Source organism: Nelumbo lutea, chromosome 1 (genome assembly GCF_056320005.1).
Source record: "Nelumbo lutea isolate HS-2025 chromosome 1, American lotus-T2T, whole genome shotgun sequence".
Taxonomy (NCBI): Eukaryota; Viridiplantae; Streptophyta; class Magnoliopsida; order Proteales; family Nelumbonaceae; genus Nelumbo; species Nelumbo lutea.
This window is the reverse complement of record NC_142684.1, coordinates 124,079,019-124,151,107: the sequence shown is the minus strand read 5'-3', so window position 1 is coordinate 124,151,107 and position 72,089 is coordinate 124,079,019. Positions and strand designations below refer to the sequence as shown.

The window sequence follows — 72,089 nt, the reverse complement described above, 5'->3', positions numbered from 1 at the left end:
TTTAAAAAAAATCAAAAAATATTTTCTAAAGCATCCAAAAATCTTTTCCAAATCATCAAAAAGTTTTCCCAAAAACACAAAACCATCAAAAGTCTTTCATCCCAACCATCAAAGAATTTTCATATATATTTCATTCATTATCCAAAAATCTTTCATCAAATTTTCTTTCATCCAAAATTTTGGCATGCACCTAATCTAAAGTTCTTTGCATAGTCTATCCAAATCCAAATTTACCTAAAAAAATATTTTCTTTCATAATCTTTCTATGCAAGTTGTTTTCATCTAAGTTGTCCAATTCCATAAGTCATTAATCATCCAACTTTCTTTCATCTAAATCATTCAAAATTTATAAAATATATCAAAATTCATCAAAAAAATTTGCTTTCATCAAAATCTCTCGCTTCGTGTGATCCACCTTCAAGCATAATCAAATACCCATTATAATTCATCAAAAACTTTCACTCCGTGCGGCTCAGCTTCGAGCATAATCGAATACCCATCAAAATTCATTAAAATATCTCTCTTTGTGCAATCCGCCTTCCGGAATAATTGAATATCCATCGAAATTCATTAAAATCTTGTGCTTTGTACAACCCTTGCTTCATACGATCCGCTTTCAAGCATAATCGAATACCCATCAAAATCGCTCACTTCGTGCGATCCACCTTCAAGCATAATCAAATACCCATCAAAATTCATCAAAACTTTTGCTTCATGCAACTCTCGCTTCATTCGATCTACCTTCGGACATAATCGAATACATATTGAAATTCATTAAAATCTTCCACTTCATATGACCCTCACTTCATGCGATCTGTCTTCGGGCATAATCGAATACCCATTAAAATTCATCAAAATCTCTCGCTCCGTATGATTTGCCTTCGGGCATAATCGAATACCCATTAAAATTCGTCAAAATCTCTCCCTCCGTATGATTTGCCTTCGGGCATAATCAAATACCCATCAAAATTTTTCACTTCATGCGATCTGCCTTCGAAAATAATCTAAAATTCATTAAAATCTCTCGCTTCATGCGATCCACTTTCAGGTACAATCAAATACCCATAAAAATTCATCAAAAACTTTCATTTTGTGTGACTCTCGCTTCGTGTGATAGACCTTCGGACCTAATCGAATACCCATTGAAATTCATCAAAATCTATAACTTCATATGATCTGTCTTCGAGCATAATCAAATATCCATCAAAACTCATTAAAAAAATTTGCTTTGTACAATATGCCTTCGAGAATAATCTAAAATTCATCAAAATCTCTTGCTTTGTGCAATCCACTTTGGGGTATAATTAAATACCCATCAAAATTCATCAAAAACTTTCATTTTATGCAACCCTCGCTTTGTGCTATCTACCTTTAGGCATAATCGAATACCCATCAAAATTTTTTACTTCGTGCAACCCTCACTTCATGTGATCCACTTTTGAGTATAATGAAATGCCCATCAAAATTCATCAAAAATTTTCACTTCGTGTGGTTCAACCTTCGGACATAATCTAAAATTCATTAAAATCTCTTGCTTCGTGTAATCCACATTCAGGTATAATTAAATACCCATCAAAATTCATCAAAAACTTTCGTTTTGTATGACCCTCACTTCGTGCAAACTACTTTGGGCATAATCGAATACCCATCAAAATCCATTAAAATATCTCACTTTGTGCATTTCACCTTTGGGCATACCCATTGAAATTCATCAAAATCTTTCCCTTTGTGCAATCCACCTTCACGTATATTCGAATATCCCTCGAAATTAATCAAAATCTCTCACTTCATGCAATCCACCTTCGGGTATAATCGAATACCCATCAAAGTTCATCAAAAACTTTGTTTCGTGCGATTCGTGTTCAGGCATAATCATATACCCATCGAAATTCATCAAAATATATCACTTTGTATGGCTTGCCTTTGTGCAAAATCTTGAAATCAATCAAAAGTATTCAATTGGCATAATCCCAATAAAAAAAAATCTCGTGTGAGCTGCATTTGGGCAAATCACTCATTAAAAAAAAAAACTTTTAGTTCGAGCATTCCTAAACTCAATTGTACAGTTCAAAAATCCTTTGCCCCCGATGCGTGGTAGTATGTCTAAAAACATAGAAAGTTGTGACCTGACCACCTTATCCTCAAACCGCCCTTATGAAATCAAAACCGTTATTGGGGGCATTAGACTTACTTTAACATCATACACTTTGCACCGCATAGTTTTTCGTCGCCTGAATTATCAAAGTTTTAATGCACAAGTAACTTTTATCTGAAGGGATCTTGTTACCTATCAAAACAACATGTGTTGTAGCAATCACAGGACCACTGTCAAGTTTTCAAAATGGTTTCCTAAAATGATTTCAACATCAAACATTAAAAATAAAAACCAATAGAACCTCAAATCAAAAGCCAAAATCCATGTTCAATTAGTAAACTTCCACTAAATATTTAAATCAAATAATTAATTTCAAAAACAAAAACCAATAAAAACGAAAAAAAATCAAAATCCATATTAAATTAGTAAACTTCCATCAAATATTTAAATCAAATAACTGATTTCAAAAACCAAAACTTGTAAATACCCAAAAAAAAATAAAAACACACATTAAACTTTCATTAAATATTTTCAAAAATTAAAACCCGTAAAAACTCATATCAAAAATCAAAATCCATAAATCAAATAACTAATTAAAACCCATAAAAATTCAAACCAAAAGTCAAAATCCATATTAAATGTCCATCAATTTCAAAAATCAAAACCCACAAAAATTTTAATCAAAATCCAAAGTCCATCAAATATTTAAATCAAATAACCAAAACCCGCAAAAATTAAAATTTTTAAATCAAATAACTAATTTCAAAATTCAAAACTCGTGAAAATTTAAATCAAAATTCAAAATCTATCAAATATTTAAATCAAAATCAAGACCTCTAAAAAATTCAATTCAAAAACTAAAATCTATATTAACTTAGTAAAATTCCATCAAACATTTGAAACAAATAGCAAATTCAAGTTTCAACATCAATTATCAGAAATCTAATTCCGTAAAAATTCATCTTTCAAATCAAAATTTATAAGCTTTCATCAAATCACCAACTCAAATGTCACAACATAAAAAGGTCAAACCCATACAAGCTCAACCTATAGTATCCAGCAAATAACAAATTTGAAATCCATAAAAAATATATAAAAAAAAAAAACTTAACAAGCTTCATTCCATACTAAAACCTAGCAAACAAGGTTTAAAGTATTGGCACGTATCGGCTGATACGTATCATTCCGGGAGCTCTCTGATACACCCCTACAAAGGGTGTATCGAGGTTCAAACCGATTTAGGGGGTGGAGGAGCCTTAAACCGGCCCTCTAAACCAGTTTTGAAAAAAAAATAAAAAAGTAAAAAAAAAAGAGTATTGATATTACCCGATACATCCCTACCAGCGCATCGAGCGTATTGATATTTTGAACCTTGCTATCAAATCCTTTAAATCACCAATCACCAATGCATGCATTAATAAAAAATAAAACATCAAATAATGCTAGATATTTTTGGAATGCCTCGACTATGATTTTTTCATGTTTGACTGTTGTAGTTGCCTTCTGAGGCTTGGGATACAATACCTTCTATGCAAAGGCTTTACACTACATTAACTTCAACCTTGATTGAAATTATAGCAAATTTTCAGCCTCCAACCTCCTATCCCTCACAAAAATCTTTGTGTGCCTCCTTTTCTTTGTTGTTCGGAAACTTGCTACCTCTAACAAAGAGGGGCAGTTGTCATAACCCAATTTTTGCTTGGTCCCTTCACCCTACATCTATATATCCTCCTCTTAAACCCCAAAAACATGGAAACACAACCATATCAACTTGAAACTTTTCAAAACCCAAAAATACCCTCCTTTAACACAATCCATGGGACAGATAAGAACATTAATATCAACATCAACGTCTGATCAGACACCATCCCCAGACTTGGAAAACTATAACTTAGTTACACATCAATTTTCATAACTAAACTCCAACGATCTATCGTTCATCATGCCAACTCCCTTTTTAATGGCCTCGATCCATGTGATATTCAAACTCCAACTCCTCAAAGTCAAATCCAACACACCCATCACCTTAAGATCATTAGGAAGCAATCAGCTAGAGAATCCCACCACAAATCTACAATGATCAACCACAAAAACACCAACATCCCATTTTGATAGCCCTAAATGATTATCAGGATTGACCATTTCTTTCTCAAATCAGAAATATTCACTTGATGTCTCACCTTAATCCATGCTTACCCACCAAATTATAGCTCAGAATTCCCTTGTTCGACCTTTCATTAAACTAAGATCCAATTTTAGTAATTCTCATTGGTCCAAACTTGTCAGCCAAAGACCTCAATCATCCTAACCCTATTTCACCAATCAGGCATCACCATTATGTTCAGAGACCCAAAAAACCTCAGCACGCCAAATTTCATGACCAGATTTATCCATTTGACGGTTAAACTAAAAAGATACAATTTCAATGCACCAGATTAAATTTTCATGTCATTTGTCCCAACCTAAAGCCTCAAAAGGGTGATGGCTGATGTCAAACCCATTCTTGACCCATTAGAACACTTGGACCAATAAAATAGAGCTTAATAGACCCAAAAAAAATCCAAAAACCTCAACATATCCCTACTTAAAACCAAGAAAAGACAAAATAGTATTTTAAAATTCATCACATTTACATTTTCTACCACTGACAGCCCCAAATACGAGACTGCCTTGACAGGCACGCCCCAAGCTCCTATTAGACGCACAAAGCCCATGAGAATCACCCCCAAATCGAAGAAAATGTTTCACCAAATAGGAAATCTTGACTAGGCATCTGTTTCTTTGAAAAATATTTGCCGACTAGTCTGAAAAAATGTTGTTGAGTCCTAGGCACTATAGCTAGATGAGCTTCAGACCCTTTTTCATCCTTTTTTCTCTATAAATAGAGGCTCAGCTCGATCTTAAGAAAGGGGGGTAGTTTCCTAACTTCTATAATACACCCATTCTACTTGAAATCCCAAAATCCTTTAAGCCAAGCTCTAGCCTCAATTTTGTTTCCCCTGTTTTCCAGACTTAACACCAAAAACTCTCAACTGAGCTCCGTAATTCGCTCAAGCTTCGTTTGAAGTCTTTCTAGATGCTAAAAAGCTTATTTCAAGGTCACACACAAGAGACTTAACACCAACAGCCCAGTTCCATAATTGGCTCAAGCTTCATTTGAAGTCTGTTTAGCTGTTGGAAAGTTTGTTTCAAGGTCACACACAAGAGGTAAGTCGCTTATTCCACTGCCTTTTTGATTTTAGTTTATTTTCATATTGCTTCAAGTCCTAAAACCATGGGAAATTTGCATTTTTAGCTTCCTCCAGATTGAGAAAAAGAGGTAAAGAGGCAAGGGTCTTAAGGAAACCAATACCTAAGACCCAATAACATCACCTCGAATCAATTTTGGGTGAAGGGTACAAATTTGCTAGATTTCAAGAGCTTTGAACAATCCTATAATCGTGTTTCGCTAGAATTTGAGCTCGAACAGCTCCTGTATTGGGCTATTACAGTATCTTGGAGAGAGGATGCCTAACACCTTCCCTCTCTCAATTCTTGGAATCCAAAATCTATCATTTGTATGCTTTTTCCATAGAGAACAATCACTATCAAAGACTTGAATCGACTTTTCAAATTTAAAAATGAGGGCCCATTTCCTTTAAAAAATGGGTGGTGAATTCATCATGTGGATATTGGATCCCGCAAACGTCATCTTCAGTGAAGTCGATCACTTCCTCCACTAGAGGGTGCTTCAGCAGGATCTCGTCCTCATGTACAAGCTTCTGAACTGAATTCTTCCCAACTAATGTCGATTACACAACGGAGTGGCAGGTCGGTCTCGGTCTTCTTACTTGATGAAATTCTTTCGGTAACCTTATCAGATCAGCTACTCAATCTCATCCTTGAGGTTACGACAGTTCTCAATATCGTGTTTGATATCCCAGTGGAAGTGATAGTACTTGTTGGGATTCTGGTTGGTGGAGTCTCCCCTCATTCGAGGTGGCCATCTAATATACTCGGCCAACTTAATTTGCATGAAGATCTCCCCTCTCTTTGCATTCAATGCGGTGTAGTTCCGATTCTGAACAAGAGGGTGTGAGAGTGTCAACCTAAAGATCTACCGCTTCAGTACCAGGACCTACTTCTTTTGAAAGGCAACCTTCTTGAGTTTCAGGGGGACTTGTTGCGCCTCAACAACCTGCTCTTCTTCCTCTATTTACTGCTCCCCTATTAATCTTCCAACCTCTTCCATTTTCCACTCAGCTCTTACAAGGATCCGAGCGTTTCCTCAGCCTTTGTGTACTTGCCTGCTTGGTTGAGGAACTCCTCCATGGTGGCCGGAGGGTTCAATTCGACCTCCCCGCACAAGTTAGGATGCCAGACGTCGTTAACCACTCCAAGTTTAACCTCTTGATGTAATCCTAGAAGCTTCTCATTGAGTCGCTAGACCACATTCAGGAGGTAGGTCGCTGACTTTAGACACCACTTGCTCATCGCAAAATGGGTGGTGAAGAAATCGATGAACTAGCTCCAACTCTTAATTGAGCCCGCGACCAGTCCCGAGTACTACATCCGAGCTATGCTCCAGAAGGTGGTCGCGAAGGCCATGCATAGGCTCACATCATTGGCCCCGTGAAGCTGCATCAAGGCCCGGAAGCTATTGAGGTGGTCAATCAGGTTAGTTGTTCCATCCTAGGACTCCAGCCTAGGGGCCTTGAAATCCTTAGGTCATGAGATAGTGAGAATCTCAACTCACTGGTTGTGCTAATGAGTGGCGATCTGGCTCGCCTCCTTCTCCTCTTCCTTCTTTGCCTCCTTGTTATCATTCGGGGCTAGGCGGCTCTTCCCTACGTTGCGGCATGTACGCCTGTGACGCCTTCTCCTGGATCCCTCATTGGAGCTGGTAGCCTTAGAAGTTATAGCTCGAGATAATTCCATGAAGGGAACCTAGCTCGGATTGTCATGACGGTGAGGTGGATCTGATACCTGGTTCTAGTTTAGGTTGTCGGGCTGCTGGATCTAGTTCACGTTTTGACTGGAGACCTGTTGTTGTTGTTGTTGTTGTTGTTGTTGTTGTTGTTGTTGTTGTTGCTGCTGCTGTTGTTGTTGTTGTTGCACCCTAGCCATCACTGCAAAACGACTCTCCCATGTTCTCATTTGCAGGTCCATCATGTGGACGAACTACACCATCTCGTGAAACTGGCGGCCCATCAATCCCAACAGGAACTAGGGAGAGCTTGACCATTAGAAGATGCACGTTGACAGCGAGTAGGGGAAGGTTTGGATTTTGTGTGACAAGGATGCCTGGTAGGGTCAAGGGGACGGTGAACTACCCGATTGTAACAAAGGGGACCTCATTGTGCATCGTGGTCTGGTCCTACCCCCTTGTGACTACACGTCAACACATGTTGTTGTTGGCATTATTAATGTGATCGTTGCTTGAAGATGCCATTGAGTTTAAGATTTTAGTAGACATGTGAGAACTCGACTTTTGTGTAACGTATTCCCATAGACAGCACCAATTGATGGTATGTGATCTAGTGCTTCCTTCTATTAGACATTTCAGACGCCAGACTGATAGGTCGCTTGGTTGAGCTACAAGAGAGAAGTGATCAAAGTGTCCAGACTGCTTTACCCGGGGTGGACACTCCGGTGCTTAAGTCAATGAACTAGAGTTTGATAGCAAGAAAGCTTGAGAGCTAGAGTGTGTGAGAGCTAAATCACGCGTACATCTTCTGTGAAAGGGGTGCCTTTATATAGGCAAGCCACCGTGAGGATCCTTAAGCATGTGCGAGATCCCCGGCTCATCTGATTCAAAGGTGGTTTCATGCCCGGAGGCGAACTTCGCGTAAGCTGGTAACTCTTATCCAATTGCATTCAAAGCGAGCATGGCAAGGATATGCTCCATTGTTGTGGCATCGTGGTCCCAGGGGAGTCAAAGACGACAACCGGTTTAAGGAGGAGGTCGCCTGACACATCAAGCAGGTAGCTAAACGAATTCAGGTCAGGTCGGCAGAATCAGGTTGTTGCTTACACCTACTTGATGTCTTGTCGGGCCATTCACAACTCAGCCTATCTAGGTGGGCCGATGTCGTCAAAGCGGGTGCAAGGTGTCCAAAGCGCTCCCGAAGTATGCTTACGTGGTGTTGAGATATCGTTTGATTGTTATGAAATGCCATGTATCGTCATGTCACAAGAGGGCCAAATCGCCCCTCATCATTATCCAAATCAAAATCAATTTGAACCGATTGAATTGAAAGGACCAATAACACATATTGAATTGGACCACTTCAGACTTAATGGTAAAGTATTTATTGGAAAGGATTGGACCTGGTTCATCCCCAATGGATTTATATTGGATTGAATCAAATTGAACCAATATTGAACCAATATCTGATCCATTGATAGAAGATAAGAATACGGATATTAGTGGACCAGGTTTGGATTGGAACAAATCTAAATTAAAATGAATTTGAACAGATTGGACGGTCCGAAAATTAAATTGGACTGATCCAAAATGGTCCAAAGTATTCACCAGATTGGGTTGAACCTGGTACATTTGTAATGGAATCATTTGGGACCAGATCGGATTGGACAAAATCCAGTCCAACTAACACTGCTGTAGAGTGTAGACTATTTGGAGCCCAATTTTGATACCAAAAGCGCATGATACCTAAAAACTAATAACCAATCAACCAGTTCCTTAGAAGTGATAATCAACTGGAATTCATTAAAATTCACAAGGGGTTCTGATTGGTCAAACTGTCAAAGTTCTAATATCATACCCTCCCCGCCTTCCAGCATCACAGAAATTGCCGGTAACTTAACATGTTGAAATTTTTATAAATAAAGAAATCATGGTTTTGAAAACCAGAGCAAACCGGACAGTCTGACTGATTGACCTGGAAACCGGTCATAGATACAGGTCTGATTTTAGACCCCAAAACTGTCTGACCCAATATCAAACCGGATGGTCAAATCATTTGACCCAGGAGACGGTGGTCAAAATAGTTCCATTTTAAGTCTGGTTTTTAAAACCATGAAAGAAACATCCCTAATGGATAGAAGAATGTTAGACAGGAATTCTCTATTTAGCCCCTTCTCCCCCAATTTCACATTGTAGCTTAGTCATTTCTCCCGATGTCTCGCAGCAGGAAGGAGAAGAAATGCAGGATTTAGAGGAAATACATGATGTTAATTAAAACTAGGTTGACTGTTTGGTTAAATTTGTAACAAGCCTTCAAACAAGTTCTAAAGCAATGTTCATCAAATAATGGTTATTTTATTGACCTAAAAAAATGTCTTAAATCCTTTCGGACCAGACTAGCAGTTAGACCTGGCCCGAAGTGTTAGAATGAAACTTGGGTCGGGCTTGAGATTAGGTTGGGCCACGCCTAAACCTGAGATTTGAATCTTAATGTTGGGCCTGGATTGACCCGCAATCCGATTTAATCAGCCTAAGTTGCACCCTGCCACCATCAAATGTTGGTGCAAAGGGTTACAGATGCACAGCGTGGTTGTGTACTTCAGACATGTGGTTTTTGTACATTTCATCTTCAGATCCCTTTAATTCGGTGGCAGATCCAGGACCTTTGATCAGTGGGGGTGGGGGTACATCTGTGGCTTTACTCTTAGGCCTTTTAAAACCATGAAAAAAAGACTTCATTTAACAAGTTAAATTTCATTTGACCCTCTACTATTTTAATTGAATGGGGTAATTATAAAAAATAAATAAATAAATTTCTTCATATACACAAAACATTTTCAAATCTCAATATGAGCAATTTCTAGATAGATCTGCCATTGCTTTAATTTTTCTTCTTTTTCGTTGGGCCGTGTTCGGTTCCAAGGAAATGGTAGGGAAAAGAAGGGAAGGACAGGGAAACCTTTACAAGGTTCGTATAGGTTTCCCTGTTTTTTCCTTCCTTTCCCTACCTTTTCCTTCAAACCAGACACGGCCTTAGTGTTCAAAGGTACAATACAAGTGAACTGTCTGGATTTGATGTGTATCCCAATCCCATTCCCATCCTGAATTCCTTATTCCTGATATGACACGGTGGGACTATATATAATCTACTTATACAAAGAGATCAGCTCCTTACCACAACATACCTAAAAAAGCCAAGACCTAGAAAGAAAACTCACCAGCACACTGCTCAAATCAACTATCTGATCTGGTACAAGCCCAACATCACTGAATTACTGATATAGCAAGACCCATATCAAATCTAGATTTTTGTCAAAACTTGGGGTCCATTTGTTTTGCAGGAATAGGGACAATTGGAATGGAATATTCCAATTAACCCTTTGGTTAGGTGGAATTGGAATCTCATTCCCCTCCTTGTTGGAATATTATTCCCCCACTTAAGAGAATGATCATTTGAACCAAATGGGCAAAAGGAATAAGCCATTCCGATTCCAATTCTGATGGATTTCAATTCCAATTCCAAATGTGAACCTAATGTGCCCATGATTGTCCAGTCCATTTTAAATTACAAATTTGGGGGAAAAAGTATTGTTAGAAACTTAGAATTCAAAGCCACCAAGTACAAACTATAGATCAAGGCAATATCCCAAGTAAATCCACCATTCAATTCCACCTTATTTCGTGCCCTATTCGCAAATGGGAATCACCTTAAAGTACACTCAAGCAGAGGATTATTAGTGAACATCTTCCAACTTCAGCAATTTTTATATCAACACGGTGGGACTATATATAATCGATTTATAGCAAATACAATTTACAAACACGTCGTGAACCAAGAAAGAAAATCAAAGGCTAAAAAAGAACATTCAAAAGACAAACTGGAAGCACAAGGCCTAAGTATAAAACCTCTTTAGTATGAAATATTTGTTTGTCTGTTTACAGGTTAGTTGAAAAAAGGGAAAAAAACAAAAGAATCATGATTCAGGAGTAAAGTCCATGTTCCTATAACAATCCTATCAAGAACTAACATATGACCAGAAGATACAAGTATTTTTTATATCAACATGACCCACCAACTTAGCTCACACCATGATAAGAATTTTACTCAGGTAGTTGATGCCCATTTCAATAACCATCCGAAGTTACTTGTGGAAGATATCCTTCTAGCTAGATATGCTCCCAGCTCTGCTTCTCTCAAGTTTACAGACTTTGAACTCACTATTTCTAGGTCATACACCCATTTCAGAGAACTGAATTCAGGCACATAGGCAGTAGAAGCTCAAAAAATCTCCTTTCAAATAAATGTCTTCCAGTAACTTTCATCCCCATTACCAAGTTATATTTCTGATTTGAAGTCATACAGTCGCCACAATCTGACCAAAATCTGAGAATCATATCGTCATTTATCCTTTTATGTCTTCGAAGTAATGATTAGGTATCTCTGGGGGAGAAGCCAATGTTGCCACACATTTGAACTGTTAAAAATATGTCAAGATTTAATCAGACCTCTTCTGTAAAATATAGGGCACCACCAGACAGTTACTAAAGGGGAAAGAAAAAGGATACCTTGTGCTGCTTGTATTTATCTCTTACAGCAACCAAAGAACTCCCTTTTCTATTCAATTGCAAATCATGTATAGCAAGGACACAATCCTTTAGATCAGACGGTCTATATCCTGAGTAATGCTGCAGGGTTAAACTCTGCAAAATGTATACAAATTCATTAGTTACCCCTCAGTAGACAATAACAGATAATTAAGAGAAAGCAGAAGCATGGGACCAGGTCCTCACCCAAGGATTCATCTTTGGTCGGATTGTGAATCTTGCAAGAAATACAACTGAAGCAGCAACAAGTGATGGCAAGAACCGTACACAACCATAATCCAACAAGCTTAACTCTGCTAGATAACACCCCAGGAACTCCAATTGCAAATTGGGAGACTGTATAGAAATGATAGAACCGATAATCAGTTGCAAATAATAACTTCTAAGCTTCAGTAATCAGCACCAATATAAAAGGTTCTGATAAAATAACAAGGATAAAACAAGACAGGCGATTAGTATCTTACTTTACGATCCTCTTGTGCAGCCCTTGTAAATCTTCTGCAAATCAGAACAGAAGATCAACCATAATCAGCAGTCAGCACATTGAAAGTTCAGATAATAATAACACCTTCAAGTAGCAAATAATCATAGGAAAACAACACAAAAATCCCAACAATAGAACAGAGACTGCTGCCTGCAGTTCAGTAATTGTTGGATACAAATATGACAGGTGTTTTGTGAATTGAATAAGATAAAATGACAAAAGGAAGCTCATCATGCATAAGCCATCGGCAATCCAAGCCTAAGATAATCCAAAAACATTAGAAAAATACATGCCAACAACGTATTCGCATATACATGGCTAATACAAGAGCAAAAAAAAAAAGAAGACAGAAGCAAATAGTTTTGCCACCTGAGGAAAGTCTTTATCGTTGGATTGCCCATCTCAAACTTTAAAAAATTGAGTATATCGGTTTCCATCTTCACCACCTGCAATTTAGTCACAGAATCATGCAAAAACTTTAAAAGGAATACGCAAAGGGAGAAAAAAATAGAGAAGGTAGAAGCAAATGGATCATAAGGAGAAATTGAGAAAGGAAAATCACCTCCTCCTTGGTATAAGTATTGTCAGTTATATAACAAAAATCTTCTACATGCGGAGGACTGATTTCTTCGTACTTTCTACATTACAAACCAAAAGGAGAATACTCAGTTGAGAAACAAAGTGAGAATAAAAGATAGAGAGAATTATCAGATTGAGAGAAAAACACTAGTAACCAACAATCAGATGAGAAATAACAATAAAGCTATGGAATCTCGCGTGCTTACGAGGCAATGAGCATACAAGAAACGCCCAGAAGCTGTAATTTCTGCCTATTAAGAGCATGCGAGGATAGAAATCTGTCGATGTAGGAAACGGTGAGATAAAAGGTGTCGGGGACTAGCTTGTATTCCTCTGCAACCTCAACCAACCAATCCACCAAAATCCCTCGCATATTGGCCGTAACATCCTTCTGAATTTTCTCAATGTAATCAGGCAGTGGTCTCCTTTTCTCCTCCACCTAGAAGAGAATCATTTCGTGTGAATTGGCATAGACCATATACAAATCCAATTTACCAAAAGTCGAAGCTCTACATCCACCCGTACACCATTAATAAAGATTACGAAAACAGTAAACCCAAAAGTCAAAAACCCTCGTCCAATTACTTAGAAACCAGAAACCTACCCCCCACATAAAATGCAAATGCAGAATGGAAATTGCCAGAACAATATTAAAAGAACAGCCACAACTCCGTACCTCCATAGAGTGGAGATACTGATAGATATCGGGTGCATAATGCGCACACATTTGGGGGTCATCAGAATCCGCGTCAATGTCCGGCACAACCGGTTTCTGTTCCTTCTTCTTCACTCTACATTTGGGCTTCCTGGGTTCAAGTCCCGAAAGCTGATTCGATACAAGGCTTGATAAATTCGTGAGTTCCCCCAACACAACTCGCTTTTTATTCGCGGGAAGTTGCAGAGACTGTGTTGCCGCCAAAGCGGCGGCAGCCCTCTTCTTCGCTGCACGAGTGACGCGCATGCAGTTCTCCTGATCGGCCATGGTCGTTGGGCGTTGTTGTTTCGACGTTAGAATGAGGATTTGGTCAAATGGGAAGGGCGGAGAACCTAAGAGAAGGATGGAAGGATGAAAATATGTGTGCTAACTGATGGCCTTTGTACTGAAGCTACTGAGAAAGAAAGAGCGAACTGCGAACAGATACCGCCATTTCTGTCATTTCAAAAATTTTATTTGCGCGGTTTTGACGGCCGTTTCGGGTTTTTTTGGTGCTTCGGAACTTATTAGGTTTCGGTGGTTTTTCAAATTTTGAAATTCCGAATTTAGGATTTGGATTGGACAAACAATCCCGTTTCGCGGGCCTCGTTCGGTCTCGGGAAAGGCTCCAGAGTTAAACTTTTTTAAGAGTAAAAAAGTTTAGACCCGGCGGGCTCTTTTCCGCCTTGTATGTTCGAATGTGATTAGTGTCTCGTGTATAGAGGTGAAAATGGGGCCGTGCAAGGGCATAGCATGGTCCACATGCGGCCCATGCAAAGTGCGGGCTGTCCTGTATCAGGCATCGGCCAGTGGGTCAAATCGAGCCGTATTTTCCTTTTCTGTGATATTTTTGGGAATCGGCCCAGCACCAGATCGGTTCACGGCCAGAGCTAACGGGCTGGGCTAGTCCTCAGGCTGAGCCTTGGACTAAGTCGGGCCACAAATTGAGCCAAGCCATGATTTTCTTTTTAATTTAAAAAAATATAATAAATTAATATAATTAAAAAAAAATCTTTAAACTTTATTTTATATGAATTTTGATGTATGCAATTGTTTATATATACAATAATATAATAAATTTGAAAATAAAATTATATATTATATTATTATATTATTATACATAATATATAAATATATATGGGCCAGGCCACATACGGCATGGCCCACTCAGTCATGTTGTGTCATGAAGACCCATAGACCTAAAACCCTAGGCCTAACACGGCCCATACAATCGTGCCGTGCTTGACACGACCCACAAGCGGCACGACCCAATTTACACCTCTAAGTCCTCTACTAGTATCTGGTGAAAGCTTTTTTGATAGTATCAATACCATATATTTTCGATATCATACATTTTTCCGTGATTATGATGATGGTACATTTTTTTTTGTTTTTATAGACTCACCATGGTTGTTTATATTTGAAATGCTGCCATGTCAACCTTGGGCATTTTGACTTGAAATGTCAACTTTTTTGTTTATTTGTAATTAAATCAATCATAGAGTGTTTATACTAGAAACGTAAATCAAGGGTGTTTGATGTTTTGTCCATCAGTTGTTTGTTTGACGTCTCTTTGGCATCGATGTCATTGCTTTAGAAAATGGTGACACATTAGCGCCACATTGGAAAAATCGGTGCTCCAAAAAACATCAAAATATTTGGAACCATTTTTCCATAAAAAACGGTGCTCCAAGCCATGCCTTGGAAATCGATAAAGTGTGATTTGGAACAACGCCGAATTCGACATTTTTCATATTGGAGCTCATTGCTGTCAATGAGGACACGATGTGGTAGCAACATGGACTTCCTATAATGGGTACCAATGCCGAAAACAAATATGAAGCACTGGTACCAAACATAAGGTGTTGTTATTGCTCTAGGAAACATCCTACCTGGCAACAACGTTTCCAAACAAAAAAAAATACCATTTTCTCAAAAACAATGCTTCCAACCCACACATCAGCAACACCGAGAAAACGGTGTTGTATTTGTAGCATCGATGCCAAACATATATTTGAAGAAACAATGACTTAATTTGCTCTTAGTTGATGTCTTGTGTGTAGGCTTTTGGGGTTGGGTTGAAGTTCAAAAGCATGAACTTAAACTTAATTTGGGGTTGGGCTAGCTCGAACCCAACTTAATCTCACATTTGCATGTATAAATGTATATTTATTATTCATGCATTTATTTATGTATATACAACTATGCATTCGTAATGTATATGATGAGGGGTTATTTGACCAACCAATTATGACAGGACACGTGGCTAATCTGCTTTACTTCCCCAACCTAGGAAACCAACCTCTGGGGTACTGACCTATGTGGTGAGTTGTTATTGTTTGGTTAGCACACCTATCGATTCCAAAACCACTAGCGACACGTGCCTAGCCTAGGTCCAAACCCCTGACTACTCTGATTGCGTCTGTCTTGCATATCGGTTTGTCAACCTCAACATCTCTCTATCCGAGTTTGCCATCCAGCATGAACATGGTATATATATATATATATATATATATATATATATTATATGCATTTTTCGCCTTAAGTGTTTATGTATTTATGTATTCATCATTTATGTACGTATACATGTATACTGTGTGTCAAAAATTTTAAATGTAAATACATATTTTTATGCATAATGGTGTTAATATTGAATTAGCTTAAACTCTTGGAATATAAGAAATAAGTACATTTGGCAAAATAAAGTAAAGAAGTTGGGCCAATATGAGACTAATCCATACCCAACCCAAAGTTTTAGGGTTGGGGGTTCAACAATTCAGTTTGAATTAGGATTGACAACAACCCCACCTAACCTAACCGACTTGCATCCCTACTTATGTGACACTATAGAGATACATTATTGTGGATATACACCATCAATACCCATAAATCATACATCCAAAATAAAGGATATTTTCCTTCTTGTTGGTTGCTTCTAAAATTATTATATGATTATATCTACACTAAATGCTAGTCATAATAATGAGTCAACCATTATAAAACATTTATTTTTAAATTTGACCATTTGATTATAGTTGGTGTAAATGTATAATAGGATGATGTTACATAAAATATAAACACTTCATTTAAAATCCTTTATCTAGCAAGGCTAATTCCAAACACAATATTACTCCAAATACTTGTTTAATGCATGATCATCATTTGTGTTTTGTGATGAAATGCCATACCTATCTATATGTTGAAAGCCTATAATGGCAATGATTACTGGTGACAATTTTCATATCCCAACCTAGAAATTCTAGACTTGAGCCTATATTTTGTATTTAGGCTCAAGCTGGACTTGTGCCTAATACTTCAGCCTTGCCTAGATTCCAACCCAACTTGCACATTACTATATGCAATTTATTAGTTGGGCCCCATGCAATGCACAGGTTTTATTAAATAAAACTAAAATAGAATGAACTCTCTAATGTTCCATAGCCTTGTCATGTTTAGGAGAATATTACCTTATTTAACAAAAGCCTTTAAATGATGATTTATGAATTTATTGACAAGAAACTAAAATTAATTACATATAGATTATGCATACCAACCATATGATAATAAAAGTCCAGTTGAATTTCCTATAAATATTTACACAAACAATAATTAAATGATTTAATTTATAATAATTATTAATAATTAACAATCTCCAAATATATTTAAAACCAAGTTGGTGCAAATATAAAGCTTAGGTTTACTTAACTTTAATGTATTATTTTTCCATTTACTTATTTTAATTTAATCTATTGTATTAAACAAATGTAATTTTAATTTTTAAGTTATAAGTTAATTAAGTATATTCTTTAATAATACATGTTATCATATTTAATTGTAACTTTAATATAAATTTAATATTATTGTTTATTAGAGTGTTGGGATTACCTCCCCACCGCCAACACGATCTATGCAACCTACGCTTTTTTCAATCCAAATAAATGTTAGATATTTAAGTTCTAACACAATTTAAATTAACATTTTTTTTCTTTTAAATTAATTTGTTCTCTAATCATAAGGGCTCTCATATCCTTCAAGTCCAAAACAAACATTTGACTTAAAAGAAAAATGAATTTTGAGATCTGACCCATCTCAATCGACGATGGATGTTCATTTTTCTCCATATGGCAAGGGTGGCACTAATTGTAAGGATGATTATTTAAAGGGAAGTTGTCTAAAACTCACCATGAGTTTTTAGCATTTTTGTTAAACTCACCTCAACTTTTCAAAATGTCTAAAACTTACCATGTCACTAACTTGACGTTAAACAGACTAACGGACATTAATATATTACCATTTTAACCTTCATAGAAAAATATAAAATATATACAAAATAAATTAACGGGTGTTAATGTATTACCATTTTAATATTTAGACATGAAAAGAATGAAAAGGTTCAAAAAAATATTTTCAAATATAAAATACATAAAAACATAGAAATTACAAAAAATATAAAAATTATTTTCAAATTATAGAAACTATAGAAATTTAAAAACAAAATCATAAAATAAAATTGTAGAAAAAACACCAAAAAATATAGAAAAACACAAAAATTGTAAATAAATAACAAAAAATACAGGAAAATTATAAATTGTAGAAAATAGAAAATTGCAAAAAATAGAAATTATAAAAAAACATAAGTTATAACAAAATTGGAAATTATAACAAAACATTAAAAAAGCAAAAAAAAAACGAGAAAATTGAAAACCGAAAATGACCATTTTTCCTCTAGCTCACCATTCAAGGGTAATTTGGTCATGAAAATTATTATTTATGCTGACATGGACACCTCTTTTAAGAAGCACTAGTGGTGCACTAATGGAATGTGAGTTTTGGAAAATAAAAACTTACTGACATTGTGAGTTTTAAACATTTTGAAAAGTTGTGGTGAGTTTAAAAAAAATGTTGAAAACTCTTGGTGAGTTTTAGACAAATTCACTTATTTAAACCTAAGACAAACCCAACCCAGATATTTATAGCTCGGTCATAGGTTTTCTGTTTGGGTGGGCTCATAAATCAAGCCAACAAATTTTAAGTCGGGATATGGGCCTAATACTTTAAGTCTAGTTCACCCTAGATATTTTAAATACATGTATTTTATACATAATATTAAGGTTCAAAATATCTTTGGTTGTTTTTTTTTCTTTAAAATTGATTCAGATTAATCGATTAAAGATCAGTTTTACCCCTTGGACTAGACCAAACCTTGAAGCTCCTCCTTGTAGGGGCGTATCGAAAAGTCCCCTATATGATACCTATTCACCGATATGTTGCCCCAATACATTGTTATTTTTTTATCCTTGCATAATATATACATACATACATACACACACACACACACACACACACACACACACACACACATATATATATATATATATATATATATATATATATATATATATATATATATATATATATATATATATATATATATATATGTGTGTGTGTGTGTGTGTGTGTGTGTGATGTGATATTTTATGTTATGCTATATTTAATATTTTATATATACAAGATGTAAGCTCAAAACAATGTACAAATTTATTTTTTCAAGTTTGGAACTTGTGTTGGACCTAGGCCATAGTTTTTATATCGATTATCATAGGTGTAATGCCTTGCCTACAAGTTGTTAATGTGTTGTGTTAAATACCAAAAAAAGCTTGACCTATGACCCATGACCGTGCAAGTCAAGTTGAGCCAAGGAAGTTGAGGCCAACCCTAATCTAACCCAAGTTGTTAACCCTCAACCCTAAAACTTTGAGTTAGGTTAGGATTGAGCTGATCTCATGTTGGCTTAATTCATCCACTTATCTTTTGGTAGATGTACCTACTTACTAGCCTCCAATGGTTCATGATAATTCAATATTAGCATTGTTATGTGCAAACAAAGCATAGTTATCATGTTAAATTGGGTTTGGGTTGATAAATGCCTTAATCCTAACTAAACTAGAAAGTTGAATAGGGTTCATACTTTTTTTTACCTTAACTGAAATTCAGCCCAACTTAGTTTTTGGGGATTTGGTTTGGGCTAACCTGACCCAAGGTACAACTCTACTAAATACTATGAAGTTACTTAAAAACTAAAGACTAGGATGGGGGTATAATCCTCATCTCCCAACCTTAACTTGCTTTAGTTGATATTCCTAATTGGGAGAGATTATGATCGATACTTGTTCAAAGGTTGGGTCAGACATGGTCTCTATATTAACATAATACATTATGGTCTTAGTACGAGGCACAACTTTACCATTCAACCTAGATCTTGAACCCAAACCCAACCTTCATATAAAGTATGAAGCCTAGCTTAGAAATTCGTTGAGAATATTTTTTTAATAACTCATCATAAAATTGATTTATTTATACTCAATGACCTCAAGACCCCAAAATATTAAAAAATCTCGTTATGGTTCCCCTCTATTTTTGAAAAAAAAAATGACAAATACCTCCCTTTCATCAAAGACCAAGATGAAAAATGTGTATAATTATATTTTTACCCTTAAACAACATTTGAGCTATTTGAAAAAAACTGTATTTTCCCTTAAATGAGCAACTCCTTATAATTCCCAATCTCTTTGACAAAACACTCAAATGCAAAACCCTAATAATTACAACAATGATATTACTCATAATATTCACTTCCCGGAATATACCATCCATTTTCCAATGACTGTTCTCCACCAGAGACTATCGTTTACTACCGAGTGATCTCATATTTCCATTTTGAATATTATTTTATATTCATTATATGATAATCCAAGAACTGATCGATAGAAAGGTTAGTATTTATGTGAGTTTATTTTCGTATTTCTTTTATTCATTTCTTATAATGTATATGTTTTATTCATTTTCGATTTATTCACTAAGTTGGATTCATATTTCTTTTCTATTTTTTTTTCTTGTGGGAGTTCGATTTATTAAATGATTTTAGGATTGCTCAAATAATTTATTTGCTATGTTTCAGTAATTTTAGGATTGTTCGATTTTATTCATTTATGCTCCATCATCTTTGCTATGTTTCCTTATTTTCTTGTAGGAGTTCAATTTCTTTATTGAATTTAGGATTGATATAATGGGTTTTTTAAAGCTTCTTTTTTTTTTTTTTGAGTTCGGCTTTATTTGTTTGTGCTTAATCACTTCCCTTTTTTTTCTAATAAGGCTTATTTTGGAAGGAGTACAAATACAAGTACGTACAGTGCAAATGCATATAGAATAATACAAAATATAAGGTTTTTCACCTTACATGTTTGTATTTGTATTCATTTCAAATTGAGTTTAAATGTTATTTCTATGTTTGTACAAACACTTTAACTTATAATACTCGAACCAGTTTGCCACTTGGTTGAATGTATAGCTCTTCAGTTATGCTAATACCAAAGTCGAAAAATTAAACTCTAATAAAATTAATATAGGCAAATATTTTCAATAATGCATGATTTAGAGATAAGTCGATTTTAGTGCTCAAAAGTCAGTGTTCACACTATTCACACAACCCTTTGTAATTGTGTTCTTTATTTCATGTACAAAAAATACTTATATTTTTAAATATTTATATTTTCAAAATATAATAATTGTTAGAGATGATGATAATCCCTTAATAAAAAATTGTGTTATATGTATCTGCATTTTTTGTGTGTTTAGTTATTTACTTCTACTTTTTTTGTTGTATGAGTAAATCGAATTTCATATTGGGCATCGTATTGATAATGAGGAACTTGAAGTAATTCAAGGCATTGACTGAAATGTGCCTAATGAAGAGCCTGAAGATGAAATGTTTGATTATGAGTTTATTGAAAATAAAGTCAATGATAGGAGTGGTGTTATTTTTTATGTTGATATGAATGAAGATGATGTTAGGATTCAAATAAAATATGATAATGGTCTATCAGATTATAAACCCACATCAGGATATGAAAACCTAGTAGATTTAGATGATGATGATGCAAGACATGTGCCTAAAACACCATTCATTATTGAAGTGCCTAATTTGCAAGTGGTTATGTGCTTTCCAAGTGATAAAGAATTTATGGCTGCTCTCAAATATCACATTGTTATAAGATGACTTCAAATCAAATACATAAAAAATGAAAAATCTGATGTTACAACTCAATGTGCATGGAAAGAGGGTCTATAGCAAATACATATTTCACCATTGTAAGAGGGTTTCACTTATTGTATTAAGACACTTAATGCTGAGTACAATAGTTCATGTATATATCATAACAAACAAGCAACTAACACTTGGATTGTTGAAAGGACTATAAAAAAGTTGCATCAAAATCCCACTTGGAAGATATATTTATAGTTATAGAATTGAGATAAAGGTTTGATGTATAAATTCAAAAGAGTAATGTATACAAAGCAATATCAAAAGCAATGAAATAAGTTGAAGGGTGTCATAGAGCATGGATGTTTAAATTACCAAATTATTATGTAGCAATTTTGAAAGAGAACCCGAGAAGCATCACTAGAATAAGTGTGAATAGGCATACTCCTAACTCACCTCCCATATTTTAAAGAGTATTTGTCTGTTATGATGCAATGAAAAGAAGAACATTAGTTGAATGTAAGAGATTGGTGGGTTTGGATAGTTGTCACTTAAAGGGGCCATATGGGAGAATTTTTCTTGTTGTTGTTTATTTGAATGGCAATAATGGCATTTTTGTTATTGCAATTGTTATTATTGAGGTTGAATGGCCAATTGGACTTAGTTTTTGAAGTAACTAGAATATATCAGTGATATCATTGATGGTGACCATTGGTGGTGCTTTATGTCAAACCGACAAAAGGTAAGTGGGTTGATTTGATCAATTTTGTTTTATGTTGAAGATATAATTACATGTTTATTAATATTTTTTTTTTGTTTGATTGAATAAGGCCTTGTTGAAACTATACGTGATGTAATACACATTGTAGAGCATAGGTTATGTGTGTATTACATATACTCTAATTTTAAAACATTACACAAGTGTGTTGCACTAAAAAATGTGTTTTGGGTGGCTGCAAGGGCATACATAGTGCAAGATTTCAATAATGCATTATTGAAAATGAAGGCCCTAAGCCAATCGCCTTGGGAATGGGAAAAGGACATTCTTTCAAAAACATGGAATCAAACCTTAACATAAAAAATGATTATTTGACAAATAACATGTCAGAGTCGTTTAATAAATGAGTTATGGATGTTAGGCCCAAAGCTATTATTTTTTTCCTATAGTACATATTATATAAGTAGGACATGATAGAGTATCAAATGACAAAAATTCTCTTTTGCCAAAAGTTGCTCAGTTGGTTGAGAAGCAAAAACAAATTGCTAGGTATTTATTCATCAATTATTATTTACAGATTATTTAGTTTTTTGTTTTACTCACCTTAGTGTAATTACTGATTTGAAAGAATTGCCAAGTCTTGAAGTCTAGGGAATTGAAGTATGAATTGCAATATAACGACATTTGGGAGAGTGTTACTTACAACATTTTTCATGTAACTATCGAGTTTAGGACATTAATGGTATTCTTTGCAAACATGCATTGTTTGTGGCGATCTATTTGCGAGAATGAATTGAAGACTATTTTAAGGAATACTAGAAAATATAGAAATATTTGGCAGCTTATGCACCAACAATTCACCTTATACTAGATCAAAAATATTGGTCAAAAAATTCCTAGGATCCCATTGAAACACCACCTTTAAAGATACAACCAAGAAGACTAATATCTACTAGAAGGGCACTGAATGAAGAGCCATCAACAAAGAAACCTTTATTCCAATGTAGTTAAATGTTCTAGATGTAAAATGTATGGATATAATGCTAGAGGTTGTCAATGATCAACACCATAAAACAGAGGAAGCAGTTATGGTTCAGCATGTGGGAGGGGTCATCTACACAATTACAATAATAATCACATAATTTGCAGGTCCTATTAATATATTAGTAGTGAGATGCATTAATTTTATTTTCAATTAAATGTTTTTTAGCGATAATTAAATATTTATTTACAGGTGGAAATAGTAAATAATGGTGAGAGAGGGTCCAATAGAGACATGGGGTCCTAAACTTAATAACAAGTTGTAGAACTAGAGCCATTATATTTAAGATCTGTGAGGCACCAAGTTCATTAGTAAGTTGATAATTTGCAAGGACATGAGCATCCAAGCAATTAAGTGTTGCACTATTTGCAACTATTTTGAATCATTGCTTGTTTGGACTGATAAATGAGCAATAGGTTGACATTAGTTTGACTGAATTAAGAAAGAGCAACAATAGGAATCATTTTGTGTTTTTTTTTTGTTAGGTCTGAGAAAAGAATAAAATATTGACTTTGTGTGGGTTGGTAGAGAGGAACAAAACATATCATTTTTAAAAACAAATTCAATTTTTGTAACAACAAAATCATGTTATTTTTATTGATTCCATAGTCATTTTGATTTTTAGAAACAAAATCATATACATTGGTGATTTTATAGTTGTTTCCATAACAACTTTAGGCTTCTTCGGCTAGCTCCAAATACATTTATTCAAACAAATTATATATATTTATTGTTTGATCAAAATCTTCAACATATATATGACACGGGAACATATTTTTGTTGATCTTATTTGCATTTCGCAACTAGCAATTAGTGGTATTTTGATCGAGAGGATTGATGAAATGAATCAAATCAAGTTTTTTATGGTTATTTGAAAGGAACTAGGGACATTGGACTAATTTATAATCTCCTCACTAATGTATATAGTCAAATACAATAGTAAGGATAGCCCAATATACATGATTTTGTCATTCAATTATACACCTTTAATTTTGGATATAAAGCAAAATTTGAAATCTATCATAAAACAAAGTGTTTGGAGAATACCCCAATATGCATGATTTTGTCTTGCTTGGAAGATCAAGATTGTGGTTGTTATGAAAAAGTCAATTCCTCTTTTCATGGTGAAATTGAAATGAATCAACAAAGTACCGAAGGTGGAAAGATTGTGATAAAAAAGTACTGGACCATGGTGAGACGTGCTTTTTAAATAGAATAAGGCCAAAATGCATGTTCAAATGGTAAACTATAAAAACAATGACACTAGGATGAAACTCATGTAAGACACATTTTGGTTCTAAGTGAGGGTGCTCACATGTGTTGTTTTCAAGGATTAAATTGTCGGTATCAGGTATTGAATTAGACAACTTGGATACGAATATAGATACAGATGCAAATATGAATATGGATATAGATACATATACATATATGGATACAGATACGCTTTGGAAACACATGGATATGGATGAAGAATATGAAAATGCATGGATAAGCAAGGGAAATACATACAAATTCCATAAATACAATAATACCATTAAATTTAAGATCAAAATACTCACAAATAGTATATATATATAAATACATAGAAATGTATATTTTACTAATATATATGAAGAAATATATTATAATTAATATATCAGGATGCATAGATATCATATAATTTTATTTATAATGTATCAATCAAGAGTCCAATTCACTAAACATTAACAAAAAGTCAACTAAATATTAAATTCCAAGTACAAATTAAAATATTAATTAATAATTTCTTAACTTAAAGTATATCAAATTTACTAAAATTTATAATATACATATCATATAAAAATTCATATTTTTAATTACTAAAATAATCATTCCTTTATTAATATTTTATTTCTATAAATTTTCTAATATGAAAAATAATTTTTTGAAATAAATCTAGATTAATGGATTTGATAAATTCAATTTAATGTTATAGTTTTAAATATTTTATAAACAACTTTTTTCTTTTCTTTTCTTTTTTATAAATGATGAACATGTTGTTACTACTTATTAATATTAATTAATAATTTGTAAAATATATAATAATTTTATTATGTATATCATTTGTGAATTTATAAATTTTAAGTATTAAAATAATTATTCTATTCTTAATATTTTATTTGTATAATCTTCTTGATTTTAAAAGTCATATTTTTATATAAACATGGATTTAATAGATTATTTATTATATTACTTTATAAAATATTGTTTTTGAATATTATTCTTTAGAAATTTTACTTGGAGTTTTTTTGGTTGAGATTGAAAAAATCGCATATAGAGACATGAGTTAATAAAGTTTACTTTATTTTATTTTATTTATTATCACAAAGATAACTATGGGTTAGTGGCTTATAAATTCATTTAAGGTGCGTTCTAGTGATCTGAGTTTAAATCACCATGCCTACACTTTTTTTATAGAGAAACACTGCATATCGATGTGTAGCGACATGTAATTGACTGATACATTGCGATACATGTCGATACCAGGTGTTTTGGATTAGCCGATGAGGCCAATTCATAATAGCTCATGTGGTTGAATTGAATGACTTATTATATTCATCCATGAAATTCAAGAATCCACAATACTTTTAACTACGTATTCACTAATGATGGATTCAAACATATTTTATTTTATCATTAAATAAATTACAACCTCAACAATTATTTTTGCTTCTCCTTTTGTTGGCTACATTAGGGTGGGTGCTAAAATTATCATTAAGCAAACTACTTTTCTTGGAGTACATGGTGTATTACATTTTGTTATTCTACTGTTTAACTTGATTTTGTTAAATTCTTTATTTTAATTGACTTGGGCAGTCCCATAGTTTGTTGGTGTCATTGAACTTTTTATATGCATTTTTAAGTGGGTTATATTAATTGGAACTAATAAGGTCAAATGTTGCATGTGTTATGTTGTAAGGCCATGATAAAACTGAGAGAATGCCACTATGTTAGCATAAGTGAGGATAATGTAAAAAAACATCATTTACAGTATTAAAAATATAATTTATTTTCCATCAACAGTGACAATAGGAATTTGTGAGGTTTTGTAGGACTTTGAAGAGCCTATAGGTATTATGGCTTTTTCTTTTGTTAAAAAAAAAAAACTTAAGAATTTTTAATGGTTATAATAAATGCTTACATAATTAGAATGAAAGAAATATAAAAAAAGACAAAACCCAAAATCACTTAATAGGAACTTAGAACAACTCTAAATTTATGGGAATTACTTACCATCTATAATACCCAAGTATAGGTACATAGAGACAAGGATGAAGGAAATGAGAATGCAAATATGGATGCAAGTATCCATTTAATACCATTATATCATGCATGTATATGTAGCTTTTATTCAAAAATAGATCATTAGACATGTATAATGACTAAAGATTGAATGATATTCTCATGCCCAATTGCAAGGCATCATGGCTTTGGAAATTTTGAGAGAAATGATGCATTTCAATGGCATTAATTTATTTTTTGGAGGGGTGTTTTCTTTAATGTTATATTTCAAACATCACTTAAAAGCAGTTTTTCTTTTATAATACCACATAAAACATTTAACAACTAAAAAGTAGGCTTGCAACATGACTTAAATTAAAGAAAATTCCCTTAGGATTTCATCATATAAGAGAATATAAACCATAAAATAATAGATATTTATGGTATTGCTTTATTTGGAAGACTAATTTTTGAATTCATCTTTAATTATTTATTCACTAAAGATAATTAAGTAAGACATTGAGTTTAGCCTCTTTAGATGCCATCCTTAATTACCTATATTTCTATACAATGTTATGCAAAATTTACCATCTCCAAATTGGGTTGAAATGGTTCAATTAGGCATAGTCCAAAGTTTTAGAAAAGAAAAACAACATCATAGCATTTATCTACTATAAATCCATCATAAAGGAACACTACTATAAATCCATCATAGATGATTGAAGTTTCCGAACAATGGAGAATAGTGTAGAACATTGAATATAGACAAGATACATAGAAGCCATAAAGAATTAAAGAATGAAAAAGTTGAAAATACAACTAACTGCCTTAGTGTTTTATGGGTTTCTTTTTTTCTTTATTTTGAGAAAACTTTGAAACCTGCCTTGATTCACTTTTGCAAAGTGAAGTGGGGTTGATGCCATCATAAGGAAACTCACTCACCTCCAAGAATTGAAGTACCAAGCACTAGTATCAAATAATTGGACATTCTCAATGATCAAATAATTAAAACATAGAAACACAAATGTGTAATACTCCAAACAATAACTTTACCCAATAATCCAAATCTACACAATTATAAAACTAAATTATTTGATTACATTACTATAAAACCAAAATATAACTATAAAACTAAATTCTTCATCATAATGAAGTTTTTGATGGGAAAATATAACTATAAAACTAAATTGTTCGATAACATCACTATAAAACCAAATGCATGCATTACTAAATTGCATTTAATTACACCACTATAAAACCAAATACATCAATCATGGAACACTGTCCTAGACACTCTTTGACTTATAACATTAGAGAAGCTTGAAGATGGCCCAAATGATGATAAAGACAATATCCATCACTACTATTCTACTTAGATTTTGTGATAAATGTTGTTCATCCACTTTTGCACCTAATTCAGCTAGCACTCCTTTCATCTCATATAATTGAGCCACTATTTCTTCCCACATGACATTCAATTATGTATTGCTTGCCTCTTTCCATTGCTCCATCACCATTGGATAGTTATCTTGGTCATTGTCTTCATTGGAAGGGTTGCACCATGAAAAAAACTACACTTTTTTTTTTGAACTTGAACTTATCCATTTGAAGAATAAAATAGAAATATAAATAAATCACAGCTTCACAAACTTCAACATGTTTGCTTTACAAATCAATAAGTTCAACATGTTAGCAATATAACTTAAGGAAAATAAAATTCCATTTGCCTACCAACTGTCTAGCACAAAAAAATGTTGTCTACTAACTCGGAGGCTTGTACTATAGCTTTTCGGTCACATTTGCATATTTTATGCTTGTATTTTAGGTAATAGTTTCTAAATGCCGAAGACTGCATTGAAATCACACCTAACACAACAAATAATTTGAGCAACTACAAAAGAAGTGAAAAATTATTATACTTAAAAAGTCTTATATGCAAGAGTGGATGATCTCGTTCTATTTGAATGAGTACCCCAAAGAAATCTCCTAATCATTTTCCTCAATATTAATGCATACATTAGATGTAAAAGAAAGAGCAATAGCCTTCTAACCAGCTAAACCTTGTCTTTAACTCTGCTAATGGAAGAAAATACCTTTTTTTTTTTTTTACAGTAAACAAAGTACAATAAATTTAAGGAAAAATCTTTAATATAAAATAAAATAATCAGTGTCCATTCTCTTCCCAAACCAACCACAAAAACTTACTTATCCATTGTCCTTAAAGATGTGTTTAGAAGCAGTGTAAATACAAAACTCCATCGGTGGAAATAAAGAATAGTCAAAATTATTAGTGTAAAAAAGTGAATTAGTTGAATGCTCATTTTACATTCTTGATCGTTTGAAAGAGCAATGTAAAATCTTTGGTGTTGAAAGAGGGGATGGAGATGGAGAAGCATGACACTGATGATTGAAACAACAAACGGGAGAAGCATGACATGAAGCCAAAGAAGAGAGTTGTGCAAAGATTGAAACCACAATGAATAAGTAGTGCGCCAGTGATTGAAACTACAACAAGTTAGAGAAACAAGTCATAGAGACTGAGAAAAGAGTCACGTGGAGATTGAAACTACAATAGAGAAGCAAGGCGTAGAGACGGAGAAGTAGGACATCAGTGATTAAAACCACAATGACTTGGAGAACCAACGCACAAAGACAAAGAAGTAGGGCATCGATGATTGGAACCACAATAAGCTGAAGAACCAAGGCACCTGTGAGCATTAGGAAACAACTCACTTGGGGTTGAATTGGATTCACCACCCATCAGTTGAGGAAATTGAGGTGATGGACCTTTGGGAATGCATAAAAAGACCAGTTTTATCAAATAGTGACTCCAACGGCCCAAGGCACTAGTTAAACCAGTCTAGGTAATACTTTGAAGGGAGAAGGAAGGGGTTAGGCGCCCCTCTCCCGGGTCTAATAGGTGAGGTCCACATGACGTCCCAAATAAGCACAAATACACTTAAGCAATTATTCAAGTGGCTAAGATTAAAATAAAACAAAACATACAAGAAGCCAAAACATCACACGAGAATTTACCTAATTATTTTTATTTATTTTATATATTTACATATTTACATTTTTTTTAATTATTATGGAACCCCATTTGATTTCATCTTTATTTTTTTACATATTATTATTATTATTATTATTTTGTTTTTTTTTCTATTTTTTTTATTTTTTGCATTTTCTACTTTTTGTTTTTCTCTCTTTTATTTTTCTCTCTCCCCCTAAGTCTCCCGAGACATGTCCAAGCCTATTAAATCAGTCTATCCATTTCACCTTTCCCAATTTTTTATTGTATTACTTATTCATTTTCCTTATTTTCATATTTTTTATATTCTTTAGATTGAGTTAACCAAATCCTCTCGACCAATCACTCTTTCCTCTCCAAATAGAGTCTGTTCTGGTATCATATCCCCGTCAGCATTCTTCATTCTCTCCTTCCCTTTTTCTTTTCATTATTATCTTTCTCTTTTTGTTGTTGTTATTATTATTTTTTATTTATTTCTTATTCTTAACCGAAGGAGATGAAGGTTCAATGACTAAAGGGTATTACGATGGTAGCTTTCTTCGATCACAATTCACAATCACCAAATAACAAGTTAACAGCTAAAGAATTGAAAGATACTAAACAATAACTAGCAGATTAACAACTAAATAAAAATAGAGTTAATGTCATGCTAATTTAGGCTTTAAACACAATAAACAACATATCAAGATTTGAAGCCTTTTAGTCCTCCTAATCAAACCAATGATAATCTTCAAAGAAAAAGAAAGAAAATACAAAATATAACAAGAAAACGATAACTAAAAGACAATAAATATTGAGAGAAGAAAATGCTTCATATCAACAACTGTAGGAATGGATTAGTTTCAAAGATTACAGAGAGAATGGAACTAACCTGGGTTGAAATTTAGTATGGACTTGAACGATGCAATAGGAGAAATCCCAATCAATTTTAGATCACTTCCTCGAACGACAATGGTGACTGGAGGTTATATCTAAGGTGTTGATGAAAGGGGGTATGTGACGATTCAAGTGCAAGCCTTTTTGAACTTGATAGGGAAGCTTTAATCAAATTGATGTTGTTAGTTCCGCTTGATCAGCAAAGGAAGCACAAGATAGGGGAGATCGACAAATGGTTGGGGAGTTGCGATGTTGATGAAGATTGATGTAAACTTTGAAGGAATAAGATGGATCTACGAAAACAATGAGAAATCAATAGAAATCTAGTTTGAAATGGGGGAATCTTGCCACTATGATGCCTTCTTTGTGACTAGAAAACAGGGTAAAGAAGAACGTCAGCGGGAAGACTAGAAGGGGAAGAAGAAGAATGAAAAAGAAATATGAAGAAGAAGGAAACAAGAAAAATGGAGAAGAAAATGAATGTGAGAGAAAGAAGAGGTTGGAAGTTCTTGGTGACGAGGCTATTGTTCCGGTGTCAAGAGGTTAGTAGTAAATAGTGTATTCGAATCAATGATTTTTGGACGATTTGATGGTGGAAGAAGAAGAAGAAGAAGAGAGGGATGGAGAGAGAGAGAGAAATGAGAGAGAATGGCTGGAGGGGTGTCGCTGGTTTACCGCTACTGTCAAGAGGAAGGGAGAGGTGAATAGTGGAGGTGTTTGAATTTGTTTTGATGGGGAGAAAAGAGAAAGATAGAGAGAGATGTGGCGAGGTGGAGAAAAAACAGAGAGAGAGAGAGCATGTGTGAAAGAGAAATGTAAAGAGAGGATAAGGGGAAGAATTAGGGGAAAGATCATCATTGCAATAGTTAGCAGCGACGATCGAAGAGAGGAACAAGGGAAGAGAACCAAGAAGAGGAAGAAGAAGAAGAAGAAGAAGAAGAAGAAGAAGGAGATGAAAATAGAATGAGAGAAGGGAAATATATCGAACTCCTCACCGCCGCTGCTCTACTCTGGTTCTTCATTCGATCAGGGAAGAAGAGGAATAGTAGATCCCTCTTAATTTAAAACTTATGTTTGTATTTATAATAACGCTAATGGCAATTTCATAATTTTGGTGATGATGCCGAGGGGTATTTTTATAATTTAGGGAAAATTGGGTTAAACCGGGATTCTGGTTCAATGGTTAGGATTTTTGGGTAAAAAATGGAGGGTTGAGATAGGTCTGATTGCAAATAGTGGTTTGTGTATGTGGACCAATAATTTTGACTGAAAAATAATCCTTCTTGATGAATGGGTAAATTGGGGTACTTTTGGTTAAAACTTCATAGGGTATGGGCTATGAACATTCTAAGTTGATTGGTAGGGTTTTATCAGCCCAACTGGGCCCGGATTAGGCTGATTTGGAGGGGTAGTGGTTCAATCAATATGGGCTTTGAAATGAAATCTTGGTGCGATGAAGGGGCAAACAAAGGCAATTTTGGGTGAAACTTCATAGGGTAAGGTCTTTAGGCAGTCTGAGGTGATTGGTAGGGTTTAAGTGGCCTAATTGGGCCTAGACCAGGTTGACTTAGAGGGATAGTGGTTTGATCAATATGGGGCTTCCAAATGAATTCTTGGTGCGATGAAGGGGCAAACAAATGTAGTTTTGGGTGAAACTTCATAGGGTAGGGTTTTTAGACCATTTGAGGTGATTGGTAAGGTCAAATTGGGTTAGATGGGCCTAGATTGGAAGGATTTTGAATCCAGTTAATCTGGAGTCTCGAAACAAAAATTGGGTGCAATGAAGGGGTAAGCAAAGGTGTTTTGGACTGAAATTTTATAGGTGGATATTTGGAGGTGTCCAAGATCTGATGATGATATCTGATTAGTCTTAGAGGGTCAATATTGTATGAATTTGGATCAATAGGATGTTTTGAAATGTAATATTGGTTTGATGGAAGGGCAAATGAGGGAATTTGGGGGTGAAACTTCATGGCAGGTGTTTTGATGTACCTGGAATTTAATGGTGTGGTTTGATTGGTTCAGATGTGTTTGGATCAAGGGGGTCTAGGTTGTGGGTGTTTTAGGCTAACGGGATGCATCAGAATGGAAATCTTTGCTTGATAAATGGGTAAATGGAGGAATTTTGAGCTGAAATTTCATGGGTAGGTATTTTGAGAGGTCTCGAGTCTGGTGGTGGCGTCTGATATGAGGATAAAAGTGTAGACGGGGGTTAATCGGGGTCGTCAAATAGGTTTAATAGTGGATTTAAGGGCTTTCAGGCTTTGTTTTTTTGGCATTTTGGAAGGATTGGATAGGTCTGAACGGGTGTTTAAGGGCAAATTGAAGGTTTGAGTGGTGGGCCGAGCAAAAATTGGGTGCTAATAGAGCTAAAGAAGCAAGGCGCGGAGACAAAGAAAAGAGTCACATGGTGATTGAAACCACAATGGAGAAGCATAGTGCTCGCAAAGATTGAAACCAATAGAAAAGAGATTGAGCAATTTTCAAAGGAGATTAGGGAAATGTTAACTTTTTCATTGCTCGAGAGTTTTTTACATAGATTTTTTAATGTAATTTTCACATCAATTCTCAATGTAAAAATACATTCAAACGATCGATCATCTACGTCAATAAACGTTTTTCATTTGCACTCCATCCAAACATGTACAAAACTAACCTAGATTGTAAAATTACACCAAACTGGGTTTTACATTGCAAACAAACACAACCTAAAGTGTGTTCCTATCGTGTCTCCGTATCATGGTTATTTAGGGTGGTGAAGGGTGAGGAGAGACAGCTATAAGAAACAATAATCAAGAAAAAGATAACTATAAGAAACAATAACCAATAAAAGTGATAGCTATAAGAAACAATAATCAAGAAAAAGATAACTGTTAAAAAGCCCATATATTTGAGACCGAAAACATATGATGTACTGGGGCTGTAGAGAAAAAATATTCTTTGTCTACTTGTATAATCTGAATATTGGTACATATATAGATAAAAATGATACCCCGATTTGCATCTTATATTGCTAGTAATTTTCATTATATGATCAGAGAAGTTGGTCAAACAATGTATAATCATGCTCTAGGCCTTTAACAAAATCAATAGACAAAGCTGCCTAATGAATTGCCTATGTATAACTTTGACTTTATTTACCAGATTTATCCTTATAATTTATTTGAGAGTTTACACTGAAATGTTTATATCACAATAACCAATCTTATAATGATGTCACTTTTTCGATGTTTTCTGATTTATATATTCGAGGATTCCTATATAGAAAACTAACCGCTATTGGTGTCAAGACACAAAAACACCTCCTAAATCTTAACAAAATCAGAGACCATGAGTTATGCAACCAAGATAACTAAAAGCTACTTTTATATCAACCAAACAGAAATAAAGCAACATGCATCCAAAAGAAATAGAAACCAAGAAACATAAAAAACAACCAACTACCAACGTATAGACCTACGTGTTGAGGTAAACCATTTGAAACATTGTCTAATAAAAACAATATCTTTCAATCACCCCATAATTCATTAGAAAAGCTATGCTAAGCCGGCACATGCACTACCACACTGGTTATTTGTTTGACAAAGGAAAACTTTATTTTATAGTTGTTACGCAAAGCTATGCTAATCCTTTCTATCATGAAAAATCATTTATTTTCTTGAAAATTTTGTATTAAAATTTCAGTCTACCCCACTTTTTTCCTTTTTCTTTCTCCTGTTTCTTTATCCCACAATCCTCAAACTAGTTCTCTTTTAAGCCGTCTATATCAAATTTTCCTCAAATCCATCACGTGAAGTAGAAAGGATTTAGATAGTTGTAGCAGGATAGTCGAGTGGCTCATTTAAAGAATATTGTTAAAAATCTACAAAAACACTACATATTGGTAAAACCCTTGTGTATTAAAATGAAAATGAGTCATTGTGCATTCATTTCTCCTAGGTTCGCTCCTCTTAAGTTGCTCCCTCTTCAGACATAAGAAGTTGAATCTAGGATTAGAAAAGAGGGCAAAGAGTGTAATATATAAACATGGGTATTTTAGTAAAAAAAGGTGCACATGAATTCATAAAAGGGTAAAATAGGTACTTTGAAAAAATGATAGAGTCAATTTAACGTTTTCTGTCTTGGTAATTGACGGAAGGTAGGTATTTGTCATTTTTTTTCCAAAAATATAGGGGAAGTTTTTGATAAAGTGAAACTATAGGGAATTTTTTATGATTGTTAGAAACTTTAGGGGAGGTTTTTGTATTTTACCCTATAAAATACTATTGGGCCAGGCTTTTTTTATAAAGCTTGAGCCCATCTTGAAAAATAGTTAAGCCTAAGTGTTTTGGGCTTGAGCTAGGGATAATAATTTATTATCCCTGCAAAATTTCGGGCATGGGCAGTCATATTTCCATCAAGTTTGGCCTAGACCATACCTGCATCAAAAGTCCACACACAGTGCGAGTTAGACTTGGGCCAAGCTAACCTTAGGCCATGTTTGTTCAACTTTCATTTGTTCTCATTCTTACCCAATATGAAATTATAAAACGAATAAGAACGAGTAAAAATTGGTAGAATGATAAAATATTCCTATGAACTTTTCCTAATGAATGTTTTTTTTTCCAGTATGACAAATGCCCTATGTTGATTGTTTTCATTCTTAAAAAAAAAAAAAAAACTGTTGGTGGTCATAAACTGTCTACATAAGTTTCCATGGCAATTTGTTAGTAAACATTTATAGCAGTGGTTTACAACCACCAACATAGAGTTTTTTTTTTTGGAATGAAAATGAGCAAGATTGGACATGCTTATTTTTCATGCTACAAGCCACCTCAACTTTTGTGCTATAGGCTGATTTTTCATTATAAAAGGAATGAGGCCCATGGCAAGGATTTTATAACTAAATGCTCTAAAGTTAGGATAGTATAAATATTAATATTTTACTCTCTCTCTCTCTCTATATATATATATATATACATCTCTATGCAAAGGTGCCAAACAACTGATTGCTAAGGTCTCCTGCTGGTCATAGTAGCAAAGACTTAGGATTGAATCCCGCCTGCACCGGAATTGGGGGATGGGCTACCCCGTAGTGTAGCTCTTCAAAATATAAAAAAAAATGTAATTTGCATGACACATATCAATACATATGATATATATGCTTATAAGGTATGTATATGTATATGATATAGTGGTATGTATATATGGTATTATATATTAATATGTACACAATAACTTTTTAAATATGTGTTTGTATAATACGGGCCAGCCCAGATGCTAGGCCCCGGACTGGGCCGATATCAGGCATGGGTACGGGCTGGTCCAGGCCTGGGTAGGCCTTAATGCTGTTGGTGCTGTAAAACTCGGCCTGGTAGGCCTAAATGCTGTTCGTGAGCCTAAAATCATGTCCAATCCCGATAAAGAATGACCGAGCTGAGCAAAGCCAACTCGTTGGCTATCCGGCCTCTCAACAGAGCGTCAGTGAACTGAGCGAAGCCCGTAGAAAGGCAGGAGGGAAAAAGAGCTCACCATAGAAAAGCTCAAAAAATTTAGGAAGGCGAAGGCGTGGGCGGGAAGAAATCTGTTCAGAGAAAGAGGAATCCGATCGCCGGAGTTCAGAAATCGACCATGGAAATTGAAATCGACGAGAACGAATTCAAAGCCGCCGGGGCTGAGTTGCTGACCGAGGGACGGCACGGAGTGCATATCCATGGTTGGGAGATCGAGTCACGCAAGCGATCCATTCTCAACTCCATCCACCTTCAGCAGTACGTTTTCATATCTCTTTCTGTATATGCTTAAGTTAAGTAATGTGATTAGGGTTGGTACCTACTTTTGATCCTGGGATCGATACTTGAACTCTGCAATGGTACTGCGAAAAGTTAATCTGAAATTGCTGATAAAAAAAGTTAATTTGAAATTAAGCCACACAATAGTACTTGGGGACATTAAAATCATTGTTATTATTTTTTCTTTTATATAAACGCTTGAACAATTTTGATGGACCATAGGCCACAACATTTTGGAATGAACGCATATTGGAAATTCCCTTCCTTCTCGTTCTAGTTTCTCTTTGACGATATGTTATCGCTCAAGCAAGCATGACCAAATTTTGGAATAAACAAACATGAAAAACACAAGTCAGCAATAATATAATTTTTGAGCTCGACTATGATACCGGAAAGGCATCATACGTGAAATATATTGATAACCAAACAACGAGTATCAAATAAGCGGTAATCAATTAGCTTCTATTCATCAAAATTCACGGGGAGTTTTGATTAGGCAATGTTCTTCCTTCATCATAGATTTTTTTTTTTTTTTTTTTTTTCTGTGAAGAACATAGATTTGTGTATGGCCAAGATGAAGCTATTGTAGTCTTCACTGGTACGTGGATATGATCTTCTAAGCTTGAACCTTGAGGTGCAATGTGTCGTATTTCTCATCTATTTCACTAGACTAAGTTTTGTTTTATTTTGTTTTTTGTTTTTTTTGCAGGTGGGAACAAAAGCTTCACACGACCCACTTACCAGAGATGGTTTTTGGAGAGAGTTCTCTAGTTCTTTACCACATGGGTAGCGGTGTTAAGATTCATTTTAATGCATTTGATGCTCTTGCCGGATGGAAGCAGGAAGCTTTACCACCAGTTGAAGTTCCTGCAGCAGCAAAGTGGAAATTCAGAAGGTATAGTGCATATAACTACCTTTTGACCAAAGTTTTGAGTTACTAAAATTTTGCAGTGCTAGAAGCCCAAAAGCTGCAACCATTTAAATGAAGCTTGAAATATATAATAGGATAATGGTTGATACTTGATTCCATTAGGTTAATTTGGAGGGGATGGAGTATCAGGAGCGTAACATGATATTTTCACATCTAATCATTTGAAAAAAAATGTGATCACTTTCTTTGGTTCCCAAGACAGTGATCATTTACTTGTTTTCCATAATCAGGCACATGGCAGCAAGGTGCCAACTGGCTGGTTGGTAAGGTCTCCTGCTGGTTGTAGTGGAGACTTGGGATCGAATCCCGCCTGCACCTGGATTGAGGGCTTCATGGGTTTGGGGGATGAGCTATCCCGTTGAGTAGCCCCTTGGAGAAAAAAATCAGGTACACATCGACTTATTCAAGCCACATTGACCTGAGAAATAGATCCCTGTAACTGCTCCACATGTTACATGTTGCAAATAATATGTAGGAATGCATTTTTAAGATCAAGCTAAGTTTAAGGGGTGATCTTATTGGTTGCCATCAAAACAACTTGGGTACAACTGAGTTTGGATCTTGTAGAGGTATTAGAATATTCTACTCTCAATGCTTGACTGAAGCATTTGGTACTCGAAGAAGTTATTCTGTACCTACATGAATGGTAAGACAAATACTACATAGACCCACCTATGGCCAACAGCCTACTTACCAGTAGGGGAAATCACCTAGTATTATTGGAAGGGTAAATCTGTGATATCAGAAAGGTATGATACTGGAAGAGCTTTGACCAATCAGCACCTTGGAAGGCTGGTGTATCGAGGCAAGCTAACCTAGCAGCACCTTGGAAGGCTATTCACAACACCCTTCCTCAATTCCTCAATTTTATCAGGTATGGAGTTTGTTCTGGCAACTCTATCCTTTTTTGGGAGGATATTTGGGTAGGAGACTCGCCGTTAAAGGATTTGTTCCCTTTGCTTTTTTCTATTTCTTTGTACAAAAAAGAGGTGGTCTCAAAATTTGTCTCACATTTGGAAACACCTTTAGATCCTACTTGGGATTTTGGGTTTCGTAGAGGACTTAGGGATGCTGAAATTGAGTCTCTTTCTATTTTGGTTGGTTGTCTTAATCAGGTTTGTTTGGATCCCTCCAAGCCATATAAGAGGGTTTGGACTCCTAGACCCAATGGAACCTTCACTTGTGCTTCTTTCTTCAAGTCCATCTCTCAACTTTCTACTCACCAACCCTTTTCGTCAAAAGAAATTTGGTGTAGGCCAGTTCCCCCAAAAATTATGGCTTTTTGTTGGGAAGTTTTTCATGGGAAAGTAAACACTTTAGACAACCTACAAAAGAGAAGACATTTTCTCTGTATTTCTCCTAATTGGTGTATCCTCTGTAGAGCTCACGGTGAGGATTGTTACCATCTATTAGTATCTTGTCCCTTTTCTGCAGACCTTTGGGCTTGGCTACTTTCGTTGTTTGGGGGTAGTTGGAGTCTACCAGCAGAAGTTCACATACTCTTCAACCATTCTACCTTTAATTGGTCTACAAAAATAAGGAGAATTATGTGGAGATGTGCTCGTGTTACCTTGACTTGGACTCTTTGGGAAGAAAGGAATCTCAGAATTTTTCAAAATAAGGAAAGGAACAACCAAGATTTGAAAGATTGTGTATTAAATAGGACAATACATTGGCTGAAGACCTTGGAAATCTTTCATCAATTCTCCTTTAATGACATTTGGAGAAATTGGTTAGCAGTAGCAAGGTGTTCATCTCTAAAGGACAAATCAATTATCCGGAGTGGGGGGTGCTTTGAGAAATGAGAAGGGAGAGATTTTGTTGCTCTACTTAGGTCCCTTGGGAATTGGGAATTCCATCAGGGCAGAACTTTTAGCTGCTGTACAAGGGGTCCAATTTGCAAACTAGCTGGGGGTACAACACCTAATAATCGAGGGGGATTCCAAAGTGGTGGTGGGTTGGTTGAAAAATTCTGAAGAGGCTATGTGGCAATACAAGAATGAAATGAAGAAATTTAGTTGGTTGACAAGGAATATGTTGGTCACTGTATAGTGGGTGGGGAGATCAGCAAATACCTTGTCAGATGTGTTAGCTAAGCAAGGGGTAAATAGGGAAGAATTATTTTGGGCTCAGTTGTGATTCTTGTTTTTCTTTCCTAGTTTACTTGTAAGTTTCAAGGAGGGGCTGCAACTCGCGCCTCTCGTTGGGATGATATATGATCTCACTCTAATTTGATTCTGAATCAATAAACTTATTATTATTCATAAAAAAAAGAGCTTTGACCAATCAAAGCCCCCTATGAATTTTGATGAATGCCACCTAATTGGTTATCACTTTTATGATACCGGTTGAGAGGTTATGAGTTTTTCCTGTGTCATAGTTGAACCCTTGTTGGCAAGAAGGATCAAAGGAGTACAAAGGTAGAAGAAAGGATAAAAAACAGCCATTTCATATTCCATAGCTTTTAGCCAGCCAAAGTGAGAGATGACTTCACTAAAAAAATGAGGATTATATGAAATCAAAACACTAAAACCACAAAAAATAAGAGAGGTTCTGTAAGGAAAGCTAAGATTTAGGTTTTGTGATACATGAAACTTTAACTTTATGAGGAGCAATTGAAAATCAGGATTAAATATGTAAAATCACACCAAATAAAGGCAGGTATAAAAAAGAGTCATTTCATCTTCCACACCTTTAGCCAACTAGAGCAAGGATACCTTAATCATGCAACTGAGAAATAGGAAAAGAGAGCCCAAAAAAACTGAACTTAAATACTAGAAAGATTTTACAAGGAAAGAAATGAAAATTTAGGATTTGCAGTACAATAATCTTTTTTTTTTTGAAAGGCAATTATTTAATATATTATATTGTAGTTAAAAGTAGCAAGAGGAGGGAGAGATTCCCTCAATACAGAGCTTAGGTAAATACAACAAAAAAACTACGGAAAACAGCAACAACTAAAGACAGAAGCTATCATCCCAAATGATTTTTTCCCAATGAGCTACAAAATGAGAGAAGTTGAATCCAACAAAGTTGATATTCCATAACATTCTTCCACAGGAGCAAAAGGCATTAGATCTCCAGGCAGAAAATAGGGAACACAGGTCAGGGTGACTCACCCAGGAGATGCCAAATAACTTTAAAAAGTGGATCCAATTTCTCTGAGCATAGTCACGTTGAATTAAAAGATGCTGAACTGATTCTTTACTCGAGCCACACACAAGTTAGTAATGACTGTGCCTTTTGCTCTAATATTATCAATAATGAGAACTTTCCCCTTTATGGCTGCCCAAATAAAAAAGACACCTTGGAGGGAGTTTTGATTTGCCAGATCCAGTTCCAGGGAACAAAACCATCATCATGCCCTGATAGGGTATGGAAAAAAGAGTTGACTGTATACTTAACTGATCTGTCTCCATTCACCACATGCAGTCTTTCAAGTGCACCCAACAGATCCACCAGGTTGTTTCAGTTCCAGTCATTTACATTCCTTCTCAAACATTGACTCCACACCAAGGTTCAAAATTTTGTTACATATAGGGGTGTATCGGGTGTATCATATTGTTTTGGTAGCACCCCACGACCCCAGTATACCTAAATTAAAGGTATAGGCAATTTCAGGGGCTGACCAGGCCTAAGACCAACCCCCTGTAGACTTTAGAAAAAAAAGAAGCATGCGTGCCTTGGAAACACCCGATAGACAAGGTTTGTGTGTACTGATATTTAAAACCTTGATCACACAATCTGATTGCCAACTGTATCAAAACAGTCATAAACCTTGGCCTCTTTATCTTGGGCCATTGCATACGAATTGGGAAAGGCTGAACATAAGGGACTGCTGCCACATTCCAATAAAAGATGCTGTCATTGTTGTCGGGTTTGAAAGAGATGTTGTCAAAGAAACAATTCTTGTTATTTGCAGTATCGTTCCAAACACTATAACCTTAATAAGCTCGTTGTTGACTAGTTTCCCATCCAAGGTTTGATTCACCATGTTTACAACATATTAGCTTCCTCCGTAGTTCATTTTTATTACCAAAATGCCACAACCACTTTGAGAGGACGGCCTTGTTCATTAGATGGAGTGGCCAAATACCCATCCCACCCTTTGCTTTCTGAGCATACACTTCTCCCCAAGCTAGAAGATGGAACACCCTCCCTTCATCTTTTCCTTCCCATAGAAAATCTCCACACAATTTCTCTAGTACTTGCAATACTAAACTGTGGATGCAGAATAAAGATAAATAGTAAATGGGAAGGTTCAATAAGGCACTTTGGTTAAGAGTCACCTTATCACCCTTTTGAAGATACCCTTTCTTCACCCATAGTGATTTTGCTCTTAATTAGCCCCAGGTTGGAAGGCTAAGGTACTTTGAAGGGAGAGAGCCTGTTTTACAACCCAACGCTGCTGCCAATTCATCAACGTTGGGAACATTCCCTATTGGGTCAACTCACTTTTTGCATGCAACTTTAAGGTTGATAATGTAGTCTCCATTCTCTGCCTTCTTAAGCATCCTGCTGAGAGCCTCCACTACAATAATGAATAAGAAAGGGGAGAAGGGATCTCCCTGCCTCAAGCCTCTACCACCATTAAATTAACCTTTGAGGAACTTTTTAACAAGGATAGAAAACATGGCTGAAGATAAGCAATTCCTAATCCATCTTCTTCATTTCACATCAAAACCGATTTTCTGAAGAAGGTAATCCACAAAGCCCTATTGTATGTAATCATAGGCTTTCTCCATGTCTATTTTACCGATTACACCTGGTTCATCCTCTATGATTATTGAACCAATACATTCATTATCTATAAGAGGGCCATCCAGGATTTGCCTACTATCCACAAAGGCTCCTTGAGATGGAGACTTGAGCAGATCCAACACTTTCTAGATCACTTTTTATATGCTTCCTATCAAACTGATAAGTCTGCAACCCTTAATGTCTACTGCTCCTGGCACCTTGTGGATTAAGGAGATAAAAGTTGCATTGGCTTCTGGAGTTAGAGCTGCAATGGAATAGAGTTCCCTCATCACTGCCATGAAATCATCCTTTAGGAACTCCCAGCATCTTCTCTTTTAAAAAGCCAACAAAAAGCCATTGGGATCAGGGGCCTTGTCTGGCCCATGAAAGTGCTCAAAATCCGAAACACCCCTTATTTGGGGTATCCTGTATCCGAGAGCTCTGGATATGATGCTATCCATCCAATACAGGGCATATCCTATCGAAATTTCGAACCTGAGTCTTAAGGGCCCAGAGCACTTCTCCCTCTTCAAAAGGAACTTCCAACCTGACAGTTATCATTTGGGAGAAACACTATCAAAACGAACGTCATCAATCCTCAATCTTATATGGTCATGAGCTGAAAAAAGATTGCTGCAGTGTTTTACAATTGCCTTGGCAATCTGCCAGTCATCCTCCAACAACTGAGCAATAATTCTGAAGGTCATTGCTGGTATACGGGGAGTTTTTAGAAACTCTGAAGGTCATGTTGTTGCTGTTTTTTCAGGTCCAGTTGGAGTAGGGGACTCAGTTTTTGCGGAGTTCCAAGCTGTCTTACAAGGAATACAGATTGCTAGAGAATTAAATTATGACTGTTAGTTGAAGGTGACTCTAAACTGGTAATAGGGTGGTTGAAGAATCCTGAAACTGTAATTTGGAAAGGCAAAGAATATATGAAAAGATTTAAGTGGCTGGTCAGATATATGACAATTTCAGTCAAATGGGAATGGTGTTTGGCTAATGCGATGGCTGATTTTTTTTCGCAAAATCCAGGGGTGGGGTGCATAAGTCTGAATTATTCTGGGCTTAGTTGTAATCTTGTTTCTGGCTGGGGCTGTATCTTTCAGTTCTGCTGGATATACTCTGTAATCATGGGATATTTCTTTCTGTTCTAATAAAATTTCTATCATTTATCAAAAAAGAAATCTGATTAAAGAAATGGTGTTGCACTGACCCCTGTCACTAGCTTTCTTATTGAAGAAGGCTGTGTTCCCTTCCCCTCTTTAAGCCAAATGGCTCTAGATTCCTGTCACCAAACTATCTCCTCCATTCTATCCATCCTGGAGAAACCATCTCTTGCCAAGTCTCTTTCCATCTTTTCTGCCTTTGACAGAGCTGCCGATCCTTCTTTCAGATTAATTTGGATGAGCTGAACGCTTTGGCTGTGGAACCAATTATAATGCCCCACACCAGTGATAAAATACATGGGGCCAACAGTGAGAGGTTGAAAGGTTGTGGTCCCCCGGCCCCATGTATTTTATGACTAGTGTGGAGTGTTATTATTGGTTCTACAGCCTATTGCATTCAGCTAATCCTATCTTCTTTCAGATCAAGTGCTTTTATTTCTTCCAACATCTTAATTCTCCTTTGCTGAACAGGACCTATTTCTTCTGTACTCCAACTCTTAATTTACTTTCTACTCTACATTATTACGATTTTGCTATTTCACTGGATACCAGTCTTACTGATGCTGAATTGTCCCCCCAACCAAAAAAAAGTGACCTTGCCATTGTTCTATTTGTTGATATTTTCCCTTTTCTTTTCTGTATTTTTTATGGGTTTCAAGAACTTCATTCCACTGAAATTTGTTTTTTATTTTTATTTTGTGTGTGTTGTGTGTAAATTGAAACAAACAAATCTGTATATCTGAACTCTTAAACATGAGATTTTTTCTTCTTTCATGGGGCCTAGTGAGTTGTGTACCTATGGAGGGATGCATAATAATATAATCCTAGGGGCCCTAATTGAAATTCTCCTCCCTATTTGCATGTGCTTAGCCAGTATTCCCTCACCTTAAGCAGTTACTAGAGAATATTGCATTACAACAATCCTTTCCTTCTTCTCGATCTCTATCTATTTATCTTATATCTGTTCTACCTTGTCAGACAATGCCAGTCGCTCGTATTCCTATTAGGTCAACAGGTGATTCCATCTCATTTACCTTTATGACAAACTGACAATATATATGCATTATTTGCCCTTCAAATCAGCAAAAGAATCAGTAGCACTATCTGCCTTGTGTGGTTGGCTCTGTATTTTAGTGGTTCATTGAACCCTTTAGACATCTAAATTACCTTAGATGTGTTAAACAACAACAACAACAACAATAGTAAAACTGTAAAAGTCCATATTGTGGAAGCTAGATGGTTGGTATTAACTTAGAGAAGGTGAATGGATCAAGTACTAATATGGCTATCCAATCTCACATATCATTATTGAATTTGCAGCAAACCTATCCAGCAGGTGATACTTGATTATGATTATACATTTACAACTCCATATTGTGGAAGTGAGATGGTTGATGTAAGCCTAGATAAGGTGAGCGGTTCAAATATTTTGTTGTTTGACTAACCTGTTTATTAATATTCTAGATTGGTCTTATCTGGCATGCTTTCATATACCATATTCCTCTTGTTTCTCATGCTCTGATTCTATGTGAAATCTCATGTTGCTCTGAACACTTTTCATGTATCAAATGAACCCTTTTTGAGTCTCAATGTTTAAGCTTCCTACATCCAGGTTGATCTTTAACTGAAAGTTTGATAGAAAGGAATAAAGAATGTTTTATGGTTAATAAGTTTGCTGCCACATGGGCGTATCTCATGATGGGCCTAGTGGGTGCTGCCCAAATCTGGATCTTGCATTTATATTCACACCTAGGCTCAGGCTGGGCTTACAACATTTTAGGCTAGGAATGTCATTTCAATCCACAAGCTCATTTAATCACTACTGCAAATGAGGTTCAGTTTTTAGTTCATTTTTTCTACTCTCAAACTCCAGTCTAACTAGAAGTGCTAACTAAATATTGTAAGAAGAATTCCTTAACAGGAATCTCCTTGCCACTTTCCTGTACCTACCCATCACTTCCTTTGAAATGACATGGGAAACCTTCATTTGCTTGTTACTTACAGCCATACAAACAACTCTACTGAAGTCAACGCAACAAAGCCTTATTTCCAACAACATGCAATGTGGTCGGTTCATGAATCTTGTTTCACCTTTGCGCTCTATCAAATGTTATATCCTCTGTTAAATTGTGAGTCCTATAATTTTTCACAAAACATAAAAGGAATATATGTGCACACATGAAAAGAAAAGAAAAAAAAACTAGTAGACTTGTCCAAAAAACTCTACCAGTGTAAGCATGTCTTACACCACTGGTCCCAAGCCCAGAAAAGGAAGATTGTGTCAAGTTGGCAGGTGGCACTAAAAATTGGGCCAAATTCTCATGGTAATGGATCCTGATTTGATTTACCAAAAAACTAACAATAAGCAAAATTGGTAACCCAACCAGTTGAATTGCAATAATCCTTACCTGAGAGATATGTCAAGTCATCATTTTATGCTTCTAGACCTAGAAATTACCTTTGGAATTATATTTGCATCAATGTTATCATGCCCCAGGTCTTTTTTTGGATCAATAACGGAATCGGTATCATTAATTAAGAAGAAAATTAGTACGATTGAAGAGAAAGAAGGGGGAAGGGATAAACTCTCTCAGCCCCTCCCCAAATAAAAAATATTACAACACAGCCCAAAACAAGCTATTCCTTCCCACCCCTTGTACATACCTGTAAGGACTCCATATGGCCAGATTTTGAAACATTGATTTATTTGTATAATGGGACTAAGAAATAGTCCTAGCTAGTGCTTAATTAAAAACTAGTCTGGATTCATACTGGAGGATGCCCAAACAACTGTATAGCCAGCTTGGCCCATTTACACTCCTATAATGATGATCCTATACATGCCAAGAGTCAGCCTGATCCATCATTCATCCATTGGGTTTTAGCCTTTCTCTTTTTATGGATGTCATGAGCTATGGCATGGTCTGTGGATCCATGGTTTGAAAGCATGGAGGATTAGTGCCCTTGAATTTGAGGTTCTTTTTGTTTTGTTTTTTCGCCGGGGGGGGGGGGAATCAAATCCAAAATCTGGACATCACCAACCAGGCTGATTTTTGGTATGAAGAATCATCCAGAGGCATTCAACTGCTGGGCCTAGAGACATGCCGGATGGCAAGGAAACCACACAAGCATGGGAACAAACCTCTTCCTGTGAAACAAGTAAAATTATGCATGCATTATATCATCATCATCATCATCATCGCCTTATCCCAACTATATAGGATTAGCTACATGAATCCTGTTTCACCATTCCATTCTGTTTAATGCCATAGCCATTGTTAAATTATTGGTGCTTAATTAATTTCTTACTACTTCTACCCATGTGCTTTTTTGGTTGACACCTTGCCCTTCTAGCCTCTTGAATTTGTAACAAATCACTTGTTATGGGTTTCCCTTGATGGTCTTTGAGAGAATTTGAGAGAAAAAAATGAATTGATTGTATTGTCTTGGAAGGAGCATATACACAGCTTTATATAGAATTACAGAGCTAACTTACATGGCGATAAAATAGGAAACTAACTTTTCCTAGAAAACTAATTTCTATATCAGTGGGATTCTCCAATTAATATCCCATGATTCTAGGAAACTAACTTATGTATGTTTCCTAAACTGATGGACCTAAATTATGGAGAATCAATCATAGAGTCAATCTTCTACTTTCCAACACTCCCCCTCAAGCTGGTGAATATGCATCTTTCATTCCCAGCTTGGAGATAAGTCCTTGGAATCCTACACTACAAAGCCCTTTTGTCAGCACATCTGCTAGTTGACCATTTGTTGAGACGTATGGAGTGCAAATTAATCCACTATCTAGCTTTTCCTTTATGAAATGCCTATCTATCTCAATGTGCTTTGTCCTGTCATGTTGGACGGGATTGTGAGCAATGTTAATAGCTGACTTGTTGTTGCAGAATAATCTCACTGGACCTCCCCATCTGATCTCTAGGTCTTCCAAAATTATCTTGAGCCATAGTAATTCACATACTCCCTGAGCCATTGCCTTGAATTCTGCCTCCGCACTTGATCTAGCTACCACATTTTGCTTTTTACTCCTCCATGTCACAAGATTTCCTCCAAGGAATTTATAGTAATCTGTAGTGGACCGCCTATCCACGGGAGAGCTTGCATAATTTGCATCAGTGTATGCCTCTAGGGCTAATCCAGTATTTCTTTTAAACAAGATTCCTTTGCCAGGATTAGCCTTTAGATAATGTAGTATCCTATAGACTGCCTGTAGGTGAACCTCTTTCGTGTTGTGCATAAACTAACTAACCATACTCACGGCATATACTATGTCTGGCCTTGTGTGGGCAAGATATATAAGTTTTCCTACTAATCTTTGGTACATTTCCCTATTCACGGCTGGATCTTCATTTGCTTCTCTCAATTTGTGATTTGGCTCAATCGGTGTGGAGGATGGTTTGCATGCTAACTTTTCTGTCTCTCTTAAAAGATCTGTTACATATTTCTGTTGTGAGATAAAGATGCCTTCTCTAGAATGAGCTACTTCAATCCCTAGAAAATACTTAAATCTCCCAAGTTCTTTTGTTTCGAATTCTCTGACTACGCATCTTGTTAAGGCTTCCTTCTCCTTTTCATCATTTATTGTCACAATTATGTCATTGACATATACCAGAAGAGCCGTGACTCCCCCTACATCCGAATGCTTTATAAAGAGTGTATGATCTCCCTGACTTTCGATGGCAAGCATAACTTAAGTAAATCTTCCAAACCACGCCCTAGGTGATTGCTTAAGACCATATAGTGCTTTCTTCAACCTACAAACTTTATTTCCTTTTGAAGCTCGAAGGAATATCCATGTATATCTCCTCCTCTAAATTACCGTGAAGAAAAACATTCTTTACATCAAATTGCTCCAAGTACCAGTTGAAGTTAGCTACTAGTGACAACAAAATTCTTACCGTATTCATCTTAGCCACTGGAGCGAATGTCTCCTGATAGTCAACACCATAGGTTTGTGTATATCCCTTTGCCACGAGTCTTGCCTTGTATCTTTCTAGAGAGCCATTTGACTTGTACTTGTTGTGAAAACCCACTTGCAGCCCACGAGTTTCTTTCTTGGTGGTAGGTCAACAATTTCCCATGTTTGATTCTTATCTAGAGCCTGCATCTCTTCTCTCATAGCATCTTTCCATTTCTCGTCAGATAATGCCTCAGATAAAGTATTAGGAATATGAATAGTGTTTAGACTAACTAGGAAGCTCCTATGTGATGGTGAGAATTTTTTAAAGGACACAAAATTTGCTAAGGGATATAAGGATGTTTAGTGCATTCTCTTGTACCTTTTCTAAGGGCAATAGGAAGATCTTGGTCAGATGCTAATTCAGAAGAAGTTTCTGTAACTGTATTTACCTCATTCTCAGGAATAGTAGTTGAATCTTGAACCTGCACGAGATTAGGATCCTGGTCTCTCCTTCTTGAATATATGCAATCTCATAGAGTCACAAAGTTCATCATTCTCTGTCATGGGTCTGTTATGAATGGGTGAAGAAGTTGGTTGGGTTTGAGGTGGTTCGATAGGTGCAGATATGGATTGAACTGGTATAGATGCTGAGTTTGGGTGTTGAGAAACTGTAGGTAGACCAAGCGGGAACAAATCTCTGTCCTTATCTTCAATGAATGACAAGGACTCCCCCTGAAGATAAGGTTGAGTGAAATATGGTGTTTTTTCTTCAAAAGTGACATCAATAGAGACATAATTTTTTGGTAGGTGGGTGGTAACACTTATAACCCTTTTGGGTGGACGAATAACCCACATAAATACACTTGACGACTCTTGGATCTAACTTCCCTCTATTATGGCTATGGACACGGACAAAGGTAGTGCATCCAAAGATTCTTGGGGTGAGATTATTTGTTGTACGTAGATCGGGATAAAATTGAGAAAGTGTTTCCATTGGTGTTTTAAATCCCAACACCCTCGAAGGTAATCGATTTATAATGTATGCGGCTGTAAGCAAAGCTTCCCCCCAATAGGTTTTTGGAACATGCTGGTGGAAAAGTAAGGCTCGGGTTGTAGCTAGTAGATGACCATTCTTCCTTTCTGCTACTCCGTTTTGTCGTGGAGTATTAATGCAGGAGGATTCTTGGATAATCCCTTCTTTTTGAAAATATGGGTATAAAGTTTGGTTGAAATAATCCAGTGCATTATCCGATCTAAATCTTTTGATTTTGACCCCAAACTGATTTTGAATCATGTTATGGAAATTTGGGAGTACACTACTTACATCTTATTTAGATTTAAGAAGAAAGATCCAAGAGACCCTAGTGCAATCATCAATAAAAGAGACGAACCATCGTGAGCCAGACACATTCGGAACTGTGGAGGGTCCCCATATATCACTATGGATCAAAAAGAATGGGACTGAACTTCTCTTGTTATTGATTGAAAAGGGCACACGCTTGTGTTTTGCAAATTCACACACATCACAATGAAAGTATTCAACACTCAATCCTTTAAACAAGGAGGGAAACATAGTTTTCAGAATTCCAAAAGATGGATGTCCTAGTCTAAAGTGATGAAGCCAAATGGTGTCTTTGTTGGATGATGAAAGGAATGACAGAGATAACTTATCCTGGACAATATTTGATTTGCATGATTCTTCAAGATAGTAGAGTCCATTCTTCTCCTTAGCAAGTCCAATCCTCTTCCCCGAATCCTGGTCCTGAAATATACAGTAAGAAGGATAGAAAAGCACACTACAGTTCATGTCATGGGTGAGTTTTTGGATGGATACCAGGTTAGTGGACAATTTGGGAACATGGGGGGCATTTTTTAGTGTAAATGATGGATTAATATGGATATCCCCAAGGCCAGCTATGGTAGTAAGGGAACTGTTTGCAATGGCTATTTTTCGATTGCTTGGGCAGGGGGTATAAGTGCTAAAATGTAGTGAGGAGTGAGTCATGTGATCTGTGGCTCCTGAGTCAATAACCCATAAATCCCTAATAGGTTCATATGAGACATTTAGTCTGTGAGGAATAGAAAACTTACCTGAGGTTGCAAGAGAACCTGCACCACTAGATTTCTCCAATGATCCCAGAAGCCCCCTTAACTTTTCGATCTCCTCCTTATTGAACTTGGTCTTGTTTGGAGGCTTTTCTTGGCTCGGCTGATTCATGGTGAAGTTAGCTTGGTTTCGACTCTTCTGTTGTCCTCCTTGGTAGCCCCATTCCCTGTTCTATGGTTTACCATTCAGCTTCCAACACTTCTCTTTGGTGTGCCTTGTTTTCTTGCAATAGGTACACCAAAGAGACTCCTTGTTGTCCCATGTAGAGGACAAATCTATCTTCATTCCTTCTAGTATTTTCGGTTGTTCCATCCTTGTAGCCATGGCTGAACCTTATAGTACTTGGGGTTCAATCATAACCCCCCTACGGCTTTCTTCAGCACGAATCAGAGAAATAGTCTCATTTAGAGATGGTACCTCTTCTTTGCCAAGAATCTGGACCCTAACTTGATCAAATTCTGCGTTGAGTCCTGCAAGAAAGTCATAAGCGCGATATTTTTCGATAAAACTCTTTAGGATTGCTGCATCCACTGCACATTTAGTCTCAATGCACCGATAATGATCGAGTTCTTGCCACAGGTTCTGCAGTAAATTTGCGTACTCGATAACTGTCTTGCTGCCTTGTTTAGTCGCTCCAGTCTTGACTTTAATTTCGTACACTTGTGCTGCATCACGTGCCTTTGAATATGTTTGTCGGACAACATCCCAAATCTCTTTAGCCGTAGATAAAAACATACACGTGTCGCTGATTTCAGGGTTCATTGAATTCCATAACCATGACTTGATCATGGAGTCAGCTTCGTCCCATGCATCAAATCTTGGATCTCCTTCCTTTGGTCCCATCCCTAAGAGATGGCTAAGCTTTCTTTTTCCCTTTAAATATGTTTGAACAAACTGAGACCACTTCAAATAAATTTTCCCGTTCAACCTATATGCTGCCTGAATGTTTTGTAGGTCGCCAGATGCTTGATGGGAGGAGACTTCTTCCGATTGTATAGTGGTATTTGATACAGTGGCTTCTGACATATTGGGCGGGCTTCAAGAAAGAGAGAAAAACAGACAATGAAGGTCTGAGAAATTTAGTAAGGGTTGGCGATGAAGGCCTAAAGAATCTTTCAGCCAATGTCCAAAAAAAGGTAACTGTAATGCTCCGCCAAATTGAAGAGTGGATTGAAACCTCTCAAAATCAAAACTGATCCAAATCCAAACCAAAGGGATTCAGTAAATCTGCTCTGGGCAACACCAGATCTAAGATTTCAGACTGATCCGATGTCTCTACAAAGAGATCCAAGAAAAAGGATGAATCCGATGGCGCAGCAGTCCAGAAGAAGAAAAAAATGTAGAGTTCAGATCTGTAGCCGATCTCAAAGAAGAATCAAGGACACTCAAGAACCTCCCAAATACTGTTAGAGAGTTCTTGAACCAGCAGCAGCAGAGATGACCGAAGAGATACTATTTGTAGATTAGGTCGTGACCAGCTCTGATACCATGAGAGAATTTGAGAGAAAAAATGAATTGATTGTATTGTCTTGGAAGGAGAATGTACACAGCTTTATATAGAATTACAGAGCTAACTTACAGGGCGATAAAATAGGAAACTAACTTTTCCTAGAAAACTAATTTCTATATCAGTAGGATTCTCCAATTAATATCCCATGATTCTAGGATATCCCTTGATTATAGGAAACTAACTTATGTATGTTTCCTAAACTGATGGACCTAAAATTATGGAGAATCAATCAGAGAGTCAATCTTCTACTTTCTGACAGTCTTCTATGCACATGACGACACCATCTTAGCCTACTTTCTCTTATTTTATCACCTGTTGGAGCTACTGCCAAGTCATATTTGATCCTATCCTTAGTTTTTCCACTCATCCATCATAGCACACACATTTCATCCACACTCATTTTCTGGACATGTTTCTTGACGGACCAACGCTTTGCTCCATACAACATAGCTGGTCTTGCAACTATTCTATAAAATTTTCCTTTTAATCTAAGTGATATTTGCCTATATATAATTATACATGATACATAATGTTTCATGCACACTATTACCTTGTTATTGATATTATTATTTTGTTATATTTTCTTTTACAACCAGTGCCAAATAGGGGCAATCCAAGAGGAGGGGAGTTGTTGCTTGCATTGGGAGGATTGTGATGAGCAAATTGATTTGGTTGCCCTGGCATCAAAAGAGACTATTCTCTTCTATGATGAGGTGTGCACTCAAATACAACAGGGACTAAATAAACATAAGTCATCTGACTCATCTCTTTATTTTTCACTGCCCTGTACTTATGTTGATGCCACTAATTTAAGTATTTGTTTTGATTTGACAGGTGATCTTATATGAAGATGAATTGGCTGATAATGGGGTGTCACTCTTAACTGTGAAAGTGGTAACTTCTGAAGTTTTGATCCTCTCTATGACTGAAATCTGATTTTTTTCCCCTGCCAAATATTCATATGATAGGCATCACTATTACCTCTTATTTTGTGATCTTTGTAGAGAGTCATGCCAAGTTCTTGGTTTCTACTGCTGCGTTTCTGGGTGAGTAAGTCTTTGTTTTTTGAGATGAAAAATGGATTGTTTGAGAAATAAGTAAAGATAAGCTGTGGATCTCCTGCTTCTTGCACTTGTGTGAGTCCTTTGGTTTTCCTTGTATTGATGTTGAATCAATTCACTTTGACAGCTTAGAGTTGATGGGGTACTTGTGAGATTAAGGGACACTCGGATGTATTGTACTTTTGGGAGCGGGGCTACTCCCAGCATTCTTCGAGAGTGTTGCTGGAGAGAAGCCACCTTTCAAGATCTATCTGCCGTAAGTTTATGAATGAACTGTCACCATCTTTTTCAGGAATATTTATATGTACTGGACTCTTTTAATGAAATGTTGCAGGCTTACCACCTGTCTGTCATCACTGTATTTGGACTTTGTGATTTGTCAAATTGAAGAGAAGCTTGACTTTTTTTAATTTATCTTTTGGGTAGGGGTCATTACTTGGTGTAATGGTAAAACCTATGCGGGTTATTCGTCCCAAAAAAAATTGGGTTCAAGTCTGAGAGTAGTCACTTTGTGTAGAAAATGCCAGGTTAGGATTGTATCCATCATATCCCTCCCAAGGTCCCAGATAGCTTGGACCAACATTAGATAATGACCCTTTTTATCTTTTGGGTGGAATTGGGTTTGGGTCCCACCTAGAAGTATGGTTGCTTTACATATGTTAGATTGATCTGGTCAGTTTGATGCTAGAGATACAAGTCCTTTACAAATCTTTCCCCCTTGCTTTACTTTGCAGAGAGAATAACATTATCTTTTGAATTCATGGCTTCAAATGTCAAAATTTGTCAGATATGTCAGTTGACATTATCTTGGTTTTGAGGCCTACCATCCAAGGTTCAAAATATCGATACACCCTGATACACTAGCAAGGGTGTATCAATGCATCAAACCCTTGCTTTTATTTTTTTTTAGTTTTTGTTTTCAAAATTTCATAGTAGGGGTTATTTTTATATTCTTTAATTAATAAAAAAAAGGATTTCTCAAAACTCCCTTAAAACAGGTGTATTGTTAGTCAAAGATATGATACGAATATCAAAATTTTGAACCTTTCTACCATCATAAACTTTAAGGCAAATTATAAAATTTAAAAGTGCCAGTCAAATATTGCTATATTTCAGTTGAAGTTGATAATTTTAGCTGACATAAACACATTTTATTTTAGAAATACAATATGTTGAACCAAAATGTCAATACTACATGTCAGTGAGCATGATATACTAGTATTACGTGCACATGATATAAACTTTTCAAAAATATTTATTTAATCCATACATTTAAATTATTTGCACAACATTATATAAATATGCTTTATTAAAATTAATATTTCATTAAACATGAAAAGAGTGGAAGTAAAGGTGATCATATAATATATTATGTATATTCTTTTCATTATTTTCTCATTATAACACCATCTGCCATTATTTTTTATTAGACAAATAATCATTTACTTCTTAAGTTGGTATAGTATTATTGATTCACATTATTGTTGTCAAATATGTCCTTAGTTGGATTTTAATATGGAAGTATGAATTTGACTTTAAAAAATATAGGGAAATCAAATAGCGTAACTTTTGTCTGTTTAAATTATATTCCTTTTTCTATATGTTAGTTTATATTGACATTATAATTAAGTGTGCATTTATGCTTATTTGGTCATTTGTTAAAATATCATTGGATATTTTTGAAAATTTTACAATGTTTTCAACATATCTATAATTTTGGCATTGTTTCCATAAATCAGTCCTCTAAAACTGATATAATCTTGATTAAAATCAGAGAGAAAAGTAGAGGACAACAGTACAAAGGAAAAAGATGGAGAAAAGAAGAGGAAGAAGAAGAGTTTGATAATCTCCTCTCTCCCCTCTCTAATCCTTTTGTTAATCTTCATTCATTAAGCTAATTACAAGTATGCCCTTAAGTGGGCGGCTAGCTAAGCAGGAACCTAAAGAAAGCTTATAAAAAAGAAATAACAGGCCCATTAACAAACAAATAAATAACACACTACAAGAATAAAAGAATAAATACTAGGGCCCATTCGGCCTAGTCTTTCTACACTCCCCCTCAAGCTGAGCATAGATGTCAATCATGCCCAGCTTGCTTATATAGTGTGTCAGCTTCCTTCTTGGAACTCCCTTGGTCAAAACATCAACCAACTGTTCTTCTGAGGCAATAAATGGCAAGAAAACTTTTCCTGAGGAAATTCTTTCCTGTATAAAATGTCTATCAACCTCAATGTGCTTAGTTCTGTCATAAAGAGATCGTAGACATAGTAATTTGACACACCATGTGCCATTGCCCTGTATTCTGCTTTAGCAGAGGGTTTGGCAACTACAGACTGTTTCTTACTCCTCCATGAAACAATGTTCCTTGTTGTCAAAGCACAATATCCTGAGGTGGATCTCCTACCATCAATACATCCAACCTAATCGGCATCAGTGTATGCCTCTAGCTTCATGTGTCCATGTTTGGCAAGAGTACCTTTTGAGTAACACAAAACTCTTTTTGCAATAGCTAAATGTGTATCTCTGGGAGAATGCATAAATTGACTAATAGCACTCATTGCATAGGAAATATGCGGCCAAGTCATGCAGAGATATAACAACTTCCCAAGTAATCTCTGAAACACTCCCCTATTAGATAAAAGTTCACCATCAATAGTAGAAAGCTTATGATTGGGATACATAGGGGTAGAGGCTGGTTTAGCACCAAGTGTACTAGTCTCTGCAAGAAGGTCAAGAACATACTTGCGTTGAGAAATGAAGATACCATCATTAGATCTAGCCACTTTAATTCCTAAGAAATACCTGAGATCTCCTAAATCCTTGATCATAAATTATGAGTTAAGAAACTTTTTGAGTTTATTGACTTGTGTGTCATTACCCGTGACCACAATGTTATTAACATAAACAATCAGAAAAGTCACCAAAGAGTTAATTCTTTTCAAAAATAAGGTATGGTCAGATTGAGTTTGTGTATAACCAAATGAGACAAGAGCAGCCCTGAATCTCTCAAACTAGGCCCGAGAGGACTGTTTGAGACCATAAATGGATTGCTGTAGTTTACACACCTTCCCTTGCATTTCCTTTCTATACACTTCCAGAGGCAAAGATATATAGACCTCTTCATGTAGATCTTCATTCAAGAAGGCATTTTTAACATTAAATTGGTGGAGAGGCCAATCAAAAGTAGCAGCTAGGGACAACAAAACCCAGATCGAGGTCATCTTGGCCACAGGAGCAAAAGTCTCAAGATAGTCGATACCGTACATTTGAGTGTAGCCTTTGGCAACCAATCTGGCCTTAAACCTCTCAATAAAACCATCGGAATGATATTTAATGGTAAATACCCATTTACAACCCACTGGTACCTTCCCTTCTAGCAAATCCACCAAGTATGGTTCTTATTGCAAAGCATCCAATTCAACCATCATAGCATCCCTCCATTTAGGTTTAGATAGGGCTTCTAGTATAGACTCGAGTATCGCATGGGAAGAAATAGAAGCAAGAAAAGAGTAATAGCTAGGGGATAGAAGGCTATAGGACAGGTGTTAGAGATACAATGGGTTGTACACTTCCGCTTGCCTTTGCAAAAAGCAATAGGAAGATCAAGGTCTGGGAAGGAAGTAGATGGGTCAGAGGAAGGCTGACCTGTTACCACAATAATGATGGGAGGAGCAAGAGGTTCTTTTGCAGGAGTGGAAACAACTTGCCCATACCTGAATCAGTGTCTTTGGTACCACCTTTGGAGAACAGGATGTGAGGGAATTATAGGAGGATGAGGTGGAGGAGTAGGGATACTTGAGGTAGTCACAGTGGGAGAAGAGGACAAGTCAGCAGATGACTCAAAAGGAACAGGAAGAGGAACTGCTGGAGACATAGCAAAGGGCTCCTTAGATTGCTCCCCCTCAGGAGGAATACTAAAGAAAGGAGTAGACTCAGCAAATGTGACATCCCGAGAAACAAAGTGGGTGCTACTGATCGGATCAAAACAACAATATCCCTTTTGTGTGGAGGCATATCATAGAAAAACACATTTATGTGCCTTAGGTTCAAATTTATGCCTTTGATGACTATGAACATGTACATAGCAGGTGCACCCAAAAACACGGAGAGGAAGAGAGAAGAGACCCTCATCCGGAAAGAGAAGGCAAGGGGGTTTTGAAGCCCAGAACCTAGGAAGGCATACAGTTAATAAAAAATGTAACAATAAGGACAAAATCTCCCCAAAATTTAATAGGAACATGGGATGCAAAAAAAGGAGGGATCTAGCAACCTCAACCACATGGCGGTTCTTCCTTTCTTCCACTCCATTATGCTGTGGAGTGTAGGAACACGAATTTTGATGAATAACCGCAAAAGTTTCAAGATAGGATGAGAGGTTCTTCTCAAGATACACCTTAGCATTATCAGAACGGAATATTTTGATCCAGGTGTGGAACTGGGTAAGGATAAGTTCATGAAATTTTTGCACAATAGTCGATATTTCATCCCAAGATCTCATGAGATAAATCCAAGTGTAACGAGAATAATCATCAATAAAATGATAAAGTACTTGTAACTCCCCATAGTAGGCAAATGATATGGCTCCCACACATCAGAATGAACAATATGTAAAGGAGAAATGGATCTTTTATTGCTTACTGAATAAGACTGTCTACAATGCTTTGCAAGTTCACAAGACTCACAATGAAGACTCGATAAAGACACTCCCTTAAACATATTGGGAAACAAATGACTCAAAGCAAAGAAGGACAAATGACCAAACTGAAAATGATATAGCATGACTCTATCAACAGACTCTGACAAAACTGACTCCAAGGCTACTCCATGAGGTGGTCCAAGACTCCTATCAGGTGTATCCAACAAGTATATTCCATTCACCTCATGACCATTCTCAATCATACTCTAAGATTTCAGGTCCTGAAAAACACAATGAGTAGGAAAGAAGGTTAAGCTATAGTTCATGGATTTAGTTAAGTTGCTAACAGATAAAAGATTTGTAATAAGTTTGGGGACATGAAGAACAGAGGATAAAACAAGGGTGTCAGAGGTCTTAATATCCCCATTGCCAGAGATGGGAGTAAGAGACCCATTAGCAAGAGATATTTTCTCGTTACCAGAGAGAAGGTGATATGAACAAAAAAGGTTAGACAAGCTGGTCCATATGGTTTGATGCACCAAAATCAATGATCCAAGGGATTTTATGATTACTTGAAACAGAAGCATGGTTTGAAGAAGCACGAATACCTGAATGAGCAAAAGCGGATGATGATGATGTGTTGCCTGAAGAGTGGGATGTAGAGACAACGACTTCCAAGTGATTTAACAACCTTCCATACTTTTCAAATTCTGTCTTCATTACTGCCAACTGTTCCATGGTTGACTTTTCTTCACTCTCCTTATTCCCTCCTTTGGGTACTGTGGCAACATTAGCAATCTTAGGCTTTCCTGTCTATCCAGTCTTCTTAAAATTGTTGTTATTCTTTAAGCTGTCTGGTTGAAGATCTAGATGAAGCTTCTAGCAAGTGTCTTTAGTATGCCTCAGTGTTTTAAAACGCGGAGGCGTGGCGCAAGGCATTCCACTACCTAGAGGCGTGAGGTGTAGTTCAGAACGCAGGAGGTGTAAGCCTCTCGAGCACAGGGAGGCGTAAGCCTCAAGTATGTATTTTTTTATAATTATAGTGGGTATACTAATAAAAAAAATAGAATAGAAAATTGAAAATAGAATAAAAAAATAAGACCACATTAGTGGGTATACTAATAAAAAAATAGAAGAAGAAGAAGAAGAAGAAGAAAGGAAAAGAAGAAAAAATACCAAATTGCATGAACTCGAAGTTGAAGGTCGAAACTTGAAACTAAGTGAGTCTTGTACTTCGCAGTTCGCAGTTCGCACATACACAGTTCAGAGTCTTCAGACTTTAGACTTCTCTTTCGAGCCCTAATATTTGGGTTAGAACATAATCGAAAAAGGGATATTTTCCCCTCTTTTACACTTAAAAGTTGATTGTATACAATGGGGACCATGATATAACCCGTGGCCCCACCAATTAGAACATAAAAACTTAAAAACAATTAATCTGTAAATGTTTAAAAATGCCACATGTGGGAGGCGTAAGCCTCAAAGGTCTGATCGCTTCTAACATGCGCCTCCGGGCGTTTTGGGGGCGCCTCGCTTGGAGGTATGCCTCTAGGCGTACGCCTCCCACGCCTTTTAAAACATTGGTATGGTTTCTTGCAGTATTCACATATCAGCTCTTTCTTCTCAGTTGGACCCTTCGACTTTATTCCAGCATGTGCAAAGTGTTCTATAGGTGGAATCTGTAACTGAACCTGCTGCCTGCTCTCTTCACTTCTTACCATAGCATACGCCTGGGAAGAGTTACTTCATCCATAGCCAAAATATTCTGCTTAATAATGTCAAACGCAGGGTTGAGTCTTGTAAGAAACTCAAACACCTTGTTTCGTTCCACCAATTTCCTAAAAGTCTGCATCTTTTCCTAAAACTCAAACACCTTGTTTCTCCCCTTGTGTCAGATTTTTCACTTCACTTTTCAGCTTATAGTCTCTTGCCACATTCAACTTCTGTGAATAGGTTTCTGTAACACTATCCTAGATCTCCTCGGCCGAAGACATCCAAAGATAATGTTGACTTATATGGGGCTGCATAGAGTTGACCAACCATCCTATAACCTTATAGTTCTCTCGCATCCATTTCTCAAATGTAGGGTTTGTCTCTTCGGGTTTCACCTTACTGCCTATGAGATACCCTAATTTACCTCTATTGCAGACATAAATCCATATAGACTGTGCCCAGGCTAGGTAATTGGTTCCATCTAACTTAATTGTAGTCACACCAGTCAAAACAGAATCTACCGAGCCTGGCCCGGATACCAAAATCTGCTTGAACTCACTTTTGTATTGCTCCATTGATCAAATGAAAATAAAAAACTAGAATTTTAGTCTTTATAAACTTACTTGAAGTTAAAACAATACCTAGATGTTTGAGAACTAGGGTTTCACTGTGCCTAGCTGTCGGGGAGAAAGAGAGAAGTTGCAGCTGTTCCTACCAGAGCTTCCCAATCTCTTCCGGGACTGAACCACACTCTTTAGTCAAAAGACACCTCCCAAGCACTGAGTGCCACACCAAAAGCTTCTCCTTTACTTGTAACTTCGAAACTCTCTAATTGGCTAGGGTTTTGGGCAAAAAAGATATAGTTCACTTCTTGGCAGTTTTCATCCAGACTTCAACTCTCCAAACCCTCTACCAACTAGGCAAAAAATCCTCTGAACTATAGAGAACATATCTCTCCATACACTCTCCTAATCGAAGGGTGTATAGGAAAAGAGAGAAGGAAAACAGGGAAGAAAGAAACCTGCTCTGATACCAAGAAGTGAATCAGTCCTCTAAAACTGATATAATCTTGATTAAAATCAAAGAGAAAAGTAGAGGACAGCAGTACAAAGGAAGAAGATGGAGAAAAGAAGAGGAGGAAGAAGAAGAGTTCGATAATCTCCTCTCTTCCCTCTCTAATCCTTTTGTTAATCTCCATTCATTAAGCTAATTACAAGTATGCCCTTAAGTGGTCGGCCAGCTAAGCAAGGACTTAAAGAAAGCTTATAAAAAAGAAATAACAGGCCCATTAACAAACAAATAAATAACACACTACAAGAATAAAAGAATAGATACTAGGGCCCATTCGGCCCATTCTCTCTACAGATATTTCCAATTTGTTTCCCGTTTTTTGGTGACTGATATTTTCCATTGACACTGACATTTTAAACCTTGCTTGGGTTCTTGTTTTGAACTCAAGCTTGAGGGCCTAGTGGGGAATTAAGAACAGGTTTGAGCAGTGTTGAAACAAAACCTATTGAGAAAAGCTGGATCATGGATCTAGCAAAACCTTGATCAGCTTGGGCTATTAGGTCTTTTAGAAATGCCCAAATTGATTTTTAAGGTGTCTTTCAGGCCTTGGAGATAAAAGGTTTCAATGAGGTAGAGATAAGTCTTATTATAAAAAAGATTTTAGGGTAAATTACTACTACGGGTCAATGACAAATACCCCCTGACTGTTAAGTCAGATGACATAACATGTTAAATTACCAAATTACCTACCCAAACTTTTCTTATTTTATTTTTTTGGCCATTTTCTCTTAAACCCTAATTAACCAAAAGTACCTCCATTTTCTCCAAACGAAACCATCTAAACTAACAAGAATCATTTCATTGGCATATAAAATAAAGTTTTTTTTTTTTTTTTTAATTCTCAATTCATTTCACTCACATGAGTGCCTTTCTTCATCTTAAAATATAAAAGTTATCCACTCCTTTCTCCAATAATTCAAGAAAAACCAAAGGAAACCATAAATTTATATCTATTAGAAAGAAACCTCTACCATTTCATTTTAGTATTGAATCCAGCCAGAATTTTGCAAGGACCTATTGGAGCAACCAAGAGGGCTTCAGTGTTATATATATAATATATATATTGATCAATAACAGTGAAATTTTATTAATGATATATAAAATCGGAATTACAAGGGAGGGATCTAAAATGTCTTAACTCCCAGCTACCCAAGAAACATCCTGACCATGCAGTAATTACAAAACAGCCCAAAATAAAGTGTCTCTGTTTACCCCTTGCCTAGTTAGACCATCAGCCAATGCATTTGCACTTCTCTTTATCCATGTACAGTGAATTTCCATGTCCTTGGTTAGCCACTTCCTCTTTTCATTGCTGTATTTCCAAATCATAGGACTGTCCTCTTTTAGCCAATTCACCAGAGTTTCAGAATCACCTTCCATAAGCACCTTTTTTATATTCATTTCCTTGACCCTTTGTATCCCTTCAATAGCTCATAAAATCTCAGCCCTCAACGAGTCTCCCACCCCAATCGGCCCAGAGTACATGGCTAACAAGTTCCCTGTTTCATCCCTTGTCACTCCCCCTATTCTGGAAGGCCCTGGGTTGCCTATGCTGCTGCTATCAAAATTCAGTTTGATAAACCCATGAGGTGGAGTCGTCCAGCAAGCATTTAAAATCTTTCTACTTAAAGCCTGAATCTGCAATCTCCTTCCAATTCCTTAACAACTCATCAACTGAGAACACTTTGAACAATTCCAATGTTCTCAACCAATGTACCATCCTAATGTGGATGATCTCCATGATTTCTTCCACACTTCTCTCTTTATTTGAGAACATCCTTGAGTTCCTCTCCTCCCAGTGTCCAATAAACTGCAGCTCTACCACACCTCCACATGATCTTAAGCCCTGTTAGTTGGCCAATTAGGCATGAAGGTAAATAAGCTTCAGTCTTATATTTAGAAAACTAATTGAATCATAAAGCATTCAAATAAATAAGAAAAAGGTAGTTTGGGGATTTAAAAAATTTTAAACAGCTGAATGAGATTCTTTTTGAAGTTTACTGTGAAAGTTCCGGGGGGGGGGGGGTTGTCGCAAGCGATAGTTCAGGGGATCTTTGTTGCAAATGAAAGTTCAGGGGATATTTGTCACTGATGGCATAGCACAGGGGCTCTTTGTGATTCACCCAAGATTTTATTATTGTCCCATTCAGGTCCTTCATTGACAGATCAGCTGAATCATCCAATAGTATGTAACAAGGACAAGGATAAAAATTGTCTGGTTCAGTGACTTTAATAAAATCTGAATGGTGACATATATGTGTTGAAGACATCAGAAACTGTCCTCTGTATTGACACGAGACAATAACCAATTTAAATTTTAGAAAATGGATTATCCTTGTTTAATGGCTTGAAAGCACTCTCTTCGTCAGTAACAAGTTATACATCTGTTAAGTTTTGCCTGTTATGTTACATACATGGTTTGAACTTTCAAATTCATTTACCCGTACTTGTAAGTCATAAATGAGAAATGAAACATGGTGATCTTTTTATTTATCCCGAGTCTTCATTTTGTAATTATTCTTCACTGAGACTTTTCTTCTAATTAACCATTATGTATTGCATCTTGATAATTGGTGCAGAAAGGATTTCCTTCTGATTCTGCTGCATATGGTGATCCCAGTCTCATCAGTCAGAGGCTTCCCATCGTCAAGCATAAAACCCAAAAGCTGAAAATCCCTAGTGATATGCAAGTATTCTCAGTTGGTACTTAAGGACGATAGGGTCCATGCTTTGTCTTCATACAAGAGAAGCTCAAAATTGTCCTTGTATGTAATTGTAGATGCACGAAACCTCTGGTTAAATTTGACTTTTGTTGACTAAGGTTCATATTTGTCCCTTTATTCCTGGTTCATAACTTATAAGGATTTTATAAGAACAAAATTATGGAAAGGCAGGAAAGCATGCATCCCTAATAGAAGAATACAAAAAAAAAAAAAAAAAAAAAGAAATACTGAGGCACTAAGCCACTAAGTCATCCCACAGAAACCAGACTCCATGGAAACTGACCCAACTTGTTGGTTAAAGATTTGACTAGCTAATTGATCAACCTATGAAAAAAATGAAAATGACGATGATAATGGGTCAGGTCCAAGGTTTGGGTTTGAAAGTGTAAACTAAAAAACATAGAAAATGTGTTGGGTTTGCCTCTCTTCCAAATTGAAATCAGATTATTATTATTATTATTATTATTATTATTATCCAAATAAGTTTTGTTGACTCATTATCTTCATCACTCATGAGATGAGATAGACTATAGACATACTCACGCGTGCACGGACACGCTGGTGGGATAAATCTATTACGACCAAAGGTATGATACCATAAGAGTTTTGACGAATCAAAACTTTTGCGAATTTTAATGAATACCACCTGATTGTTTTAGTTTAATCACTTTATACTGGTTGATTAATTATAAGTTTTTCTGGTAGTGCTTTATAACTTGGATAATGTTTGGTACTGTTGCAATTCAGGCTAAAAAAATTTAGAGGGCAATGGCATTTCATGTCAAAACGCCAACATCATGAAACTCGTTTGGTTGGTATTTATGCTGATTTGGCATTCAACAAATGTTTTGAGCAATATTGCGTTTGGAATTGGCGTTCATAAATGGATTGTTTATGTTCTATGTGACACCATCTTATTATACTGTTTCTCATTAAATGGCTAAACTTAAAAATAAATGTTTTCTGATGATTGGGTCATTATTACACAGATAAGTAAGATCTAATGATTCCAGAAGTAGGCAACTAAAACGAGAACCTTTGTTTTGGATGTAGGATTTATGGGTATGACTGTAATTTTATCTTTGCTAGAATGTGATGAATGAGAATACATTTCAACACTGCCATGTAGGATGCCACTTTGAAGTCAGGTCATTAGACCCTTCTTCAAATGGGCAATTGGAGGAGATGTCAACTAGGCATGACATTTATCCCAACTCCCCTTGGTTCATGTTTTTAGTAAAAATGTTTTATGACTTAAAACAGTTTCACCAAACAGAAAATTGAGGTTCAAACTCAACACCTAGATTGAGGTTTAAACCCAAAACTCCTAGGTGGTGTTGATGGGGCATCATTTCAAGTAGAAATGGCCATTATACCAAACAGAAATGCCCAGCTGGTACTAATGTGGCAGCATTTCAAGTAGCACCCTGTGAGGTTAGATTTTAGTCTTTGGGGGGCAACCATTTGAACTATTTGGTGGTCCTTGTTGATCTCTGAATGTTAGGCTAATAAACCAATCTTTCAAGCATAAAAAATCTGGAAACTATCCATAAAAAATAGCAAAATATTTAGAACTGAATGATAGTTTCAGACTCGACTGAATCAACTTCCCAGCAATTTAATTCCACGATTTTCATCGGTTTGTTCAAGATGGGGGAACAGGTAGTGTAGCATCTACATTGCACCATCAGTTCACCAATGAGGCAAATTCATCCTTTCAAGTGGGAGGCTAAGATTTTCTAATAGTTTAGAACATTAGCCACTGTGTTGTCCTGTAATAAACAATGGGACCAAAGCTGGAACCTTTTATTTCTCGTGCTTCGTAGTAATATATTTTGCTTTTGAGCTATAAAAAAGGGACCAAAGCGAAATCCTACATTTAAAATGACGAATACAAAAAAAAATAAGGCATGAAAATCAATTCTGAAATCTCCAATTTCAGCCTTCAAACCCAGAATTATTTCTCGAAGGAATCTAGAATTGCTTTGAAATAGATTGACCTAACTCCAACTGGGCCAATACGTATGGTGGATAAGAATGTGACCTTTGTCCAAATCATCTCTCCACTTAAACTCGTATGTACTGGAGAGAGCATGGTATATGGCACTAACATGGTACAACACTATATTTACGGCTGTTCTCAATGCATGTCATGGACATCCATGTCACTGATGTTACATCCCACTTGTCTGAACCCACCCAAACCAAAAGGTGGCATGTCACTCACTCACTTCCAAGCAAAGGTGGAACGTCACTATAGAGAATGCAAGTCCTTCATATAATGAAATGACCCTTGCGACGTTTATGGATTCCTTGTTTTTTTCTTCCTGGCTATGTTCCTGTAACTCAGATTGAAGACCCTTCCGCTACCAATAGTTAATTACCTTAACCTTTACCTTCTCTACTTGGTACGAGAAACGGATGTTACCTTAATCACCTACCTGTTTAACCTATTTGCATTGAAAATGAGCCCCAAGCGGGATTCTTTTTATGGGGTGACCCATATGGTGCAGTTGGGATCCATCATAAATCTATTGAATTCATCCTTTAAAAAAGATTATTATGAAAATTTTTAGGCAAAATATATTAGGGAGAATGACTGTTTATCCCATCTTAGAATTCTTAGGCCCATCATACAGGTGGGATGAATCCTGACCGTAAATTGATGCTAAATCCACAGCCAAAATGCAGTTTATAGGGAAGCAGCTACTAATAGATTATGGGGGGCTGTAATTTTAGAGGGCTGCACTTCACTTCTCCGAATATATTATGCATCTACCACAAAGGACATGATTAATTGAAAGTGATGATAAATAGATCTCATTAAATATGAAATTACACCTTATAAAACAGGAGTAATCGGAATGTACTTGTGAGCTGTGACCCAGAGTCAGTACCTCAGTGGTACTAAATTGGGGTAACTGCCCATGTGCCGTCTTGTAGTCATTAATTATTATTGGAATCAATTATTGAAACACTCAAGTTTATGCTGGGCTCAGGTTTTAGATAGATATCTTCCAACCAACCTACCTGTGGACCCTAAGCCCCGAGGGTGGCGTAACTTTTCTATTTGGGAGTCTGAGAGGGTTGTGCCTCCTTAGCCTGACAGGAATGGACCAGATTCGTAATGGACCCATGTATATGCACTTGCTGCACTTCTAGACCCTATTGTAGGTATTTGGTATAAATGGTTTATAGGCTTAAAAACATCGTAGGCCATTAAACAGATCCAGATCCTAAAAATGTTTTTAAGACAAACCCGACTAATTTGGACCAAATATATCGGGTGATAGTGTAATTGGTTAAAAGGGACACCCTCCACTTTGACTTCAACTTCTTATGTTATCAGAACTGGATTTGGGAATTCAGTTCCTCTCCCGTCTTATTCTGCAGAATCCGATACCGTCTTCACTTTAGTTATTTCTATTTCTTGTTTTTGTTTGTTTTTTTGAAGACACCTAGGGTCTGTTCGATTTATAGTTGGAATCGAAATCAAAATTTTTCATAATCGGAATCGGAATGGTTTATTCTCATAGTTTGTTTGGTTCAGACAAGAATAAAAATAAAAATTGAAATCAATAAGAAAGGAATTTCATTCCTAAGAGAGGGACAGGGAATGACCATTCCCTCAAACGGTGAAATGCCACTCCAGCAGGAATAGGAATGAGAATCAGATTCCGTCCAACCAAACAGTGAGAATTAGAATAATCCATTCTGATTTCGATTCCGATTCCAAGTCCTTATTCCTGCGAACCAAATGGTGCCTTATTTCTATTTCTGCTAAAACTCGAAGCACACGGCAAAATATCCACATTTGGCTGAATTCCACTCTTGTCGAAGTAGGCACAGATTATGGAATCTGAAAGCTAGAGCAGCCTTCGATTTGCTTCCGAAGTCCAGTGCCACCCTTATAGATGAAATCCCAAGTTTCATGTTAAAAACTTAGAATAGAGATTTATAACAAAAGCAGTAAGCAATCAGGTGCTATTTATCAAAATTCACCCGGGGGTGGGGTTGATTGGTAAAAGCCATTCCAGATTTATAAACATTGTTAATTTTCTCATAATGGTTATTTTAATCTATATCATTAATTAATGTCAGCATTTTTAGATGTATAAACTATAAAGCAGAAGAAAGTCAGGAGGCAAGGCAACATTCTGGGCTCTAAACCCAACTTGCAGAACTACTTGAAGGGATTTGATTATAGATATAAAAACATATTGTATCTACACTGAGATATGGATGAAAACTAGGGGGGAATTCTCTAAAACTTGTAGCCAGGACAATCTCAATTCCGGGGATCTCAAGCTTCAAGCATGTTTGGAGAACTTTGGAACACACCTAGCGAGGTTAGCTTCTTTAGTTGATTGATGAACAAATGCCAAAATCATACAATAGAAAAGGACACACAAAGAGAGCAACCCCGATTGAGATTTAATGAACAAGTCGGATTGATGGATCAAAGACTGAGATTCAAATCTAGCTTGAGTAGCTCCGACTGTTGTCTCGACAGTTGCGGGTTCACGTGAAAGCTCCCCGGCCACATCGTGTCCACTGCTTCTTCAGAAGTGAATGGCGCCCATCCCATCCTGAAGCTCGAGCCGTTGAACCGTGCTACCATCCCTTCTCTGCTAGGTTTTTGCACCAGTGAGTGGGGCCGGACGCCCATTGATCGGACCATCGAAGGAGCATTGACGGGCAACCTCGAGTCGTTGAATCTCCTAGCGGCGCCTCTCTCCCTTTTGTGTGCGTTCTGGTGGCCACCCAATGCCTGTGAACTGTAGAACTTCCTCATGCAAAAGTTACAGGAGAAAACCTTGTTGGAAGCGGGTTTGAATTGTGGATCAGAGTCCCCGGCCGTCAACTGCTTCTCATTTCTGCCGAGGCTCAGATTTAACCATTCTTCCTCACCCATTCCTTCGTCATTGTTGTCGATAGCTTTTAATCCCGCGTTCTGGTTGCTGGTCGACACCTGGGTTGCTACTTCTTCTTCCTCACTTTGATAGATCATTTTGGCCACCACCCTCAAATCAGAGAAGGGTCTCTAGGGGGTTGATCAAAGGCTAGAAGAAGATATCTGATCAAGAAAGTTGAATTTGAAAGGTGTAGAGGCTTTGTGGGCTGGTGGTGGCTGCTCTTAAAAAGGGTTAGATCATCAATCAAAGGGGGAATAAAATGGGGGGAGGGGAAAAAGGAAGTGGGATTTTTTAATTTTATCTCATTTCTATCCAGTAGCCCCACCTAGTGATGCTTGGCACGCCAGTAGCAATGCTTATGTCATCTTTTAACTGTGCCCATGGCAAGCTTAGGATTCCTCACTTCATCAACTTTACCCTTTCTTCCTCTCTAGCTTAATGTCACCACTTTTTTTTTTTTTTCTTTTTTGTGTAAACATGGTTTTCTTTAGAGTTAACCGATAATAATACAAGGTTGACAATGCTGCCACAATTCCATCAACAGTCAAATCACAATCTTACAATTTATATCAATTGTCCGCCATGAATATTGTTCTGTTCCCCCATCATACTATAAGAAGATCAACGCACATGCTTGGCTGTAAGCAACACATGACCATGAATCTACTTTTTTTGGTAGAAGACCATGAATCTAGCTACTTCTACCATTGGAAATCAAACCATATTGGTATTACATGGCCACACAAAACATATTGGCTTTGACAATCATGACCCATTTGATCCAAGAGCTTAAACAGATAAAGTAAGTCACATGGTTGCATCAAGGTGACTGAGTAGTGAGTACAGTTAATGGTGTTTATCCAAATTATGCCTCATCCAATTCTCGACGCTACACTCAGACAGGCCTCCTGTCAAGTGGGTAAAACTCTTTCATGGACATAGTTGATGAAACTTTTTTCATGTCCAAGTCGGTAAGTAAATACAATAAAGTAGATGACACCCACCGGAGAGCTGTGATCCCTGCTGTATGCGAAAGAGAAAGGCCTTTGTGCTGTGGTGCCACGAGTGAGTGAATGATAAGCTTCACTACAGATTATCGAAGTGAGTGGAGATGCTGTTATTTTATCATTAAACATCTTTTTATTTTATTTTTTCATTTGGAGGGTGGAGGGTGGAGGAAGGGGGGTCCAGCGAACTAGCAATAATGGTGGTAAAAAGTAGGAGTCTTCATGTGGGGCTTCTTGGCTTTCCTCAAACAGGTAGTGGGCAAAATATACGTGTACAGAAGAAGTCCATTAGAACCACTTGTACTTATTCCTGGAATCTTATTGTTATTAACTAGGGGAGAAGATAAGAGGAGTCCAGTTCCCCATAAAGGGTTCTTTTATCTCCTGTTTTATAAATAATTATATATAGTATAATAACGATCATAATGGTATTAAAGGCAACTTCATTGCTGAAGCTGCTTCTGATAAAATAATTATAGTGTTGGATTGATGAATCAAGGGCTTGAATAATAGACTTGTCTCATCCATTGGCTTTCCTTTTGCAGGAGAATTGGTGCTGTAGTACTGTAGTACTAGTAGTATAGGCTTAAAGGAACAGTTTTTGCCACTGACAATTGAAAGTAAGAGACCAACAACCTAGTATATGTTTGGCTTCGATGAGAAAACGGCGCTGTATATGTGTGAGTTGAAAGTATAACATCGTTTTTTGAGAAAATGGTGTTTTTTTTTTGTTTGGAAATATTATTGTCAAGTAAGACGTTTCAGGAACGCCACCGGTGTTCCAGGAAAAAACTTTGGCTGTTGAGGGCCAACAGAATTTCTTATTCGGTTTTTGGGTTGGGCACATTACCATGAGAGTGGGCAAATTAGCAATTGCCTTCTGATTTATTTTGAGTAAAAACAAAAAGCATGACCATGAATTGGTGAACTACGTGAACATGCCCAACCCAAAAACTCTCTTAACAGGAAAGGCCGTTGGTCCACAACAACCAAAGTAACCCAATGTTTTATATCTGTTTTCAGCATTGGTACCTATTATAGGAAGTCCATGTCACTGCTACATCATGTCTTCACCGGCAGCAACAAACTCTAAATAAAAAAAAAATGTCAAATTCAGCGATTCCCTTGGGATACTGTTTTTTTATAAAAACGATTCCAAACATGTTACCATTTTCTGGAGCACTGATTTTTCTAACATAATGCTAATGTGTCACTATTTTCTGGAACAACGACATCGATGCCAAACACCGCCCTAAAAAATACCTAAACAATGGTTTCCAAACTAACGAAAGCAACTTGACAGTTACCCACAGTTGCAACCGTTACAACTATGGCCTTGCTTTTAATTTTTCATTTCTCTGCTTCTTTAATCACGAGAATGTTAGTCAAATTCAAGGTGCCCAGAGAAATTATTCATGTTGGGGTCAGGTAATCCCAGCCTATAAGAAAAAAGCAGACCCTCTGCAGATCATAATTGACCCCATTATAAATCCGGCTTATTGGGTTTGACTTAGTAAAACATGACTAATTGACAGGTCTTCTGATAACTTGATAATAAACCTGCTAAATTTCTGTTTTCTTCTAATGTATGTCATATAAAATGGCAAATATAGACACCTTAGATAAAATTACTATAGATAAACCATGAGAAGAAACATATAGAACAGTGGGAAGTATCTTTATCAACTGCTATGTATTTGCATTGGTTTAAATAAAGCCAGAACAGATAAAAACCAATCCTGACCCTACTAATCCGGACTGAATTGCAGACCAAGATTCTTTATGGTAAAATTAAATCAGTTGGGGTGTTATTCAATTCCAAATGGGGTCGGGAAGAACTCAGAAGTAGTGTTTTCTCATCTGGGTCCTGATGTACTACACTTTCTTAAATTTTCTTTTAATCAATGACAGATATTCTATCACATGTGTATTCCTCATATGTATAGCTTTTAACACGTACTTGTCACAGCCCAAATGAAAAATGTAAGAAAAAAGTGGAGGTGAAGATCCGGACAAGTATGGGAAACTGGAGGACATTGGACCAATCAAGATACACACCACTTCAGTCTCCTGAGCATATATGGAGCTGGTATGGTGTATTAATTGTGATTGGTCAAATATTACAAATGGACTCTATATAATTCAAACTTAAACTGACATTGGACCAATCACAAGTGAATATGCCAGTGTTCTGTAAACGTGGGACCCATATGCAGAAACTTGATCTAGTAATAAGCTTTCCCGATGGTAGATGGAGGGATAGGTGATTTAATTAGGCAGATCCAAATTTACTGTCTACTACGTACAGGGGATTCTCAATTAATGGTGTATTTGGTCCACTAATCCTTATAAGTCCTACACCCCATCTTGTGTAGGCATTTCTCAACAAATTTGAATATGAAAATTTTCAAATAGAAGGGTTGATCATCAACATGTGGGAAATGATTTTGAGCGAAAATTTTCTTCAATTGGCAAGAGAAATGTTCCTTTTGGGGTTCTAACAATACTGCTCGCATGGAAGATTACAGGGTCGTTTGGAAGTTCATCTTCTACTCCATTATCATTATCACCACCATCACTACTACCTCCAGGTCAGGTCCCCACCACCATCAGTACTAACACGACTAGCATCAGCTTTAGCGTTAAATTTTGAAAAATATGTGCTTATCAATGTTAATTACAATTCTTCCATTCTCAACCTATCCAATTTCACTGAATATATAGGATGGGCCCAATACTAATCTACTTAATGACCCAGTAATTGAAATGGTCACTCGGTGTCCCTCTGAAAATGGGGGCACGGGATCAAACCAGGAGATCTGCAGGCTCTCCGTCTCCGTGATAATTTTGATATAGACCTCATGTGCACGCTACTTTGTCCCCTCTCCCTGATTCCCCCTCATCCCTTGTGATAGTGCCCAAATAATCTTTCATGTGACTGTTGAAAACTTGGAATGATTGCCCAAGGCATGGCCGTGAAGTGTGTGTGTCAAGAAGTAAAGAATTCATGACAAAAAACCCCAAACCCTAAAATTTAATAAAATAATAAAAAATACATAGAGACATTGAAAATTGGCATGTGATGGTAGATTGATCATGGCAGCAGGTCAAGTGGAGATTTGCGCTTCAGTTCTAGCGGTGCAACTCTGTGCCATATGTGTGCTATAGGATAGATGTTTGTTTTCTGAACATTTTTCTTTTTAATTCTTAAAATTGCTGTAGTTTTCATTAATTCATAATATACCATCTCTGAATTGACAAAAACAGTTAGTGTACAAATAATATTACTCTAAACTACCCAAAAATAGTGAGAAAGGAAAAAAAAAATGCTGCAATACATAGTAATTAACTAGCTTTGGGCCTTGGACCAAGATAACAGCATAAGCATCCACTAAGAAAAGAGTGATGATGCTTGTGTGTGGTAGATGTATAATTTAGGAATTTTCTTCCTAGGGTTCTGACACATGCTCATCAGTCTTCAGCATATTCATTAGGGAATTAC

The 72,089-nt window shown here is 36.4% G+C and overlaps 3 protein-coding genes across 3 annotated transcripts; 1 reads left to right on the top strand and 2 right to left on the bottom strand.

The window, feature by feature from the left end:
* Positions 1–10,880: 10,880 nt before the first annotated feature.
* Positions 10,881–13,864, bottom strand: LOC148877311 (G2/mitotic-specific cyclin C13-1-like). The gene is made up of 8 exons (XM_088985441.1): positions 13,346–13,864; positions 12,876–13,108; positions 12,653–12,728; positions 12,460–12,536; positions 12,071–12,104; positions 11,793–11,942; positions 11,568–11,702; positions 10,881–11,476 (listed from the first exon to the last, which is right to left on the bottom strand). Exons 1-8 carry the CDS (start codon positions 13,649–13,651, stop codon positions 11,405–11,407), a joined length of 1,083 nt encoding a protein of 360 aa, XP_088841567.1. The 5' UTR covers positions 13,652–13,864; the 3' UTR covers positions 10,881–11,404.
* A 21,774-nt stretch (positions 13,865–35,638) lies between these two features.
* On the top strand, positions 35,639–62,830 carry LOC148877310 (TIP41-like protein). Its single transcript, XM_088984812.1, has 8 exons — positions 35,639–36,061; positions 36,792–36,977; positions 44,240–44,330; positions 52,057–52,173; positions 52,295–52,354; positions 52,465–52,506; positions 52,649–52,777; positions 62,521–62,830. Exons 1-8 carry the CDS (start codon positions 35,922–35,924, stop codon positions 62,650–62,652), a joined length of 897 nt encoding a protein of 298 aa, XP_088840938.1. The 5' UTR covers positions 35,639–35,921; the 3' UTR covers positions 62,653–62,830.
* Positions 62,831–66,839: 4,009 nt separating this feature from the next.
* On the bottom strand, positions 66,840–67,829 carry LOC148877309 (zinc finger protein 7-like). The gene has a single exon (XM_088984798.1). The coding sequence runs from the start codon at positions 67,673–67,675 to the stop codon at positions 67,124–67,126; it is 552 nt and encodes a 183-aa protein (XP_088840924.1). The 5' UTR covers positions 67,676–67,829; the 3' UTR covers positions 66,840–67,123.
* Between the last annotated feature and the right edge of the window lie 4,260 nt (positions 67,830–72,089).

Excerpts from the sequence above, each read along its gene's own strand:
- LOC148877311 (XM_088985441.1), bottom strand. The coding sequence starts at position 13,651 with ATGGCCGATCAGGAGAACTGCATGCGCGTCACTCGTGCAGCGAAGAAG. Across the intron at positions 13,109-13,345 it reads AGTATCTCCACTCTATGGAG|GTGGAGGAGAAAAGGAGACC; the intron begins GTACGGAGTTGT and ends ATTCTCTTCTAG. Across the intron at positions 12,105-12,459 it reads ACGATAAAGACTTTCCTCAG|AAGATTTACAAGGGCTGCAC; the intron begins GTGGCAAAACTA and ends TCTGATTTGCAG.
- LOC148877310 (XM_088984812.1), top strand. The coding sequence starts at position 35,922 with ATGGAAATTGAAATCGACGAGAACGAATTCAAAGCCGCCGGGGCTGAG. Across the intron at positions 36,062-36,791 it reads AACTCCATCCACCTTCAGCA|GTGGGAACAAAAGCTTCACA; the intron begins GTACGTTTTCAT and ends TTTTTTTTGCAG. Across the intron at positions 36,978-44,239 it reads GCAAAGTGGAAATTCAGAAG|CAAACCTATCCAGCAGGTGA; the intron begins GTATAGTGCATA and ends TTGAATTTGCAG.
- LOC148877309 (XM_088984798.1), bottom strand. The coding sequence starts at position 67,675 with ATGATCTATCAAAGTGAGGAAGAAGAAGTAGCAACCCAGGTGTCGACC.